General features: G+C 39.8%; 6 protein-coding genes and 3 non-coding genes across 11 annotated transcripts in view; 4 read left to right on the top strand and 5 right to left on the bottom strand.

Annotated features, from left to right (window-relative positions):
* Positions 1-10742: 10742 nt before the first annotated feature.
* LOC138589024 (otoraplin-like) lies at positions 10743-11796 on the bottom strand. The gene is made up of 4 exons (XM_069659298.1): positions 11682-11796; positions 11419-11558; positions 11067-11177; positions 10743-10981 (listed from the first exon to the last, which is right to left on the bottom strand). The coding sequence occupies exons 1-4, from the start codon at positions 11794-11796 to the stop codon at positions 10958-10960; spliced, it is 390 nt and encodes a 129-aa protein (XP_069515399.1). The 3' UTR covers positions 10743-10957.
* A 2120-nt stretch (positions 11797-13916) lies between these two features.
* gtpbp2a (GTP binding protein 2a) lies at positions 13917-28502 on the top strand. Its single transcript, XM_069658438.1, has 12 exons — positions 13917-14307; positions 16074-16100; positions 17017-17201; positions 17322-17430; positions 17518-17715; positions 18504-18678; positions 24162-24381; positions 24534-24669; positions 24769-24827; positions 24919-25090; positions 25427-25591; positions 26497-28502. The coding sequence occupies exons 1-12, from the start codon at positions 14113-14115 to the stop codon at positions 26677-26679; spliced, it is 1824 nt and encodes a 607-aa protein (XP_069514539.1). The 5' UTR covers positions 13917-14112; the 3' UTR covers positions 26680-28502.
* Positions 20638-20720, bottom strand: trnal-cag (transfer RNA leucine (anticodon CAG)). The gene has a single exon. It is a non-coding gene; the product is annotated as a tRNA-Leu (tRNA).
* trnal-cag (transfer RNA leucine (anticodon CAG)) lies at positions 21381-21463 on the bottom strand. Its single transcript has one exon. It is a non-coding gene; the product is annotated as a tRNA-Leu (tRNA).
* Positions 22347-22429, bottom strand: trnal-cag (transfer RNA leucine (anticodon CAG)). Its single transcript has one exon. It is a non-coding gene; the product is annotated as a tRNA-Leu (tRNA).
* Positions 28503-29543: 1041 nt separating the features above from the next.
* On the bottom strand, positions 29544-33849 carry polh (polymerase (DNA directed), eta). The gene is made up of 10 exons (XM_069658920.1): positions 33620-33849; positions 33177-33311; positions 32775-33007; positions 32485-32663; positions 32284-32387; positions 32029-32148; positions 31266-31389; positions 31073-31138; positions 30744-30916; positions 29544-30657 (listed from the first exon to the last, which is right to left on the bottom strand). The coding sequence occupies exons 1-10, from the start codon at positions 33754-33756 to the stop codon at positions 29730-29732; spliced, it is 2199 nt and encodes a 732-aa protein (XP_069515021.1). The 5' UTR covers positions 33757-33849; the 3' UTR covers positions 29544-29729.
* Positions 33850-37729: 3880 nt separating this feature from the next.
* On the top strand, positions 37730-41277 carry LOC138588877 (uncharacterized). 2 transcript variants are annotated; one of them, XM_069659127.1, is made up of 9 exons: positions 37730-37782; positions 38048-38371; positions 38500-38841; positions 38994-39126; positions 39391-39482; positions 39576-39610; positions 40623-40700; positions 40813-40878; positions 40989-41277. In XM_069659127.1, the coding sequence occupies exons 1-9, from the start codon at positions 37737-37739 to the stop codon at positions 41034-41036; spliced, it is 1164 nt and encodes a 387-aa protein (XP_069515228.1). In that variant the 5' UTR covers positions 37730-37736; the 3' UTR covers positions 41037-41277. The 2 variants fall into 2 exon arrangements, with proteins under 2 accessions (XP_069515228.1, XP_069515227.1); XM_069659126.1 differs by having other exon boundaries at positions 40810-40878.
* A 1836-nt stretch (positions 41278-43113) lies between these two features.
* LOC138588858 (CMRF35-like molecule 1) lies at positions 43114-47606 on the top strand. 2 transcript variants are annotated; one of them, XM_069659104.1, is made up of 9 exons: positions 43114-43194; positions 43339-43653; positions 43853-44098; positions 44343-44397; positions 44498-44595; positions 44741-44775; positions 45131-45187; positions 45331-45411; positions 46391-47606. In XM_069659104.1, the coding sequence occupies exons 1-9, from the start codon at positions 43149-43151 to the stop codon at positions 46451-46453; spliced, it is 996 nt and encodes a 331-aa protein (XP_069515205.1). In that variant the 5' UTR covers positions 43114-43148; the 3' UTR covers positions 46454-47606. The 2 variants fall into 2 exon arrangements, with proteins under 2 accessions (XP_069515205.1, XP_069515204.1); XM_069659103.1 differs by having other exon boundaries at positions 43853-44149.
* Positions 47607-48118: 512 nt separating this feature from the next.
* Positions 48119-53888, top strand: part of vdac2 (voltage-dependent anion channel 2) — a 6634-nt gene continuing 864 nt past the window's right edge. Inside the window, exons 1-9 of the mRNA XM_069658420.1 lie at positions 48119-48210; positions 49494-49565; positions 49652-49701; positions 50339-50491; positions 50602-50654; positions 51690-51917; positions 53168-53318; positions 53425-53482; positions 53752-53888. The exon at positions 53752-53888 is cut by the window's right edge and continues 864 nt beyond it. Of these exons, the coding sequence (XP_069514521.1) occupies positions 49499-49565; positions 49652-49701; positions 50339-50491; positions 50602-50654; positions 51690-51917; positions 53168-53318; positions 53425-53482; positions 53752-53843 (852 nt within the window). The 5' untranslated portion in view covers positions 48119-48210; positions 49494-49498 and the 3' untranslated portion in view covers positions 53844-53888. The remainder of the gene's footprint in view (positions 48211-49493; positions 49566-49651; positions 49702-50338; positions 50492-50601; positions 50655-51689; positions 51918-53167; positions 53319-53424; positions 53483-53751) is intronic.

Raw genomic sequence — 53888 nt, 5'->3', positions numbered from 1 at the left:
CACCTGCTTTGCTATTCAAAGCATATTCCGAAATATAAATCTACTTTAATTGGAAAAGGAAAACAACTGCGCGGGTAAAGATTATGCGTAATCACAATAATTATTTCCCTCTGTGTATTACTTATTTGGAGGTGAGTTTCGGTGCTACTTAATGAATGCACCACCTAGGAGGGAATTAAAGCGCATGCAAATTAACGTCAGAGATGAATCACCTTTATTGAGAGAGAGGGGAATGAAAAAAACATCATGCTGATGTTATTAATTTGAAAACTCGCCCTGACTTTTAGGAGAGCTGCATCTTTCAAAATCTGCCGAGGCTATCACTATCTATATATTCTACTACTAATTTGGTCTTTTCTCATCTTACTTACTACCACTAATATAAATAGTCTGTTCTCCTATCTGTGACTCAATTACACCTGTGTAACTGAAAGTATGATTTTATACCTTTCTGTATCTACACATCCTGAAATGCTAACGAAATGCTAATGCTAATGAAAATGTACACGGTGCAAAAAGCTGCGGCAATTTGGGTGGAAATGTGGAAAATTTGGTTTTATATTGAGTTTTCCGTAGAAAAGTACAACAGTGATTTAACTGTAGTTTGAGGAGAGCCCATTTTACCAGTAGCTACTGCTGTGTGTTACATAATAGGACGATTTGGCAAAAGCGCAACGGCAATCAGCTAACTGATATCAGCGGGTGCTTCAGAGTTTACAGTAAGTTTGTGGATGAGCGGTTATCTGCACTGAGACAAGGATTCAAGCCCAGTGTGTGTTCAGAAATTATATTGATGTCACGACTGCGGTGGCTTAATTGCCATTACTAATGTATCATGCCGAGTGCCCCCCAACCTGCCAGAATCTAACACCTCAAACACATTTGCCGATGATGATTCTGATTCTGGAAAACATTACCTCAAAGTTAATTCTTCTAATCGAGCCTCCTGAGCTGGACCTGGTCCTCAGCTCTTCACCGCACTGCCAACTTTCCCATTTCCCTTCATACGCTCATTAAGTCGTCAGGGACGTAAGCCACCTCCAATCTGATGCCTAAGCAATTATCAGCTTCAGTCAGGCTGTGGCGTTTGACGGAGCGGTTTTTGTAACATGGCATGCGTCTTAAGAATGAGGCAGCCTGACCTTTAAGGCGCAACGGGAAGTAATCATCATGTAACTAAGGTCACTGTCATCGACCCGGCTGAGCTCCATGTTCTTGACAAACTGGCGAACTAGCGAGAGAGGTGAATTTTTCCATCTGTTTCTGGTAGGTTACACTCTGAAGCTAAAACTGTGTGCGACGGAGTGTGTGCATCCTCTAAGCTCTTATTTTGTAATAAATCTCAATATTTAACTAAAGAGATTAGTTTAAAGTATCTAAATAATCACTAACATTTTGGAAAACAAGAGTTGAATGCTTCAGAAATATGCGCATATCAATAACAGGCTATTTTCCACTGTGTCTGACTCTACAGGAAGTGGACGGGCTAAGTGACCTTGGCGGGCTATGATGACATAGGAGCTGGTTCACGCAAACAGCATACACAGCAGTCTCTGTGTGTGGGCTCTGATGCTCTTTCCATTTTAAAAGGACATTAGGGCTAATGGCAGTGGTATCTTGGAGGTTTCCAAGCCTCTTTCCAGTAGTGCCCTATATACTCACAGCCAAAGAGCATAGTCCATTAAGAGAGCAAACAATGGATATTTTTCATAGGCCACACAGGGCACAAGCTACATGACGAGGGCCAAAATAAAAATGAAAACTCATGTGCTTCACGACAAAAGCCCCTGGAAATTGGGCTTGAAAAGGAAAAATTAATGATTGAAGTTGAGAGTTCAGTTACACATCTAATCAAATATGACTGACAATAAGCGCTTAGTTACAAAAACAGCCAATTTTGAAGAGAACATTTAAGCCTTTCCATCGTTTCAAATAGTTAGCAGTTAGCATACATTAGCTGAGACCTTGTTTGTTCCAAAGCTATAATTGAAATGCTAGCTAATGGCTTGTAGCGGTAGCTAGTGCCGTATTATTACAGAACTAAACTCCCAACACCAACAACCGAAAACCGATAACCACTGTCAACAGTAAGTCGCAGCCATTAATAATCACTGGCACATTAGCTAAAGCTGGGTGTAAAAGGCAGAGTAGCTGCTGTGTGACAATCACTACAAAAAGGAATTACTTTTTTGTGTGAGTTCGGTGAAAAAGATACTTATGCTGCGTTCCAGACTTCTGGGAACTCGAGAACTTCCCAGGAGAAATTTCTGACTCTGAACTGTGAAGTCTGGACACGCAGCATTTTTCCGACCTCTGACTAGAAAAATTGCTATGGAACGCCATTCAAAGCCGGTGTTCCTACTTGTGAACTGGGAGCAGATTTATCTACCCCAACTTCACCATCGGAAGTCGGAAATTTCTACTGGGAAGTTCTCGAGTTCCCAATTGTCTGGAACGCAGCATTACTTAACCTCATCGTATTTCAACCCTATATCAGAAATGCTTTCAGAAACCTAAATAACAAAATTTTTTACGTGGATGGAATTATGTTATTATGTACATAAGACCCTTAATTACTCAGTTTGTAAAACCATTGAGGATTTGAGTATCCAGTGGCTTTAATGAATGCTCAAAGTGCCAGCATTATCATTTGATAAGACAAACAAACAGCCAAGAAGAAATGAATGAAAGACTGAACATTCAGAGGAAACGGTGGGTTGATGAGGAGTGAACATTTCCACGAATCTAGACACAACGTCATTAACACAACCACTTGGCATTTAAGCCTCAGCTACTGCGAACAAAGGTTACAATGGATGCAGAGAATAGTGTGTAAAATAATCTATTGTTTGTGTGCATGTGCATTACGCGTGTGGATGAGGTTTTCCACGTCGCTCAACTGAGAAAGCTCCTTGTGATTACATCCTGTGTGCGTAAACAGTGCACACATAAGCTGCAGTCGTGACTCTCGCGGAAAAAAAACCCATTGGTTTTGACACCTTTAATCACGCTCTTAACACAGATGTGAGAACCTGCGTGGCTTGATCCAGCCTGGGATTAGTGATGGCCACAGTGTCTTTATGGCTCAGTGGCTGCACCTAGGTGACAGCAGCTAAGAGATAAGCCTGCCACTCTGCCTACTGACTGTGAAGCCCTCGCCGCTAATTAGCAGCTCTGTCCTGTGCTGATTAATTTATTCAGTGTAGCCTCATTTATTTAATCAGAAAAAGGTGATTCATTTGCATAGAGTTTAATTGTTTTTACTCCATAACTTTTCTAACAATAGCCACAATATATTGGATATTATGAAAAGCTGTTGACTTCATTATAACCAGTCAACTGTGCATTGAGTGGTGTGCAAAACTTCCGTTAGATCCATCACGGTGTTGTAAAAATAGACTGCGCGCGAAGTGTGTAAATAAACCCTGCACTAGCAGCTCCAGGTGGGTCAATAAAAACTACGAGCCGAAATGCATTTAGAGATCCTCAATGAAAATCTCATTGTTCATTCTGCCCCTGCGATTTGTGAGGATACCCCGTCCAATCAATACAAGGACCATTAGGCTTAACAAACCTGGATTCATCTATAAACTGCCCACAGCCTCTTCACAGCAGCGACATGTCCTCCGGGGCAGCCTGCCTACCTGCAGTAGCTCCGAGGAAGGTGGTTTACACAAAGCAGGATGTCATGTTATTCTGACATACTGTTTCCTGACACTCATTTGTTATGTTAATGTACATGTGGTGACGCAGATAACCTCCCAGCTACACCCAGTGATTCCACTAATGTACACGTGTGCCATGCTATGTTTATACCCCACTGTGTGCTATGATTTGACATTCAGCAAATGGCTTAATACATGACCATTTTCTTCCATAATGAGAAGTTCTATTACAGCAGATTTTTTTTTTTGTGTTCCTGTCAGTCATGTCACTTTCCGGGGAACAAGCCTCGGGTGGCTGCAAGACTGAGATATGGAACTTGAAAGAAACAGGGCAAAACCTAATGGAAAAACCACAGCAGACGCAGGAAACCACGATTGGACATTCAAAATGAGAGCGCTACTGTGCGTCAAAAACACGACTTTAATTTAAATGAAAATTCAGCGATCAATCAAGTCTTACAGCAGAGCTATACAAGTTGAAAGAACAAATATACTGTATATATTATTGTTATTTAACTCACTTGAAATGATTGTATTTTGAGTTATTTTCTTACAACCATGTGTTAACCAGTATGTCTAAGTGATGAGCCATTAAAGGCCGTTCTACCCACATGATGTGCATCAAAGTGCCCGTTCCAACTCCCAAATGCTTCCTTAATTTAAAATTTACCGCTTATTGCTTAATCAAACAACATTGCTGTATGATTGCTGCTGCAAAAGGCAACAAATCCTACTAAGGAACATCAGTAAAGCATCCAAACGAAGCACAACACAAGCATGATGTTCCTGCATAAAAGTCCACACAAGAACATTTCGCCGTGTGTTCACCCACATACGTCTGTGAGCAGAAGCACACGGAGAAATCCTGCAACACACAATTTTGTTTCACCACTTAATTGCCTTACTTAGCCTCACTGCTTTTGTAATGGGTAATTGGTTGTCATGACAAACACTCAGGCTATTCATAGCGCAGAGGCTTGTGCAAAAACCCCTCTGCAAAAACATTTGAAGAAAGGATGTCGGAGGTTTCTGAAGGAAGCTTTATACAACTCCAGAAGCTAAAGGGAATGATAGCCTGTTATTGCCTTTTTTCCTCAAATAACCTGTCAGCCTGATGCAGGGAGACTCCTCGGGACGAAATGGTATTCACCTTTTGGATACATACAAGAAGCAGTCAGTCGGTATGACTAAGAGCCCTAAAAGCGTACATTCGCATTGAGACAGGACTAAAGCATTCTGACTCTGCTAAGAGAAGCTGAATAGCTTTTCTGCTGTTTACAAAAGGGAAACAAGAAGAGAAAAGAAAGACCGTAAATAAGGCTAATTAGTGCTTTTAATGATATAATTCAACACACAGCAAAGGATGCCTCGACTTGGAATTCAAGTGGTTTCCTTTGTGAGGTCGGACAGTGTCATTATATGTGAGCATCAAAGAGGGAAGACAGCATTGTCCGAGACCTCAAGGCATGTGTTACCTAAACACATGCATTATTTATGTTACACAGAAGTCAACAGACAAAGCAGTGGGATCAGCAGTCATATATCTAAAGGCTGGTTAAATGATAAAGATGTCCATCTATTGTTTTTCAGTCCTCTAGAAATCCTGCAGTTTCTGTTTGTTGGCCTTGTCTGTAAAAGTTCTCTGTCATCCAGGTCGTGGTCATTCCAAAGGCAACAGGACGATAGGAAACGGGTTTACACGACATCCATCCATCTATCCATCTATCCTCATCCATTTATTAATCCATCCATCCGTTAATCAATCCATTCATCATCAATCTATCATCCATCTATCAATTTATTATTATTATTATTATTAATTATTAATTCATCCATACATATTCATCCACTCATCCATTTATCAATCCATCCATTCACTCATATTCATCCATTTATCAATCTATCCATCAATCATCCATCCCTTCATTCATCCATCCATCCATCCATCCATATTCATCCACTCATCCATTTATCAATCCATCCATCCATCCATGTATCAATCTATCCATCCATCCATATTCATCCACTCATCCATTTATCAATCCATCTATCCATGTATCAATCTATCTATCCATCCATCCATATTCATCCACTCATCCATTTATCAATCCATACATCCATGTATCAATCTATTAATTCATCCATCCATATTCGTCCAATCATCCATTTATCTATCCATCCATTCACTCATATTCATCTATCTATCCATCCATCCATCCATCCATCCATCCAACCATTTGTTATACCCACTTATCCTTGACAGTTAACATGCATAATTGTGAGTCGTCCCTGAGATGTGTTCATTATGCTCCACTGCTCCATCTTAGATATCTAAATGTGATTACATTAAGTGCAGATGACTGAAAACTTAATGATGTTACAGAGTTTTTTTCTTCATTTATTCACAAGCCACATATGCTTAAATTAATACCCAGGCATTTGAGCTTACCTTTCCACTCTCTGACGGACCTTTTGAAAGATATCATTAGAGTAATAACATCATGGCCAGTAAAATCTGACTTATAGAAGCTTCTTATAGAAGAAGTCTGACTCATAAGATAAACACTATATCCATCCAATCCATTGCTGATTTCTTCCCAAATATACACAATTTACACTGCAATTTTATTATCGTTCAAGCTAGCCACTTGATTAATCTTGAATTGTGTAGGTCTGTCATCATATAATTACACATCTGTAACTCCATGTGACACAGTAATCCAGACTGATTTGTTCAAATTACAGCCTAATGACGGAACCTAATTTCCCCATGGTAACATTAATTTCCTGTCTTTTCCTTTCAGCTTTCTGACCGTTTGACCTTTGAGAACGTCATCAGGCAATTAGAGATGGTCAGCTTCCTTGAATAAAGCATATCTTGGATCACAATTGAAGGTCCTCTTACAAACCACTAACCCCCACCCCGTGTCGGATCCATACACCTTACCCTGAATAACAGTGACGGTAACCACTGAATCACGGTAACCACGTGTGACGAGGAAAACAGAGAAGAATAAAAATAGGATGGAAGGAAGTTCTTGCTTCGGAAAAGGTGAGGACAGGGTTGTTGAAAGGGTAATATTCAGGTGTTGACTCAGATATCTGTTTTTCTTTAAGAGTAGGTCTTTTACAAGTATTAGATGTGATGGAGTGCTGAATTAAAATCAATGGTTTCTTTGTGTAGATGTGTTACAGAGAGAATGGGTGGAATTGCACTACCTTGTGCAATTGTATGAGTCAGATATAATACAGACACATATATGAAAAGAGAGAGCGAACAAAGGAGTGAAATAGATAAATGCTGAAAGAAGTATATTTGAAGCTGCATTTTCTTTTTGATTGAATATTGTTTATTTGTCCTTAAAGTATTCTAGCAACACACGTGACGTGGCCACGCAGTCTTGACGCAAAACTACACTGACAAATACATTTTCAAACGCAGAGGACATTAATCAAGTGAGAAGGACGCCGCTGATCCTCCGGCTTCGGCGGTGATTGATTCTTGCTGACTGATTGATTGATTTAGTCCAAATAAGCAGCGAGCTGGCCTTTTCTGACACTCCTGGAGAAAATCCGTGCAGACAAACCGTGTCATTCAATCACCTTAAAGACAGCACTGATGAAGTCAGGCACTACAGATGCAAGCATGCATGTTTTTTTCTTAGAGTCATGTATATAGAAGGAAAAGGACAGAGTCCTTCCATCACCCGAGAGGAGAACAAATGAAGTTTTTTGTCTGTCTTTGTCCTTAAAAATACCTCATCTCAGGGGGACAAAGGCCTCTTGTTGTTTGGCCGTGGAAAGAAATAAGCTGTTTCATCAGAAAAGAAAAACACAGAGTCAGCCCATGTCCAACTGTCAATTTTTCTTCCAATTCAATCTATTCTTTTTCCTCCTCAATTCTGCTCAATCTAAGGTTGTTGTTTTTTCCAGAGGCAGACTAGACAGTTATTATTCCACTACAGCGCTCTGAAGGGTTTTGTTTATCCATGAACTGGTTTGTGAAATTGTGTTTTGCTGATTTTATTTGATTCTCCCCTTTTTCATAAATGCCTCGTCTTTTAAAAAGGAAAGCTGCACGAGTTGTTGAAGTCAAGAAGTAATCCGACTGTCCCGATTAAGTCCTGATAGATTTGTTTTTGTTTCACAGTATCACAGTGACTTCTTGGCTCATGTTTTCCTGAGTCTAAAATGTCACACTCAGATGCTAACCAGACCTGAAGCTGTTGATTTCTCAGCTCGACAGGGTGCTGTGCTGCTGGGCGTCGAGGTGTGGGTGTGACACCGGATGGAAAAAACACACACCTACTGTATCGCCTGCGTTTGGCAGCTGCTCCTTTAAGCTCCCACACAGGAAACACACAAACGCGCACACACACACACACACACACACATCAATCTCTTCTGTCACAGTTTCCCTGCCTGTCACCATGGTAATACCCTAAAACTATAGCTGTCTGACTGAAGATTGACTTTAAAGAGGAGTAGTGTTGAATTTGTGAAATTAGGCCACCACAAATACAGCTGCATCTCAATCAAAAAAAAAAAGCTGAGCTTTTCGCCTCTTTTGGACAATTGTCAGTAATAGCCATAGCATTCAGCATCCATTTACTCTATACATACAGCGTAATGATGCCAATTTTATTGCCACATGACCACAATTTGAGACCAATACTATTTTTCTGAAGCTGCTTCAGGAAATATATCAGTCTTATCTCCTCCTGTGCAATGGACTTGCCCCAGGTATGTTCTTTCTGAGTGACATTTTGTGTCAGATGTCCCCATTGGAAACAGCTTTGTATTGATCCGGGCCGGGAAGGTGACAGGAGATTGATCGTAATGCATGACAGGCCTGTTTCCTGAACTACTAAGCCGGCCTTTCTGAGAATGCCCCGGGTCGGACAGAAATAAACGAATGAAAATTATCTGTTTTTAGTGGCCTCACAAATCAATGCGTGCAGCAGTGACCTAAGAGGCTACTTCAGAATAATTGACTTGGAACTCCGAATAATATGTTTCTTTTTAATCGAATATGAAACATCTTTGGATCTGATGATTCCACACTGAAAATGTAGCACATTTGATTGAGATGTCATATTCACCAGCATATCTGGGTGGGTGCTATGATGCATGAATAAAGGAGATGATTCAAAACCAATCAAACAGAGATTCAGATCATCCTTGGGAAAGAGTCTTAACTGTGAGAATATGCCAGACTGAGTTTAATCTTTATAGTCATCTGGAAGCTGCAAGTTTGTGTGAGTGTGATACAGACATACATACAGGCTGCTGACAGACAGATTTGGAGTTAGACAAGGTAGACAAGATTTAGAAGGGCTGTACTTTGAATAACTGTACCATGTAGTAACTTCATTATGATTGAAGAAAAGCTACAAAGCTTTGAATTAAATCTGGCATGGGGCTCTTTGATATATTTACAAAGCAACATGACGTCTAACAGAGCTTTAAGCTAAACTGCAGGTGCTTGAGTCTAAATAAAGATTTATTGGTGATGTATGGTAAAAACCCTGAAACAACAGGGAATAGTTTTCATGAGTAGTAAACAAGCCAATTAGGATGTATGTGTTCTTCAGATTGTGATAGGTGTGACTCACGCAGCCTAATATGATCCACTTTTGCAACAATATTTGCAACTGTGATAATTTTATTTAAGTAGCTTAAATCATTGTTATGCTGAAGTTATACAAGCGCCTTTAGGCTACGCGACTATATGAATTTCTTCCTCATATAGGGTTAGAATTAATAAAATATTTGAACACCATATAAGCCATTAGTTTTGTAGATTGCTGTATTTTATATAAATGCATATTTAAGAAGAGGTCATGGCAGTAAACTGAATTGATAGAGAGACAAAAGGGAGAAGTGTAAGGGGAGAAAGAATTGAGTGTACAAAATATAAGGCTGTTGTTTCACAAATAATAAGTAGCAAAGACATTTCCATTTCCAACCACATCACTTTAAATCTTCCTCTCACATAAAAATAATTAATATGCATTTTGCCTCTCAACTTCTGTTTTACCAGTACTCCTGCTGTCATTACATTTAGTGAGTTGCCTCAGTCTTACCTCCATTTCACCATAAATCAGCATCTCACCTGCAGCAATCTCAGAACCCATCTGCCATCTTCTGGCGAGGACTGAGCCTCTGAAAGTGACCGCAAACTCCTCGCGACTTCACGTGTAGCTAGCGTTTAATAAAACGCTAGCTACACGTGAAGTCGCAGTGATGGACTTCCGGTCAAGACCACCGTGCGTTGCCATTGTTTACAGTCCGACTAGCAACTTTAGACGTGGTCATGGAGTTGGAGTTGAGGGACGACTTCTTATAGCGGATTGTTAGCTACTTGCATGCAAATAACTAATTGTAGAGATAAGTAAAAAAGATTAATCGCCGATTAAGCTAATGGTTTCCAGATTACATTACGGCCGATGCGTTCCGCCTCTATTGCTCTCCATATGGACTCTTATCCTGCGTACAACCAAAGCCCGCTAGAACGCTAGAACGCGACTACCTGGGCTACAAAGGTAAGCAGAACACCTCCAACACCTAAAATCGTGTCATTCGCCTACAGATTCTGCATTTTAATCAGGCATATTATTCAGTTAACACATGCAGAAATGTCCCTCATTAGATTTAACTGAGTTGGTTCTGAACAGTTTACCATGCAATTACTTTCTCCATTTGTTTTTGGATGCCTGAGGTAGGGGATTATAGCACACTATATGGCTACAAAAATGAAACACTAAGTGATAATGTGTTATGAAAAAAGAGCTCATATGACGAACTGGGACAATGAACGGGTTTCACAGTAAGTTTTTGTAATTAGTTTGTCTTCTGGGGGAAAAAAATCACGACTTGTTGATCAAGAATCATAATGCATTCTGCAATTAAGAAAACTTTCTTTATTGAAACAATAAAAATTGCCAACATTTTAAATGGGAGATCACTGAATTTGATCACTGCAGTTTTTCTGTTTATTATACTCAAAGAAAGAAATGAAATACAATTGTAATTGCTGATTTGAAGAAGTCAAAGTGGCAATTTGGAAGACAATTTTGTATCTTTAAAAAAAAACTACCCTTTTAGATAGACACGAAAAAGAGTTTATTTAGAACAGTGTTTTGTTAACTCAAAAGAAAAGAGAAGGCACTAACTCTACATCAGGAGTGTCAGACTGTTGGCTATGGAGGGCAGGGATTGGTTTGTGCTCTCTTAAAAAAGCTTGAGTTGCTAAAAGCAATACTTGAAAAGAGGCTTCAGTCTGTCATGCCTTAATAACAGTAGAAGTCCATGTCCTGAAAAAAAAGACAAAACAAAAATAAGATATTAAAAAAAGATCCATTCATGTCAGATTTTGTCCTCTAAAAGAGGCAGACTCACAGTTGTTGGCATCTTAACGGTGTCTTCCATGAACTTCTGTCTCTCCTTCACCACAGTTGCAGGAAAGTATCCAATGATGCCCATCTGGTCCACATACCGCTCACTGTAAACCTGCCAGAAAAAATAACATGACCTCTCCAACAAATTACCATGAGCCACATTGCTTTGTACATTTAACCTCTCCCTCCAGACTTGACATCATTTAAATGCATGCTCATTTACAATACAATGAAACTGAATATATTTTGTCTTTCTTGACCTTTCGCCAGAAAAACAGGAAGTTTATATTTGTTCTTCACAGTTGGTGTGCTTTTTTGATTTGATTTAAATCGGGTAACAAATATGCACATACACTTCCAGACCAGAAGACTCCAGCGCCCTCCTCTGGTGTGAGTTTAGAATACACGTAAACCATCTGGCCCTTTTTGATGTTTATGAATCTGCAGTCAGGAGCTATGAAGTCATCTACGGCTGTGGCCATGGAGAGAACATCTGATAACATACAGGGAACAAAAAAGGAGGGGAAAGATTCATATTTTAAGGTGTTATTTAATAGATTTTAATATGTAAAAGCTGTCAGTATACCACTAACTGCTTCATGCTTCTCTGACTTACATGAGCATTCTGCATCTCCACAGGTCTTGTTGTCTGCTAGTTTATCCATACGGACGGCCCTCGCAGTCTGGTGCAGTAGTCCCACACAGAGCAGAAACACCAGTGGATAACTCATGCTGACCGAAGTAGAAGAACCAAGGGAGTGTGTGCGGACGTGAATGTGGATTTCAGAAGGAACTTAAGGCAATAAAAATCACAAAAACACCTCTCTCAGCCAGGACTGACTGGGCTGATCCCTTACATCAGAGGTCGCCTGACCAATCAGTGTCGAGAAATGCCACATTCTGGAACTATTCATTTCCCACAGGGGAGTTGGCTGACTTTCTCAAATCTCAGTCTCTTTGCAGGAACAAGCATTCACAGTTCATGTGTGCTGTGTGTCTTAAGCTGTGTAAAAATCAAGTTCTTGTGTTAAAATACAGCATGTGGCTACTTCAAAAGGTTGTTGACTAATTTTGGATGGACTTGGATGTCCTATTTGAGTGATATTATAATACACTTTAGGTAGTTTATGTAAAGGTGTAAAACCTAAAACACCTTAAGAAAATGTGCAACACTTCTGAAACAAGTTGGAAATAAGTTGATTAACTTCACTATTTGACTTACTTTAATTAAGCTCTCATCTTTTCACGTAACAGTAAACTTGATATTCATTGTAAGTCAAACAACACTGTCTTACATTTTAAAAATGTGTAATTTCAAAGACAAGTGTAAATAAATAGACCCAGGCTTTAGACGTACAATCTCTCAGTACAGAATGTGAAAACGGTGGGAAATAGACTACTTGAACCTGCAGAGCCAGAGCGAAATGACCTCTAATTTCAAGTTATTGCAGTAACAGGAGCAAACTGCAACTTGCTGGTAACAACTGGTTTTAGTAAAAATCTAGTCTAGTCATTTGCAAAACAAATATGTTAAACCAGTCTTTCACCAAACCCAGTCCAAGTAACATAGCCTCCACAACCAGCAAATGGTTAAACAAACCCACTTTGAAATGCTGTCTAAAAGTATGGCAAACATACTTGTCAGCCATTTTTGAAGTCCTTCAAATAAGTAAGGAGTTGCATTGTAAACCCCCTGTGTCCTGAAAGGTACCCAGAGAACCATTGAGTTTGGAACAGTATAAGAGTCATAAATAAAACCAAACACCTGATGGCAGTCTTGCCCTCTTGCAGTGGTCAATATATTGTACTTCTTAAGAGTCTCTCTGTTTGGTTGCTTTTAGTGAAATAACATCAGGGCAAAACCAGTTTCATGGATGCAGTACTTTTCTATAATGCTATAATGAAACTACTTAACCTTAATTCAATGTTGTGGGGAGCTTTTGGCCTTAAATGGTGTAAAAGAAAAAAGCCTAACAGAAAAATAAAGAACTTCCGACACATCATACTGATCATAATGTAAGCATGTCAAATAATCGGCCAAAACCATAATAAGAATAAACCAAGTTTTGAACAATCCATTGTTTATTCTTTTTTTAGAACTTCTCATTTAAAGACTCTAAATGACCACATGTGGGTTAAACTTGTGAATTGTATCTTTAGAAATATGGTTACGCTCAGTTTTGATTGACAATGTCAAGGAAGTATTCATTTGACTACACCTTTATGAGTTTGTAGTTTGCAGTGCTTTTGAAATTAACAACATAAAATTACAGGGTGTTCATGTTTTGCCCACCCTAGAGGAGCACAATACAATAAGCACATTTTAAGATATATATATATATATATATATATATATATATATACATCATAATATAATATAATGTACTTTGGTAAAAACTCCAACCTCATTATTAAACAAAAAGTAAAATCATTGGCGTATTTTTAAACAAAAAACTGAAACATAGTAATAACTAATAACTTTTGTAAAAGCATAATTCGTGGAAGAACTTTTGTACTGAATAATTTGAGATCGATAGGTGTACATTATGAAGTCTAAATTTATGACAAGTTTTCTGATTTTGTGTCATCATCTTTTATGTAATTATTTCCTCTTTCGTCTGATGCAAAGAAATGCAAAACGGTGCCCGTCTGTGTGTGTACGCTGTCTGAATCTTGGTAGACACACGGGCGGGGTTTAAACTCGTAAAGCTTTGCGCAAGCCACTAAACAAATCAAACCGCTCACTCGCGCTCTGCTGTTGTAAGAATCAAGCACACCCCTAGACATTTACGACTGTGACGTAGCCGGACTGTAAACTCAAAACGACAGCCCCGGACGGTCCTGTTATTGTTCGGTTTGAAGAGTTTGAGGGGGGTCGGTGCTTTGTTTTTATTTTGGAGGCTGGAAGACCAATAGCCGGATTTTTTAACTCAAATACAAACTCCCGCACGCCTGGACCGATATTTTTTTTCATAATAGTATAGCACCATTTTATCCAGGTAGTGGTAAGCTAGCTAACAAGTGAGGTCCCAGAGTAACGCTAGCTGATGGATGAGCGGGTATCGGAGTTATTTGGTTCAGGAAATGGACACGGCTCTGGCTCTCAAGCGTCCAACTTCAAACCGGGAAATGGCTATGGGGTAGCCTCGAAAAAAAGTTGTGTGAAAAACAACAAGAAATCCAAAGCTCGATACTCTCGAAACTTAAAACCAAGCAATAACACCCCGTATCTACCTCCAGAGGTAAGGCTAAAATTACGCGCACAACTAACGTTGCCGTTGACGTCAACAAGCAAATGATATTTACGACCCCGAGCGATGTCTGCTAATACTAATGTGAACTTACATGACTTTTTGTATGCATGTTGTTGTGACTGTACTTTTTTCACTGGGGGACAAGTTACCCTGCCCTGACATGTCTGTGAACTCGCAGTGACACGTAGCAAACTCACCGGTAGTCGGTAACATAAAGGAAATTAATGAAATGTTCATACTCTGCTTACAGCAGCAAACTCGCATATGCTGTTAACCTATAATTTGCCATTCACAGTAGTTTTACACTACAATAGTAAGCCAATAGCTGCTAGCTAAAGATAGCTTGTGTTTTGCTCTAGCAGAGGACCAGCTGTGTTTGTAAATATCAGGGGGCGGGTATGTAGCTAATTTTACAATTACAGTCCCTGGCACTCTCAAGAACTGTGTTACAACACAGTCACAAATTTTACTTTCTTTTGTTTATAACCTTAGTTATATTACCTTAAAGCTCATATGAGGAGCGTTTAACTGGTTATGAAACAGACTGAATTTAAATGTGATTACTCTATATGAACTACCAAAAGCAAACCAGACCACCAGCGACAAGATTGATCATTTCTATATAAGCCTAGTAGGGGTGAGCAATATGGCCAAAATCCTGTATCACCATATAGGATTTTTCATATCTTGATAACGATATCTATATATGTCAAAACATTGCATGTTTTTGGTAATTTAACAAATGATTAGTCCATATAAATTGACCACATGGTAAAGCCTATTTTTGGATAATCCTGTGTGAATTAAATACTTAACATTAAAAAGTACTGAGTACCGTTTTCGTTCACGCTGGGCCTGAGAGCTTTTCTGAACGTTTATGTCCATGTTAATAAACAGCACTTCCCTTTATGTATCACTCCAGGTTCACTCCAACGTGCAAGGATTAGATTTGAAAGCATCGTCAAAATGACTTAAAAATAGCCGTATAGCAGTTCAGCTGCTGGTTTTGTGGCAGACATTTTCATATTGTTTTAACGATATATATTGTCATATTGTATATTAATAACTATATAGAAAAAAATCAATCTTGTCGCTGATGGTCTGGTTTGCTTTTGTAGGTCATATGTAGTAACCAGAATAAATTTCAGTCTGTTTAATAACCAGCAAAAAACTCCTCACAGGAGCTTTAAACTCTCAGTTAACGTGATCATTAATCTCCTCTTAAAAGGGAAATAAAGAATTGTGTTGACCTAGGGTTACGTAAACTGAAACTAAATAATAATTTCACACTTTCGGTTGTCTTAGTTTTAAATTACGGATAAGCAGGAAATTCTCACACCATCATGGTCATATACTCAGTTCGTGGGGCAAGTCTCAACATATCCCGTGGCTTCAGTTGTTGTTTCAGCTGATCTTCAGTTTGTAACCAGCTAAATTGTCCTGCAACAATCATTAAAATTAGTACACACTTGACATATTTATTCAATTTTGAGGGAAATTGACCTAAAATCCATACTGAATTTTACACATTAAGTGTCTGTGTATGAAGGTTAACTAAGCTGTTAGTGGGTTTGTGTAGCTTTCAATGACTACCCATTCACAGTAGTACTCTGTCCGCTCATTCGGTTGGATAGCTTTTCTTTCTGTCTTTTAAAACATGAATAGCCTGTTGTTTCATTTCTCTGCAGTCTGACAGCTGTTGTTCCCGTTCTGTCTCTGTCTGCCCCTCTTTGTGTCTCTCCTCCGTCTCTTAGGCTGAAGAGGGAAATATAGAGTACAAGGTAAGCAAATCAGCTGTCATGCAAATACAGTGGTGCGTGCAAAAGGTATTTAGGTTTCTTTCAAAGTAGTGTATTCGTATAACCTTTCAACAGCGAAAGGCTCATGGTTCGATCAAACATTTTATTAGTGGTACAAGTCAGTCATCATTACAATAAGCTGTCAGTAATATGGATGCCCTATGTCAGAATATACAGTCTCAGATGGCCTGCCATGGAAAACAAACACCACAGGAGATTAGCAAGATAATTTTTAGTATCTGGACAGCTGCCTCGCCCTCCACATCAACATGGACTTTGGTCAGATTTTAATTGCCTCAGCCCAACTGTTATTAAATAGCAATACAGTAATTTATATGCGAGTTATTTGCATCAGAATCATAAGGGCCCGATCAGACAGAACGTGTTTTGCAGGCGTTAAACGCGAGGCGCACCACACTGCCTTTTTGTGAAAGTAAACACCCGATCAGACAGAGCGCGTTTTAGCAGCTGGGGGCGGCTTTTTTCCCCTACTGTTGTTAAGGCAACCACCGAATCATTAGCTGTCATTAACCTTACCGTTACATTGTAAACTGACAGAAGGCCCACCTCTCCTTTCATCCGATTGGACAATGAGAAAAAACGCCCATGAGGTCGGGCGCTTTTCTGCTTTGAGTTGAAGTTTTTTCAACTCGAGGCGCTTGGAGCGTTTCCTCAAAAACGCGAGGCGCACAGAGCGGAAAAAAGCGAGGCGCTCTGCTAAGCAAAAGCAGCGCGCAAAAAGCGTCCCTCTCATTGAAAACAATGACAAAAAAGCCGCCCCCAGCTGCTAAAACGCGTCCTTTATGATCGGGACCTAAAACCACTGACTAGATTTAACTTTGAAATTTCCACAATCAAGGTTTTAATTCAGCACTAATCGAGTTTTTTCCTGTTCTAGCTAAAGCTGGTAAACCCCACGCAATACCGCTTCGAGCACCTGGCAACACAAATGAAATGGCGACTGCAGGAGGGTCGAGGCGAAGCTGTCTATCAAATAGGTGTCGAGGACAATGGCATGCTTGTGGGACTTCCAGAGGAAGATATGAGAGCATCCCTGAAGACGCTCCATAAGCTGGCAGAGAAGTAAGCAAAGTTGTGATTCTATTAGCTTCATTTAAATCTTTACTCACTGTTTGAAACAAAGTTATAAGCCCAACAAACAAATGTCACTTAAATATATTTGCTTTTCTTCTTTTCTGACAGAGTTGGGGCTGACATCACTGTTCTGAGACAGCGAGAGGTGGAGTATGACTCTGACGTGCCTCATAAGATTGCTGAGGTTCTCATTCGTAAGGTGCCAGATGACCAGCAGGTTAGTAGAACAAAGGCATTTTGCTGTTAATTCATCTGTTTTTTTCTTGTATCCCTGCTCATTCTTTGTTTCTTTTTTTAATTTTAGTTCTTGGACCTACGAGTAGCTGTACTGGGTAATGTGGACTCGGGCAAGTCCACTCTTTTAGGTGTGTTGACACAGGGTGAGCTTGACAATGGCCGGGGAAGAGCGAGGCTGAACCTCTTCAGACATCTTCACGAGATCCAGACTGGACGCACTTCGAGCATCAGCTTTGAGATCCTTGGCTTCAATAGTAAAGGAGAGGTGAGAATGCCAGAGAGGAAATACTGTTTACCCCACTTAAATACTCCTGCATAATTTATCAGAAATAGCAGGCAAGTGAAAAACATTATGTTGTGGTTATCACAGGGCTCCTAATCAAGATGTTTAAATTGAACAGAGATACAACTGGGAAAGACCGTTTCATACAATGTAATAATAATTTAGTAATGCATCACTCATTAAACGAATGCCTCTGCTAGTAATGTTAAGCCGCTTTGGCACTGGTCAAAAAACCTGGTAACACCCAGCTTTTTTTTTGTTGAGTGGGAAAGGTTACAATCAGCATTCAGACCCGGGTCAAATGACTCTGCAGTAGACCCGGGTAATTATCGCCTCGGCTCCGATCAGTATTGATGGAACACAAAACAAGTGTCGACACGCTAATCTCCGCCCCCTTTCCGGCGCGATGCTATGCTCCGTCGGTAACTTCTGCGACTCCTCGTCATCTCATCCACAAATTCCGCCCGTCTCCGTACAAGCAGCGCTCAAACCTCATTCCAAATTTGTCGGCGCCGAGTTTGATACATAGACCGAATGAGTAACAGATACAATAAAAACCTAACCACCGTAACATCTTCACTGTTTACTTACCCGGTCTCCGGCTACGCTGCAAAAAAGAGACCGAAAGGAGTATATTTAACTGTCAATGGGAAAAGATGCAATCAGCATCTATAAGCAGGTCTTCCCGGGTCTGAAAAACCTTCTGTGGGAAAGGGGTATTGTTAACTTTTAAATAACTGAATTTGTTGGTGGAATTTCTTCTTTCCTAGGTTGTGAACTACAGCGAGTCTCGAACAGCAGAGGAGATCTGTGAGAGTGCCTCTAAAATGATCACATTCATTGATCTGGCGGGTCACCACAAGTACCTGAAGACCACCATCTTCGGCCTCACCAGCTACTGTCCAGATTTCGCTATGCTGGTCGTCAGCGCAAACACTGGCATTGGTAAGTGTACCGTTTATTAACTTAAGCTTCTGATGATTGTGTTAGGACATCTTAACTCAGTTAAAATATACTCCTGTCTGTCTGTGTATTTTATCCAGCCACTTTACAGATAGATAAGCTACCCTTAAAGCTGATCTGTCACAGGGACACAGTAGGGTAATAGACAGTTGCAGGGCCAGTCTGGCAGAAGCCTTATGTTTGTGTACACCACACCTCCTCACTGTAGTGGGCAGCTGTGGCTTAGCACTTTGCAAACATGTGATATCTGACCTTATGTAACAGGCCACCATTCCTACCTCCTCCTCCTCCTTGTCCCCGCCTGCCACACTACTGGTCCAAAAATATCTCAAAGACCATCCATTCATGTCAAAGTCCTCTGACCCACTAGAGCTTGCTCTGTGCTTTGATCTTGTGCAGACTTTAAAAACCTGAGATCTGCAAATGACTCAGTAAGAAACTGTGTATGTCAACACTGCTGACCTTGCAGAAGAAATGTAACACTTGGAGAAAGTTATGCCCCCAATATTTGCAGCTGTAAGCCTTTTACGTAATGGTAAGGCTTGTTATTTTCTGTGCTAAAATGCCTATATTTTTTTTACAAAGGAAGATCAGTTTGGACAGAATTCCAGCTAAATTAGAAGTCTCTACAAACATGCAAAAATGTTGTGTTTCCTGCTACAAGAAGACTCTTTTCTCTGCGGTTCACAGAGCACAAGTTGTTCTCGTGTCAGGCAACAGCTCAGAATATTCTCTGTGTAACAGCTGAAAAGCAAAATGAAAAACATGGAAATAAGTAGATCACATGCCACACTTTGCCTTCAAAGTACTTTTGCTTTGATCCTGAAGTCTCAATACCTTGTTGTCTTCAGTGATTTTCTTTCCCTAAAGGACCAGTTCGCCGATTTTCAACCTCAGTCCTATCATGCTATCATGGGGAGCTAATGCCATTATGGTAGGAAAAAATGGCATTTGGCTCCGTGCCTTTGGAGGACGCTATCTGCTTCTCCAGTGGGCCCTGGCAAACCTCCACGGCGGAGGCCACGGAGCTTGCTAAACTACACTTCCTCAATCTAGGACACCCGTCTCAGATGTCATGTCTGGTTAAAAATCGTCAGGTTTGAAATGTAGACTGCAGACCTGAAGATTTTATTAGACGTATATTCCCGTCGTATTTCAGGTTCTGTACCACTCTGAGCCGTTGCCTGCAACGAAAATGGGAGTATTTAACTCCAGCGTCTCTCGCTGGGCTGTTCCTTTCAGAGGGAGGGCGCAATGCACGCTGGGTGTTGTAGGAATGTAGAATGGGCGAAACCACGAGCTGTTTGTACAACTTTCAAAAATGAAAACAATGAGCCTTACAGAAATGACCGCCCTTGCAAGTTAGTGATTTGCTGGCTCGTTTGAAAAATGTGTGTAAATAAGCTAAATTTCTTCCACAATTGATGTGACGCCAAGCAGCCCTTGATGTTTGCTTTGTATCTGTAGCCCTGGAGACAAAGAAAAGAGGGATTGAAAAAGTACGCTCATGATCTCCTCCACATATGTTTTCACAGCAGATAAAGACCAAACTCTCGACCTGCCATTACGATACTTTATTTGTTGTCAGTTTTTTTCAGCTTGCAGAGCAATTTGCTCATGTCAAATGAAAGATGACAAACTCTTTCCTCTTTGCTTTCATTAGGTTTTTCCCTTTACTGAGACATTGCACCTGAACAGCTTGTTTTATTGATAGATTCTGTAGCGCTTAATGTGTTTTCTTTCATACCTTTCATGATAACAGCAACTGAGACTGAGTGCCGGTCCACTTAGGACATACTTGAAACCTGAGCTGCTAAAACTGGTGGGACAGGCTAGGCAGTCCTTTGCTTTGCTTATGCTTACTTTTATTTACTCTTTTCCTGCTGTAACAGTAGAGTAATGTTAGATGTTAGTTGTTCGATCTGGAAATAAATATTTTACTGTCAGAAGTGGGATTCGAACCCACGCCTCCAGGGGAGACTGCGACCTGAACGCAGCGCCTTAGACCGCTCGGCCATCCTGACATATTTCTCGGCATGTTAGGGCTGCTAGACGGCTGGGTGGAGGAGGGGCTGTGACAGGCGCAGATAAGAACACGCTGTGACCTTCTGTATAGACTCTCTCTGTGCTTTTAGAGCAATAGCTTTAAAAAGCACCGAGTTCTAAAACAATCTGGGATATTTTATTCATGCAAATTTAAAGGAGACGTATGAAACCTGAGCCTGGAGTAGTTATTGAGTACTCCAGCTCACAGACTGCTGAGTTATTCGGTGAAGTATATTCAGCTGCTGATGTACGGCTGGCAGTTTTTTCATGTCATTTAGAACATAACATTTTATGGTTTTTAAAAAAAAGGTTGTAAACAGAAGAATTAAGCCTTATGTTTTTTGTTTTTGAAACCTCTGTCATTATTAACAGTTTTTAACTTCAAATGGTTAATCTCACATTTGTAGCTGTGATAAACAAGGAAAGAAAAGTAAAACAACCACAGTCCTAGTATGATAAAAAGGCTTGGGAGACTTGTTTGTTTTTAATGTTTAAAGTGATCATTTTATTGATGCCCATAGAAACATAAAGAGCAGTAGGCAGCAGCTGTTTTTGACAGCTGCACAAACAAGGGTAGAACATGCAAACTCAACATAAAGATGTCATACTGAGTGATGTGTGCTGCATAAAATATGTGATGTCAGAAGTGGGATTCGAACCCACGCCTCCAGAGGAGACTGCGACCTGAACGCAGCGCCTTAGACCGCTCGGCCATCCTGACATATTCCTGGCTTGTTAGGGCTGCTAGACGGCTGGGTGGAGGAGGGGCTGTGATAGGCGTAGCATGTGGCCTCAGATAAGAACACGCTGTGACCTTCTGTATAGACTCTCTCTGTGCTTTTAGAGCAATAGCTTTAAAAAGCACCGAGTTCTGAAACAGTCTGGGATATTTTATTCATGCAAATATAAAGGAGACGTATGAAACCTGAGCCTGGAGTAGTTATGGAGTACTCCAGCTCACAGACTGCTGAGTTATTTGGTCCAGTATATTCAGCTGCTGCTGATGTACGGCTGGCAGTTTTTTCATGTCATTTAGAACATAACATTTTATGTTTTTTTTATAAAAGGTTGTAAACAGAAGAATTAAATCTTGTGTTTTTGAGACCTCTGTCATTATTAACAGTTTTTAACTTCAAATGGTTAATCTCCTCACATTTGTAGCTGTGATAAACAAGGAAAGAAAAGTACAACAACCACATGAAGCTGTAAAAGAAGAAGAAAAATACATAGAAAAACTGCGGAAGCTGAAGTAACTGCCTGTTCAATTTGCCTGTTTTATATTTTTATATGAGTAAATTTCCCCTGTAGGGGCTCAGTAAAGCTTATCTTGTCTTAACAGTCCTAATATGATTAAAAGGCTTGGGAGACTTGTTTGTTTTTAATGTTTAAAGTGATCATTTTATTGATGCCCATAGAAACATAAAGAGCAGTAGGCAGCAGCTGCGTAGCGCAACCACTCCAGTCCAATTCAGTGCCTTCTCATGCTCCCTGATATGAGAATGAACCTAACGTGTGTTTTTGAAAGCTGCACAAACAAGGGTAGAACATGCAAACTCAACACAGAGATGTCATACTGAGTGATGTGTGCTGCACAAAACGTGTGATGTCAGAAGTGGGATTCGAACCCACGCCTCCAGAGGAGACTGCGACCTGAACGCAGCGCCTTAGACCGCTCGGCCATCCTGACATATAAGCAATGTGTTTTCCTCGTTTCAGATTTACCTTTGGATGTGCCTCCAATTAAAAAGATGTATTTTATTTACACTTATACAGTATAAGAAAATTAAATTCCCTACTATAAATTCTGTTCACACGTAATTATTCTTTAAATTATTTATTTATTTATTTATGCTTATATTTTTTTTTATGAGTGCACTTCGGGTGTTGCTGTGTTTATTTGGGTGTCTCTTCTAAAATAGGGCCAGCTGGGGGAAATGGGGTCAAGAATGCTGACCACCTCAGCAACGCAACAGACAGAAAGGGGACAGAGTGTCTGGAACCCAAGAGCAACAGCTTAAATTATGAAACGGGGTAAAGGATCTGTGTAAGGCATAGGGCTCGTCTTATGCAGTATCTGTTACCAGACATAAATGCAAAGGGCAGTTTGTTTATCTGTGATTTTTCTGTGATGCCTTTTTTTAGATGTTTCAGTACCTCCATTTCACTCATCAGCTTTATAAGGGATGGGGAACTTTTATTTTCCACATGCACCTTTACCTTGGATGCACTATATATGTAACACACAACTAGCAAAACAAACCACCGCTCAGCTGACGAGGGGTCAGGCTATTCTGAGTCTCTGTCTGTCTGTAAGTGTGTTATGGGTCAGTGCCCTTGAACTCTGTCGTGCTGTGGGCTACATTGAGACCTATATCTGAACTGAGACATTGTATACCACACATAATGTCTTGTCTCTTATGTGCCAGCTTTATTTACTGCTGGATCACATTATTACAAAATGTGATAAACTGCAGATCGTAAAATGAGGCTCACATCTCTGACCCGAGACGTCTCCCACCTCTCAGTTCAGGAATGTCCTGTATTGATAAATAAATGCAGTCTCCTTACTGAATAAATACAGACACGATCTGTCTGTATGTGCACATTCCGTTCTAATGCATAAACCACTTTTACACATTAGGGATGCCCGATATTATCTGCGCGTTATTGGTATGAGATTACGGTTTGAAAATGACATATTGGCATCGTCAGATATGTTATTTTTCTGCTGATAAAACAACACTTTAATTTTGCCTAAATGCTCGATTATTCCCTAAAAAGAAAAGAATATGTTGCATATAAATAAATATGGCATTTTGTACTTTTCTTATATTGCCCAGTGAATGTGTACATTTTAAAAAACTGTAGTATGTTATTTCTGCATCTGCCAGTCGGCAACTACAGTAAGAGTAGGCATGATATCAATTCCACTACAGGGGAGACTTAATGTTCTCTGAAATAAGGTCTGAACAGGGTCAAAGAAACACGATCAACAGGGCATGCCCCCAGGGCCCTGCTGCATCTGCAGGAGTCTCTGTGTTCTGAAAGTTTAATGGCATTGTTACCATTTACGGTTCAACATCCTTTCTACTGATATACAGTCTCCTTTTTCCGATGGCATGAAAACCATACGTCATGGTACATTCTTCCTGGTCTTATCAGTCTGTGTACATGTTCTTTTGACCCTTAGACTCCTATTATGTGCCAGCAGATAAGTAGTGTTATCTTCCGTCACAACAGTCCTTTCCCATAAGGATGTCGAATCTCTGTGTCCAGAGGGATGTTTGCTCAAGACACTGCGTCCTTTCCTGTTCATATAATGCAAATCAATCTGTATAAGAAAGACTTTAGAGAACTTTTGTGAACGCTCTTCACTTCATGTTACTTAATACCTACTTACTGTCTGTCCTCCTCTCCAGCTGGTACGACACGGGAGCATCTTGGGATCGCCATGGCCCTGAAGGTGCCCATCTTCATCGTCATCAGTAAGGTGGACCTCTGTACGCGGGCCACAGTGGAGCGCACGGTGCGGCAGTTGGAGCGTGTCCTGAAGCAGCCGGGCTGCAACAAGGTGCCCATGGTCGTAAGCAGCACGGACGATGCCGTCACAGCAGCGCAGCAGTTCGCCCAGTCGCCCAAGTATGAAACAAATAAATATACATACATATATAATTGACTGTGTGTATAAACAGTTTAATGTTTGAAGTTGTTTGCATGCTCCCTTTATAATCTAGAACCCCTCTCGCAGTAAAATGTAGAAACTGATCGCGTACTTGTGCTCTCCTTGGCAGCATCACACCAATCTTCACCTTGTCCAGCGTGTCTGGAGAGAGTCTGGACTTGCTCAAAGTCTTCTTCAACATCATCCCTCCCCTCAGCAACAGCAAGGAGCAGGAGGAGCTTATGCAACAGCTAACTGAGTTTCAGGTAAGTAATCAGCTGGCACATGCACTTACACAGTGTAAGAACATACGCTTTAAATCTGCTTGATTTTGATGTGATTGACAGCAGTGTGCATTATTACAGGTGGATGAGATCTACACAGTGCCAGAGGTGGGGACGGTAGTGGGAGGTACCCTGTACAGGTCAGTGTCTTCAAACGCTTACTTTATCTTCTTCCATTTAACGAGCTTTCTTTTCACTCTATCTAATCTACTGTTCTCTTTAATTGTGCAGTGGTATTTGCCGTGAGGGAGATCATCTGGTGGTAGGGCCCACGGACTCAGGCCAGTTCCACAAGTTGACCATCGGCAGCATCCAAAGAAACCGCTCGGCATGCAGGGTACTCAGGGCCGGCCAGGCTGCCACACTCGCCCTCGGTGACTTCGACAGGTCACTACTACGCAAGGTCAGACACTGCAAGTTTTTGCCTAGTAATGTCACTTTTAATTTTTAGAAGAATACATATCTGATTTGGTATTTGAGCACCTGTTTACATGGGAAACAATGAAATATATCGGTATTAAGCAAGAGCACAAACTCAAACCTTATTGTAAGTAAATCGAAAGAAAATCACAATTTAGTACTGCCACATGTTTGACTGACAATCTAAGAAAAACTGAGACCAAAACATGTGTAAATGACTGCAAGTTACACAAGTTTTAAGTAGGTTGTTAAAACCATCTACACTTCTCTAGAATTATATTGTGTTCATGTACAATGTCCATGTGTGTTCCGCGTACAGGGCATGGTGATGGTGAGTCCGGAGATGGATCCGACCATCTGCTGGACGTTTGAGGCTGAGATTGTGCTGCTCTTCCATGCCAAGACCTTCCACAAGGGCTTCCAGGTTACTGTGCACATTGGCAACGTGAGACAGACCGCCACTGTGGAAGCTGTGTATGGCAAGGTTAGTTCATCCACTGCGCTAAAAACTCTTCCTGTCTGAATGTTCTCCTCTTTTAAAACCTGGGTTCGTGGTATCTCAGTTTGTGCCCTCGCACAGATTATGTCAGACTATTTTTTTTCTCTTAAATTTAGTCTAAGTCTTAAGGAGGTGATACACGTATCAGCTTTTACATCAACATCAACAGACAATGTAAACATCAACAAGCAACATGATGAGACACAGGGCAACCAGAGGGCAACGAGGCTCTCTGTACTCCTCCGTTCCAGACACAACTATGGCGTTATCATAGCAACTCCAAGCACGACCGCAATTTAAGCTAGCTCAAACAATCTAATACAAATATGCTCACTGACAAACTTCACAGCAATAAACCATCTCAAATGTGTTCAGAAAATGTTTCAAGCCTGAGAGATCACATGACCCCAAATCTGGGCTGTGATTGGAGCATTTGTGATATAATTCTGTATTTTGACCCCAATAGGTCGCTGCTGATCTGACATTTCCAGATCAGAGGAGGTTGACTTTTTTCAATGTAAAAGTGTCCCGTCAATATTGAACATTGACGTTGTCTGTTGATGTTTATGTAAAAGTTGATACGTGTATCCCCACCTTCAGTCTTCAGACGAAAATGCTCATTAGTTTTAGTCACATTTTTACCCTTTATAGTTTTAGTCAATAAAAAGTCATCACATTTTAGTCATTACTTTTAGTCAAAACGTTTTCTCTCTTGAGTAAATATGTCTCGTCTTGTTAACAAAAACAAAACATAAGTGTCGAGTTTTTATCATCAACGATCTATTTTTAGCTCGTCAACAAAGGTCATTGACAAACATCTTTCGTCATTATTTTCGTTAACGAAATTAACGCTGCTTAACGCTGCCTCCATTTAAATCACTGTACCACAGGAGGAGCTGAGAACAGGGGAGAAAGCAGTTGTTCTCTTCAAGTTCATCAAACACCCAGAATACCTGAAGGTGGGAGCGAAGGTGCTCTTCAGACAGGGCGTGACCAAAGGTATTGGCCACGTCACCAAGTTGCAGCCCATCGCCCTGTACCGGCCTTCCCAAAGTGAGGACGAGGAAGCCTGAAACCTTTCAGGGAACCACAACAGAAAAAACACCGTCCCACAAATACACGAGGTGCTTTATAAAACAACCTCCTGCTTTCTCCAAAGGCCACCCTGTTCCCTGCACAGAAAATCCCTTTAACAGGATGTTGTTGTTTTACCACCTTTTTTCCAAAGCCTTGTTGTCACCATCCACCTTTTTCCTCCTCAGCCTGTTTGAATAACTGCTTATTGAGTTGTACCGAGTGTTGCTTTTCACGGCACTGATAAGAGTAAACCCTCTTAGCCACCTCCTCGTCACATCCACTCAGCAGAACCAAAATTATATACTGACTGTCAAGAACACATAGTTGCACACATGGCAACTAGAAAATTGCCTTCTCACGCCTGCGTCAAAGTGCTTCTTCCACAGTTTACACCTGAATGCACTCCTAGCACACATTTTAAAATAGAACAACACACACACACTTGCACTGAAACAAAAACACCATTGTTGATATACCTTTGGCAGATGATTGTTTACAACAGTCACAAGTATAACACACTTGGACATTATGGTGTGACTTGTATCACCGATGTCACTGTTGTTAAAGTAACAGCAGCTTGCCTGGTTTACCAACATAGTGCCTGACTGAAAAACACAAGCCTCTGATCTCTTAAATCAGACATTGTTCTTGTTAACAGCTAATGAAGTATGTGAGTTGTATGTGAATGGTGAAAGCACTGAGATACTTTTGTATTTCTCTGACTATGTTTGTTAGTTTTATATAAGCTAAACCATCTACAAGCTATAGTTCTGACAAAGGCACTCCTTTACAAAGGTAAAGGAGAGCATAGCAAGGTATGAAAACTTGACCACACCTGCCAAGATGACTCACATTGGCAATCACCTTATAACTGGTTTTGTCGCGTCACGTATGTCTGTGAGAATTATGTTTTATAGTCACAAATGATGCCTCACGATAGCGCAGTGAGACGGCTATAATCTTGCTGCCTATCTTTCAAGTGCTTTAGTTACTCAGGTCAGTGTATGGTGTTAGACAGCATTCCACTCTCACAGGTCTACTCCTATGGAGGTTTCTGTTGCTGACTAGGGGGGGTAGAGGAAAAGAAAACAAGGGTGTTTCTCCCAAAGAGATATGTTTGAATATGGATTATATATTATGTAAAGCTGCCTACTGACGTAGCTGTGTTTAAAAGCAATTGTGTTGGAGGTACGTGATGTCCTCTCCTCACTTCTGTTACTGATGTCACTAACTTTGACGGGGTTTAACACAGTGCCTAGTGGAGCTACAGTTTAGCTTTCCATGACACCCCAAAGTTTTACAACTGAGTTAAGTTGGTGCTACAGCCTTTGATATAAGATGACTTTGAAAATGAATGTTAACTGCTAATCTGTGTTCGAGGCTGCTGTTGGTCTTATTTAAGCATGTTGGTGTGATTTATACATAGATGGTTGTCCCACTCACATCGATGATAGCGAGGACAACTGAAATGTGTGACCTGTTTTTGTTGCACCCATGTTGTTGCACAGTTTGTGTGCACTAAAGAGTAAGAACGCATTTCAACCAAAATATTTTCTAGCCTTTATTAAGTGTTATATCAGGTGTTTGTTATAATACATCTGAGAATATTTTATAGATTTCTAGTAGTTCCAGATTTTACTATTCATTTTAACACGATTTTCACTGTTGCAGTCCTCTTCAGGACACATCTTCACAACCTTTGTTTCCGCTTTTAATTAAAAGTGTACTATTTTGATTATTTGGGTGAAATGCAATATTTATGTACAGATCCAATTTATGTATCTTGATGTACATGAATAAAACTTTTATTGTCTCTTTATCAGGCGTTTGTTTTTTGAGGAGCACACAAAACTGCTCGTTTTCTACCATGTCATCATACACACAGTGTTGTCTACTGGCTCACGTGTAACTTAGTCATGACTCACTTCTCATAATGTAGCTTTAAAAGGTTTCATTTCCTGGCATGCTGTTCTTCATCTACTCTGCAGCTGATGCAAGACAACGCAAGAATAATTGAATCATTCAGAACAATTTGTTCATGGTAGTAGAAAATGCTCATAATGATCCAACTGCTCTCCTCCAGCTGTCAGTTAGTATTTGACATTTACACTGTTGTTTATCAAAATCAAACCGTTTCAGTATCTCAGTTTCATAGGAAGGCCAAATCCCAATCTCCACACTCACGGATTTTAAGCGTGTTTCCCGTAAGTGTGTAATGCCAAATTACGGACTTTCCTGTGGTGGGACTTACCCAGAGTTCATAGCGAATTTAGTGACGTATACAAACGTGATTGTCAAGCCCCCCACTAAATGTAAACAAATGTTCGTAGATTGAAGTAAATTAAATAAAGTTTGAACAACAACAAAAAAATAAATGTAAACAATGCGAGCATCTGGTTTCCAGGCAACGTGTGACGCCATGACAGTGTGTGTCCTATTCCTCATTGTTCTCAAACCCTCACGGACTTCGATGGCATCAGGCGTGCAGTGCGTCAGTCCGTGAGGGTTCAGTGTTTGGGCTGTAGGATGACTGCCCACTGCCCAGATAGTGCCCAACTCACCTCAACATTCTAAAGTTGGCAGTTGTTGGTTGCAAACTGGTCCGACTTTTCAGGCCTCCACTCACTGTCGGGACCAATGACTGTATATTACAGTTGGTGTTGATTGGCGTTCGTCTGGGCAGTGTGCAGCCGAGTGCACCGAAGACTTGATACATATCAATAGTTGATTCCACCTCTTTTTTTAACTGATTACTGCCATCTGCTGGCAAGTCAGAATATTGCAATAAAATTGCACGTGACTTCAAAATGTGAGCAGTGTCTTTAATATACTCTGATTACAAGTGTTACCTTTCTCTTAGTACATAAATAAACACTTTTTATCCTGTAAAGTATTATTTAAAAACAAGTTATTTAACAATATGGCTTTCCATTCCCTGAGCAAATACAAAAACAAATCACTTCATAATTACACGTTTGTGATAAATATGCATTACTAGCAATTAGGGTATTATTTAATTCAAAGAATGCAGCTTTGCAGCACCACTTCAGCTCCTCTTGAAAAAAGAATCCAGAGTGCCCGCACTTCCACCTTGGGAGCGATGCCTTTTTGGTTGGGGTCCTGATTGGCCTCTGCTTTTTGCCTTGCCTCGGGAGGACTGGGCCGTGCCTGCTGCTCCTACTCTGAGAGGTGTTTGAGAGACATTTGAAGAAGAAGTGATTGTGGAGGAGATTGTTGATGAGAGTGAATTCTGGAGGTCCAGGGCAAAGTGATAGTCATTGTGTTCAGGCATTTCCCAGACTAGCACCTCCTCCCCACAGCGTTCACAGGTTAACAGGTCTTCACTGGCCACACTGGGAGGATGGTTATTTACCGCTGGATCAATTTCCACTTCATCCTTTAACTCTTCACATGTTGACTGGTGAGATGTAAACTTTGAGATGTTCTTTGCCTTTGGGTCTGACACAAAATCATCATCACTGTCATAAGACTCTTCTTTACTGACAGGCCCAGGAGTTTGTCCTGTTTCTGGCTTATTCAGTGTTGAAGATGAGACCTGTAAGCTTCTTTCAAGGGTCTTCTTGTGGAAGAAAGAGGAAATGCCAGAATGGGGGCTCGCTGATCCATTTGTATCTGTCTCCAACTGAGTATCAGTAGCAGAGGTGTTATGAGAAGACGGAGATTGGAGAATTGTGGAGCCTTTATCCTCGTCCTCCTCATCCACAGCCACATCTTTAGTGACCTTCTGTCTTTGTTTCTCAGCTGCCTTTTGAAAGAAAGACTGGATGGAGCCAGGTTGTTTGCATGTGGAGTCATTTTTCAGTTCAGAGGGTGTCTTAGTGGAGGATTGAGTGTTGGAGGACAGACTCTGGGTGGATGTGACATCACTGGAAAGAAAGCCAGAAATGCCCCCTGCTGATGAAGCATCACTGAATTTGCTAGCGGAGAGTTGGAGCAGGGTGAGGGGTGGAGTCCTGGCAACACAATGCAACACAAAGCTTCTTAATCACACTGGGTTCCTTAAAACACTGACTTTCACTGTATCATTATATTATGTTACCATGCTGCCTGGTGGTTGCCCGCTGTGTTGAGACTCTTGATAATGGCAAAGCTGTCAGTGGATAGTTTCGTCGCTTCGTATCGCACTAAAGCACAACAGCGAGAGAAGCTGTTCGGCCTCTTGTCCCCGAGCTGACGCACACCAACTGTCAGCGACTTAGCCACCCGACCATTCTGTGTGGGGGTGTATAAATCACAGGAAATTATTTGAATGAGTTATTTTTATTATACACAACATCAATGTCAAACACAGGATGTATGAGGAAGTGGAAGTTCTGTTTTAATAAGGGAAAGACATGAGTAACACAACCTAACGTAGCTTTTTCTCACCACTTCTTTGTCTTTGGTCAGCCTCTCCTCCAGCTCAAGGGCCAGTTGATTAAGCCAATACTGTACCTACACAGATGTCACTATTATTAATAAACATGAAAACAGCCATGCAAATCATAAATAAATAAGTTACTCCTTAACAAATTTAACAATAATTTTCATATGCTGATGTAACACATGGGCTGGCCTGTACCTGCTCTATTGTAGCCAGCGATGTCCTTCCAGGGAAGTTTTTACTGCAGCCGATAGACTTAGGAAGCTGTCTGGGTTTCACTGCTTCAAAATCAATCCCCCGACACAGGTCATACAGCCACTGCCTGCAAGGAAGAGAGGTTAGGGGGGTTTTCTGGTAACTAATGAATGATGAATAAAATGCTAAAAATGAGTTCAAGTCCTTTGAAGTATTTTACAAACTAATCTTTTTAGGTTTTAGAAAACAGGTTAAGTAAAATATTCAGAAAGCCTGTACTGACCGTTTTAACACTTGTTAAGACTATTCCCCTTAAATAGCAACAGTGTTGCCAGATTGGGTGGGTTTTTTGCCCAACTGGGCTTCTTTGATTACCTTGGGCGGGGGGAAATAGTGTTGGGAAGGCAGAATAATTTTGGGCTGCTTCTGTCAACATTTGGCAGGGTTTTGAACACCAAACAAGTTGTCATTTTATGGTCAAAAACAAAGATTTCGTTGTTTCCACTCACTCATTGTTTACCTATTTGATTGACATGAGTTTTATTCAGTTTTATGAATAAGGGAGGACCAATTCACTTTGACATCGTTATCATGTCATATTCATTTATTTCTATTTTTTATTTATTGATGTTTGATTGTGGCAGTTTCATTCCTCAACACTGAAGTGCAATCGTGTACGACATGATCTAGGCAAGGAAGCAAGACTCTGATCACTTGTCATCCTCAGACTTTATTAAATTTAATCCGAATATCCGGCTTGTCTTACCCTGTCTTTTCTCCAAAGTGCTGTCCTAGTTGGGCCTGAGAGAAGGCAGTCAGATCCCCCATGTTCTCCACTCCCATCGTTTGGGTAATGGAGGCACCGAGCTTACCACCCAGGTTACGGCTGCATGGGTGAAATTGGCAATACAGGAGTGCAGTGTATTGTTAGTCAACATTCGTTTTTACATTTCTATGGCAATATATAAGCATCATTTGCAATGGATATTTCTTTAAATGGCAGATTAGTGCTTTAACTCACATCTTGCTGACTGGAAGAGAGCTAAAAAGTTCTGTCACGGAGTCCAAAGACAGAACAGTTTGTCGGTTCGGTTTGTTCAGTCCACAGGCTAGTTTGGCCAAAACCTGGAAAAAGTAGTAGTCTGTAAACCATGCCCATAGCAAAGCCAACTCCTTCTATCTCTCATATCTTAAGGAACAAATCAATGAGAGGTTTTCCTACCTTATTGTGCGATATCCCTGCTGAACATTGGAAACCTGTGTCTTTCTCCACAGCTGCCCTCATTTCCTCGACAATGAGTGCACCCACAGTTAGCTGCAGTTCTGCGGAGCTCTGCTCACCCAGTAGAGGGACAGATGTGGATGCAAGCCACTGCTGGAGACCTCTAGACCTCTGCTCCTCTAAAGATGAACATGGCATTGTTAGGAAGATACACTACCTGATCTTTTGGATTATTGAAAAGTGTTACTCTTCTTGAGTTTTTGATTAGTCAAAGTTTTGATCTAACCAACCCTTAAGCAAAGCAGCTTCCTCTGCAGGTGCTTCCTGTTCAGGCAGGCTTTGTGGGTACCCCTGGATGTAGGTCGTCTTCAGAAGTTGAGGGTCTATCTGTTTGTCAGTCATCGTTTTCAGCCGCTGCTGTACTGCAGCAGTCAGATCCATGTAGGCCTCATCAATGCTGGCTCTCTCAATCACAGCAAAGCGGGACATCACCTCAATCACTTCCACACTTGCATCCCTGTAACTACACAGGGATTACTAGGTTATTCTTTTACAACTGGTTATATAAGTGGAGGGATTCAAATGACATATATGTATTATTCATCTTTTGAAATAAAAGACAAGATTCATGGCGTAATCCCAGAATCTGTGATGATGGAGTAGAAGTTATAAGGTACATAACCAGGACTTACTGTGTCAGGTCTGCCTTCCCATGAGACTCACGCACTCGTGCAACCTGGAGATCTGGGCACAGTGTCTTTGCATCATCCACCCACATGTTCCTGGTGACACCATGGGCTCTGGCCTCGTAACTCACAGCTATGATACTAACAGAGGATGATATTTAGTTGAGAACCACGTTTAAGAGGCATATTTACAAACAATGAGAACATCTTGAAAGTTAGTGGTGTGGTGATTTTCTGTGGGAGATGAAGGCAGGTGAGTTGCCAACACAGAGGCAGCTATTTAAATGACCAATGCAACTGAGCAGACACAAGATGAGAAGAAGCAGAGTGAACTAAGCTGAGTGGATCACAGCACTTAATAAACCAATACATCTAACTCTGGGGGTCTCATCGCTTGCAGGTTCGGATGCATTTATCACAAAAACAACGTATCTCTGTCAGAAACTCACCCGCCTCCTTTCCAGGTCTTGTACTGGGCCACCACACAGGGAGTATTCCTCAGAGCTGGGTTGAGCCTCTGCTCCACCTGGACGTAAAAGCAGTCCATGTCTACTAACGCCACCACCCTCTCCTTTCCGTACTCCATCACGGATCAATTATACACCCACTGGTTGGTGGCGGGGTTTTCGCAAACTAAAGTTAAACAGAGCGCCGAAATATGTTCCTCTTTCTGTCGCTTTGCATTTCGCGCAGTTGTCGAAACTAATATGAAAACGTCATCAAAAGTAGACGTGGATCATTACGTCGGCCATAATGGTGAGGTCGTCGTTTATGTTGTTGTTACAGAAGCTCTTAATTCAACTTGTAAAAAGTAACTGTAAACGACCTACTGTTCTGACTTAGTGTAAAATATAACCTTTCACTTTAAAGTAATAAATTAAATGTCAAAAGTAGATTTTTTTTATGCACCATAGTCAGCGGCCATTGTTTTATGACGTCACGCTCAGGGCGGGAAGCTCAAATGTTATAATATTCTCAGACCTCTTAAGTTTCATAAAAAGCTCAGAGTGAGATTTCATCTGTTCAGGCCGTAGTGACTCAAAATTTTGTAGTTTCGCCCCAGAGGCCCCTCGGCCCCACCCAATTATTTTTGCTATTTAAAAACTAGTTCAATTTTTCATACTGTTCATAATTGACAAGCACAAATAGGAATGAAAAAAATGGGCTAATTTGAGAAGACAAATTGAATCAGCTGATTAACTGTTTTATTTTACATTTTAAGATGAACAAACAACACTTTGACCCCAAATGAGCCCCTAGAAAACGGTATTCAATTAAAAAGGTATTCAAACATCATGACATCATGACATCATAACATATAATATATAATATTACATAATATAATATATCAAAAATACATTCAAACATGAGATCTGCCTCTTACCTGCGACCAGTCCTACCTCACACTACCACTATTAAATTCTGTTAAACATACAATATCAGGAATCTACCAATATATTTATTTTAATCTATACTACTTTTCCTTCTTCTAATCACCCCTCCCCTTTTCCTCTCTTTCTCCATACTCTATGCACACACAACACTAATTCCACACACACACCACACACAAAATCTGTCGTAAATGTAACTGTACCGTATTTCGCACACTAAGTACCACAGTTGGCTAATTGAAGTTAGCAAATGGTAGCCAACTGTAAACCTCTGCTAGCTGTCTAAATCGATGGTGAACTTTCTGTTCAATCAATCACTGCAGAGGTGGCAAAAGTACTCACACTCTGTACTTAAGTAGAAGTACGATACTTGTGTAAAAATAGACTCTGTTCACTGATTCTGGTACTGATTCAACTCCTTTACTCAAGTAAAAGTAAAAAAGTACACGCTGAAATTTACTTCAGTACAAAAGTAAAAAGTAAAAATGGTTTTTTATGTCAATTATACACAATACTTGTTTTGATAACTTGGCAAAATGAAAAACTAAAAATTAGTGCTGTCAGTCGATTAAATTTTATCTGATTAATCAGTTTTAGGCTTTGATTAATCACGATAAATTGCCTTTGTAAAATACCCCTCATCCATGCAAATTACCAGTTACTTGACTAAAAAGTTATTGAATTACTTTATAAATGACTCCATGTAAAAGTGATTATTACTGTATAAAATTAAGTTTTACATCAGTTTAAATATTTGCTTTAATTTTATCATTAAAGTGCACTATACAACTATATTATTTTAGCCTTCCTAAATTTTCTTTTTCTGGAATTTGCATTTGAACACACTATGATGACTTTTTTCGTTTATCGTCGCCTAATGGTCATTTTTCTGAGCCGACCTTGAACACATCATAATATAACCTTATGGCACCTCGTTTAGTTCGCTAATTAGCTTTTATTCTGTGGATTTCAACACGGATAACTATTTTTAACTAACGGGACTTGCTACAATGTTTGAGTGCACTTAAGGAGGCTGCTTTAAGCAGACGACCTGACCTGTCCTGCAGCAGCAGCCAGAGGTGACGGAGCTATTTCATCCAACAGACAGTGAAGGCAACGTGACTCTACTGGACATAGAAGTTACTGAATAGACGGAAGGCTGCTGGAGACTGACTGGACCGCAGGTTCCTGTCTGTCTAATCTGTCAGTCATCGCGGTGCTGTAATGTAATGAGAGTTCCGTATGTCTCTGATCATTGTTTGCTGATTGGCAGTTGGGCGCTAACTCGGGATAGTATGAAGTCAGTGCAGAGGTCTCACACCCCACGTAATTCTGTGTTGTGCATTTCAGCGTGAGAAATACCATGTGTGGCGTGAGACCGTGAGAACTGGCTTAAATGCGTGAGTCTCACGGCCATTGCGTGAGATTTTAGACCCCTGATTATTCTGCTGTTTGTTTCAGTTATGCCAGTTGTATAATAAAGTGGAAAATCTTGGGAGACATCAGGCCGTATTTCAAGTTAAAACAACATATTTGATATCAAATAAACTATTGTTAGAAAACAGCAAATGTGAGAATTCAACCACTTCCTTTCTAGCATAATAATTTTATAGTGTTAGAGGTTTTGATAAGAAGGCATAAATACTTATCCAATACTTAGCTAATGGTCACATTAGCTAGTTAAAAGTCATGTTACAGCTAGTGATTGGTTGAACGCTAACATGAGCTGTGTTGATTTAGCTGCCAGTACCTAATGGGATCTGACAACTTTGTATTAACTTGAAATATAGCAAGATGTTTCTGAATATGGGGAACAATTTACTCTGCTAAGCTGTCCTTTTGCTCGGCACTACCTGCACCACATCTCTTCCGTCAAGCGTGAAGAAGGGTGCAAGACGTCTGCGGTATGGCAGTTTTTCAACGTTTCCGAAATGGACAGCAAGGTTGTGCTCAGCATTGATCATGCGAGGAGGGGCCAAATCTCATTCATTCAATACTACAAATTTAATCGCTCATCTCAAGAATCGGCCAGTAGACCACAACAATAAGACTAGGCATGTTATCAGTTCCACCACAGAGGACACTTGATGTACTCTGCAAGAGAAAAACATGTGCATAATATATCAGTATCGAATTCGGCAATCGGCAAAAAGGGTTGGAAAATATCTGGATATCGGCAAAAAATCCAATATCATGCATCCCTAGTTGAATGTTAACATTAGCTGCATTAATTTCACTGCCAGTACCTAATGAGTTCTGACAAATTTGTTTTAACTTGAAATATGGCAAGATGTTCCTTAGAGTGAAGTCGCATGAAAATGGCCATGGTGTGAATATGGGGAATTATTTACTCTGCTAAGCTGTCCTTATGCTCCTTTTCTTTTTGCGTATGGTTGCCCAATGGCTATGGGTTTGCCAAATATTGTCATCTTCTGTTAAAGTCATAATGAATGACAAATCTATGTAGCTGTCTAATATATCACTGCTAACAGCAGCACTATTTGTCAACATTCTGGAGACATAAAAGTTAAGAAATACATTGTGTTAATATGCTATTAAGTATGCTGTACATTCATATCAAATAAGTATATTATTTTATCATGTCTGTTCAGGTCTGGTAAGAGCCACTGTTTTGGAGACAGTCCTCATTCCATTATATCAGAGTTCAGGATCATGCGGCCCCTCTTTCCTGCTCTTTGTCTAAGTTTTTACTTCAGCACAACCAACATTTGGACCTGACATTGCACTTCTTTTGTCAAATTCATCAATAAGTCCTTATTCTCAAAATCATTTTAACGTCTTTTTGTTAAATTTTCCGCTTGGTTTGTATGTTTTTGATTTATTAATGAGGATCTATGTTGAGGACAAAAACATCTTAAATGTTACTGATTGATTAAATTCCCAAAATGTTTCAGCTTAATATTGAATTTGTTAAATGTCAGTTCAACAGCACAATTCTTAGTTAATGTTTAATAAAGAAAGTAAAGACTAGTCAATAACTCCTCCAAAAATTGCAGTCGATAGTCTTGCAAAATAAACTTGAATGGTTTTTCGAGCTATGACCAGTAGATCTATAGCAGAACAAAAACAAGTGTCACAAATGAGGAAGAGACTGGATTATAAACCTGCAGTGTTATACTGAAGTTGCTCATTATCGTACATCACGGATGCAGACATGACTTCTCCATTTATTACTTACCTATTTCTCACTGGGCTCATAGGTAAGTCCAAGCTAAGGCTTAATAAGAACGCCATGCATAAATGAAGGTTATAAATAAGAGAATGTTGTTGAGTATTATAATTTTAGTCTTACATTCAAGTTGATGAGCAAATCGGTTTAATTAATAATGTTTTAGAAATTCAATTCAATGCTAAGTCATGATACTTGTAACAGATGTTAGCAGTGAGTACCCTGTAACATATAGTGATATACACAATGCATTTGAAGGACCACTTCAAGTTAGGCATCTGCTCTTGTTTTGTCAGGATTTCACTGTCAAATTACTACAGTGACTAAGGTGTCTGTCAAGGCTGGAGGCTCCATCTCTGTTCCATGTCTCTATGGGCCATCATACAAAACACATGTGAAATACTTATGCAGAGGAAAGCCTTGGCACTCCTGTCAGTATGCAGTTAAAACAGATAAGCCAGACAAGTCGGGAAAGTTTTCAATCTCTGATGACACAGAGCAAAGAATCTTCACTGTGACTTTTAATAATGTGACGGACAACATGAGTGACACTTACTGGTGTGCTGTGGATCTGTGGATAAGCGATACCCGTAAAAAATTTCAGCTGTCAGTCACCTCAGGTAAAATCCACTGAAATCCTTTCTCTAAACTATTTTTACAGGGGGAAAAAACATGTCAGATATTCACTTACATGTCTCAGGTGATATAATTTAACTATGTTTCTTTTTAATGTTGCACTTTTTTAAAGATATGCCAAGCCTGTACGTGGATCGACAGGAAATGACAGTATTTGAAAGAGGAATTGTGACTATTTCGTGCCACTATAAATATTCGAAAGTAAAAGATTGGTGCCGGCTGGGCAGCACCTGTGTGACAGAACAGAATGGATCAAAAGATGGAACAATGGTGACCGTCAATGACTCTGTCCCTAATGTTTTCACTGTGACTATGAGTGGACTGAGAACAGACAGCAGCGGCTGGTATTGGTGCACCAATGGAACCTTACAGATACCAGTGCATATAACTGTTCATGAATTGCCGTCAACTACAATAACAACTGCTAAAACTACAATGAACATCAATACAGCAAGTAAGATACTAACCATTCTATTGCTATTATAAAGGCTAGTAAGCGGAAACAACAAAGGTCAAACAAATCATGCAGTAAAAGGTGCAATAAGGAATATTTTTGATTCAGTCAACAATGTACATTAACGGGAACTTTCTCTTTTCTTTACTCAGACTTTACAGGCACATCTCCAACAACTACGCAGCTTTCTTTTACGCTTGAGAGTGGTGAGCAAATTACATCATGGCCCACAAACTCCACCACAAGCAATGCAAGCAAAGAGAGCCCGCAAAATAACAAACAAAAGTTAGTAAAATTCTGATTCACAACTTTGTCTGCCCGCTTTCCCATCTCAAGTCTGTGTTTCCCTTTATTGCACGACTGTTTCCGTATACTGTACCGTCTCTGTAAAACAGTAGAGCACATTTTCAAGCTTGGTGTTCAGTTTTCATTTTGTATCATTTAAGCTCAGAGATTTTTTTAAGTCAAACTCTGTTACGAAGTTGAATTGTGACTGCATTCATGTTTTCAATCTAATATTTTGAACCTATATCTGAATTTATCCTCTAGTTCCATGAAGATGACGGTTCCCATCACCGTCCTTGTCTTACTGCTGTTTATAGTTTTTGCTGCATTTTTTGGATTGAGGATGAAAAGGCGTAGTAAGTGTTTTGCAAACTCTGATAAAACAAATCCAGGAATTTAAATACCTGTTATGATAATGTATCTTTAAAAAAATATATATATATTTTTAGAGAGGACCCAACCTGAGGTACCAAAAAGCCCTGAGGTAAGAGTCTCACATTAATATGTGAAAACAGTGTCCATTTTTGTCCCTATCAGAACCATCCATGATTTGGTTAATGTAATCTAATATGTATATTCACTGTGTCATTTACATCTCAATACAGCAATATGGAACATCAGCTAAACCATTATCAAGCCTTGACAAACTTGTATGACAAATAATTACATAATTGTTGTTCACTGTAAATTTGCAAGAGAATGACTGATAAGTGTGCTGATCAGTGCCGCTAATCTATCTTAGTTTCAGATTCAGTGACTAGAGAGAGTTCAAATTAAAATTTTTATATTAATTGCGAGGTGGCTGTGGCTCAGTGGTGGAGTTGGTCGTCGGAAAGTTGCTGGTTCGATCCCCAGCTCCCTCAGTCTACATGTCGTACTGTCTTTTTTCAAGACACTGAACCCCATCATTGCTCCTGGTGGCATAGCCATCGGTTTGTGACTGTGATGACTGATTGACAGTTGGGCACTTTACGTAGCAGCCTCTGCCATCAGTGTGTGAATGTGTACGTGAAAGTGACATGTAGTGTAAAGAAGTTGTGAGTGGTTGCAGACTAGAAAGGCTCTATGTAAATATAGTCCATTTCCATGTAATATTTAACTCATGCAAATATCATGGTTAATATCATTCAGTAAAATACAGTAGCTGACCTTTTCACCCACCTCATACACAAAGTACTGCGGGGAAGGGTAAAAATAGACCATGAGTTTCAAACTAAATGAGGAAATGAGGTTTCCTGATGCACGCAAGTAGATTTTAATATCATATGAATATAAAAGCTATACTTGTATTGAATCTGGGTAAAGAAGGGGGAAAACTATATTCCTGTCTATGATAAAAATTGTTAACCCTTACACATACACTCTATAATGGCTAATGTCTAAAATGTAAAGCAACTAGTCCACTTATATTCAAATAAATGAAAAAAGTAAATCATTGTAACATAACATATTATATAATGAGGATCAATGTCAAATTTCACATCCATTCATCACAGAGCCCACAGACTGGGAGTGATCCTGATGTGCTCTACACTACCGTTAGTCATAAACAACGTGTAGCATCCCAGCAGAAGGTAAACAACAACAGAAAATCTTTTTTGTCTAAAACCGAAACAAACACATTTTCTCACATTTGTATCTTAGCCCTGAAATTGTATCTCTTTAACTGTGAATCTCGTCCAGCAGAATCATATCCCAGAAGCAAGTGTGATATACAGTACCATTGTGAAGAAGGATAATGTTCAACAAATGGTACGTGATCAATTACAACTTATATATCTAAATACACCGACTATACTAGTACTCTTGTTAATCCGTAATTATTCAGCGTCCTCGTCTTTGTGCTTATTTTCTCTCATTAGACTGAACCAGCAGATGGAAGTGTGATCTACAGCACAGTGCAAAAATAATAAGTGCTAGAGGAGATGAAAGCATGGCAGCACTTATGAAGTCCTTCTGCACTTTAATAGCAGCATCTTGCCTCATTTTAGATGAATCAGTCAATCCAGCTGAATAATGAACATAAGAGACTTTCTATATTCTTTTTTTTCTCCATTGTGCACATGAGCATCCTGCAGCTTATAGATATTGAGTTCATGATAAAGCCTGCTCATATAGTAATGTACATTTAAAGAGCATCTGCAGTTATGTATTAAGACAAATAAAATGCTCTGCTTGAAATAATAAAGTGTGTCTGATCTGAAAACGTGTTGTTCAGCCTGTCCTTGGTACACTACAGTTTAAAAGCAGACAGGCCCAGCTGTGCAGATGACTGCATATGTTGTCCCTGATATGTCTTGTAGCACATGAAAAACACCACATGGACATTTTTACAAGGTTAAACACTTAAACACTCAATCATTAACACACAATCACCATGACGTCAAGTGTTCACAGAAGTAGGTTACCAGATATCGGAGGATTGTCCGATAATGAATGGATGGACGTGTGTACAGTTCTCATTTCTGCATACACAGAACACCATGTACCTGCATGCAATCTTAACACCATCAGCCGACTTGTGTAATGCAGCTGCCTTACTTGAAAGGAGGAAAGATTGTGACAGATTATTCACATCCTTTTCCTGTTTCTTTCATCATTAGAGCCTGTATGTCACACATTCACAAACGTAACATTACTTCCAAGTAAGTTCAGTTGTGTTTTCAACTGAACCAAACTGGCACTTTTAAAGCTTCATACAGTATTAGCTGTTATGATGGATTTTATCTCACCTTCTCCTCCACGATTCTGGTATCAACCCCCTAAAAATGTTCTGACACCCTCGAGGAAAGGAGGGGACGAGGAAAGTAGCAGAAGAATATGGCGGACCTGCCCATGATAATAACACAGCTCTAATATATACAGAAAAATAAAGGTTGTCTAAAAGTAAAGTCGTCTGTACACAAATGGTTCTGGGTGACTTTTTTAACCAACGTCGTAATATGATCTAATAAACAGCATGATGCAAATCGAGCACCTCAGAGGTTATGTAAGTGCATTCGTCTGTTCGGTTTGGTTTGCTCTTGTAACACGGCTGTACACTGACAGCTTTAGCACGCTTGGTAATTCTATTTTTGCTATACATCAGTTGTGTACTACTTGATTTATTTTTGAAAGCGCAGAGTTTAAGATTAGATGATTGATTAGACCTTTGGCTACTTCAACACAGGCTGAAGAGGAAGTTACATGCTATAATCAGACTCACTCTGGGCAAAGTGACCAATGACAGTAGACATAAGGGTAAAAGATATAGGCCTTAATCAGAAGTGTCCGCTGCGGGACTGTACTAGTGCATACTGTAATGTTGTCTACATGACATCAGGCCAGGCAACCCTGTAAACTAAAATCGCAATTTATGATAAAAAATCCAAGTCAACAAAAACAGGTGTGGAAATATTGTGAAACTTTGCAAAAAGATTGTCGATTTGTTTATTAAGTTCAAGCCACTAGGAAGGCAAAGGCCATCCTGGAAGACCCTCACCGCCCTCTTCATGCAGAGTTTAGACTTCTGCCAACAGGGAGGAGATTCACTTACACTCGGAGGGCCGAATCCAACAGATATCTTAGGTCATTTGCTCCATCAGCAGTTGAGTTTTTAATACAAGCATGCAGAATATAGAGTAAGAGTGAAAAAATCATACATCCTCTTCACAGTCACAATTCAGGGCTGCAAAAATAATGGCCCTGGTTGATCTTCACCTGCTCTGTGAAACCACAAGGCTGCATAACCACATATATGTGAAATAGAGTGATGTGTAAGTTCACACTTGTGAAGGTCTAACTTTTCTTTTTCAATCTTGTACTTTCTTAATCCACGCCCAGTTTACAGTAACCTTCCAGAAAATACCCCAGACACATCAGATCGGCATGAATATTTTTAGACTTCATGTAACCAATGTAAGGCGGCTTCCTTACAGCAGGAGGAGGACTGAGTTTGCATAATAAGTAAAAAAAAATTAGGAAGTAGACCAACAGTCTTACATTTCACTAGTTCATGTTGTTTCATCTGCTCTCTCAGTGACATGGCTCTTCTAATCAGCTTTCTCTTCATCCTCACTGGACTCACAGGTCAGTCACAGGAATCAGTTTATAATTGTATGTCTCATGCTTCGTCCCTAGTTGAAGATTATGATAACGCTAACATCTAAATTGGCAAGTCATATAAAGAAAGATTGTTAATAGTGAATATATGCTGTATTTCTTTTGTTGCAGGAGTTCACAGCATGGTTGAAGTCAGTAAAGTATCAGTGAAAGCTGGACAGTCAATCTCCATCCCATGTCTCTATGAGTCACGATATAAAGACCGTGTGAAATACTTGTGTAAAGGAAATAATTGGAACTTCTGCTCATACGCCATTAAAACAAACCAACCAAATTCTCAAAAGTTTTCAATTTCTGATGATAAAAAAGGAATCTTCACTGTGACCATCAAAGATCTGACGGGTAAAGACACTGATTACTGGTGTAATGTGGAGATCAATAATGGACCAGATAATGGGTACTATTTTCAGCTGTCAGTCACCGGAGGTAAGAACCCTAAAATGACCTTTGTGCACGTTTGAAATCCTCTGTAAAATATAAATTATTTGGAGTAAAAATATATTTTTTTTCTACAGATAGTATTTTATTATGCTTACAATAAGATTATTTTTAAAAATAACAATGCCAGTCTAAAAGCATCTAATGTTATCAGCAATTTCTATTGGACTATTTGATTTCCCTTTAGGCACACCCAGGGTCTATGTGGATCAACAGGAGATTACGGGCTACAACGGAGGTAACATTACCATCAAGTGTCACCATCGTACCTCTGGAGAAAACAAGTGGTGCCGTCTCGGCGGCTCCTGTGTGACGAAGTCGTCTGAATCCTTCAGTGGAACAAGAGTGACCATCAAAGCAAATTCGACCTTTTTTGATGTGACTATGAGAGGACTGACGACAGAGAGCAGCGGCTGGTATATGTGTGTCAAAGGTGACTCTCAGATGCCAGTGCATTTAACCGTTAGAGAGAAACCTATTGCTAGTAAGTGCTATAAGTAATTTAAAATTCATATAAAAATGTGTTATGTACAGTGTTTGCTAATGCTTAATATAGATTAGTTATAATATGTCTTTGTTGTTTCTTCATTCTATTTTTCATTCTTATTTTTATTGAAACTCAAACAAAATTTTTTGCCACCTTCTCCACTCCGTCTTTTTTAATTCTGTTTTTGCAGCCCCAGCACCTACATCTACATCTACATCTACCACAGCTCAGGGTGCACTGAACAGGTCAGAAGGCTTTGCCTTTGAATGCAACTACATTGTTAGATTTTTTTAAACAAGTGTGTTTATCTTAACATCTTTGCATTGCTTGCTTTACATGCTGCAGTGATGGTCCAGGTCTAGAGAAGTTCATCATCCCTTTGGGCCTGTTAATCCTCATTGTGATGGTGACTTTGCTCGTCTGGTTCCTGTTAAAGAGACACAGTAAGTGTATGCTGATCTTTGATGATGCAATACATACCAAAGCTGTTTATTTTTCTTTCTGTCTTCTTTTACATTTAATGACTGTGCATTATTGCCATTGGGCATTGAGAGTCAGAAAAATGAGTTTAAATGGTTTTATTTTCAGAGCAAAGAAAAGCAGAATCACCAGCCCCAACAACGGTAAGAAATGCTGATTCATTTTCCAGCACATTTCTTTAAAAGTAGACATGCAAACATTTGACTATGTTCACTCACCACAGATGTTATCGGAAAGCACACTTTTGTAGCTGCAGATGAAGCTGAGCAAATATAGCATCACTGATAAAGTAACAAACATAAGAAATTAACCAAATATGTTTTTTGGTTCATACTTGTTACTTCTCTGGACCTATTTATTTTCTGACTGCTCATTTAACTCAGACTGAACAGGCAGTAGCATACATTGCTATTAAGAAAAAAAGACTTCAGGTCTGGTTAGGGACTGTAGGATCAGATCTGTTTTTCCTTTTGACTAACATTTGGTTTGTTTCTACAGGTTGAAGAGGAAGTATCATACAGTAGTGTTATGTACAAGAAGAAAACATCAAACAAGGTAACCCTTATTCACTTAAACCATAATATGTAAAGACACAAATAGAATTTTGCATTTTAACATGCAGTTTTGTATTTAAAAAAAGTAAAACTAAAATATGTTCAAAAACGCTAATTTATCTGTTTCTAATCTTTCTCCCCAAGAGGTCGGATGCAAAGTGTGATGTGGACGTGACCTATAGCTCTGTGGTTATATCAAACGACAAACAGCAAACTGAAGAAATGGTAAATTTTAAGCACCCAAATTCAGCCTTTCTCACTCACATAGTGAAGCTTTTCACACATTTTTTTTAACAACATTAGCAGCCTGGCTATATGGAGGGCAGTCTCTCTGTCATTCTTTTTGACATTTTGGCCTAGACTGAAATATAAGCCAAGCTATTGGATGGGTTATTCTAAAATTTGGAAGAAATTACGTGTGTGTCCACAGGATTAATCCTAATTACTTTAGTGATCCCTGTTGGAGCTATTAGCATTGTTTGATTAATTTTATTATTTTGCATTCAGTCATTTATTTATTTATTGTTGTTTCATTTAGGAAGTTATAAGAAGCTTGAGACCATTTGTTTTTTTGATATATTTGAGTATTTATTTCGGCTTTTATTTTGAATTGGTAGTTTGCACCGGGTGACGTGTATATATATGGGCAGGTAAGGTAGGATGGGCGGGTACCAGGAAACGTAAGGACACGCCAGAAAAACGCAGTACTGTTGATTGTGAGTAAAGTTGTTGAATAAATATAAAGAAAACGTATTTTTTGCCTGGACCTTGAATTTTGTTTATGGATCCTGCGTACGATCAACTCTCCCAATGCCACAGTGGCTGGTTTGATTTTGAATTTTGTTTTTTATTTATTGACAAGGACAAATCGCCGCTAAAATAAGTTGCATCCAGTGCCCTCATCACGTCAAAATCTTAACTGAATGTTTATGACTGAATAAAACCAAGCGACATTCCCATCGGCCTCAGCTTTGCTTTAGTGCTACATAACTAATATTCACATGCTAACACTCTGTGGTAGTAAACGTGGTAAAACTATCTGCGAAACATCAGCAGTTGTCACTGTAGACACGTTAGCCTGCTAAAGTTAGCATTTAGCTCAATGCGCCACTCTGCCTAAGTAAAGCCTCACAGAGCTGTTAGCATTGATGTCTGGTTGATATTTTTTCTAATGGTCATTCTTCTTCTGTTCTTCTTCTTACAGGTTGAAGCAAAAGCTGAGGATGTAGTGTACAGCAGTTTGGCTCTGTGCCAGAAAAGTCTCTAAATGTTACTTCTACCCACCTGTCAGTCATGAGCATAGACTGTATAAAAAGATATATAATAGAGACATTTCATTTTCATTGTACATTTTTTAATTGAAGCCTAACACTGTAAACAAATCTGACTAATATTCCTAGGATGTTTAGGACCTTTCTGTACTTTCTCTGTGTTTTAACTCATTTATTTTCTGTATAAACTAGTACATATATAATCGTTTAATATAACTGGATTTTTCTACTGAGCTACTTCACAGATATCTGAAGCACAATTTGGGTGTTATATGGCAAGAGATGCATAAATGAGAATCAGGAAATATTATTCAGAAAGGGCACTGTAACTGTAGATGTATTTATTGAGTATTGAATGAAAAAGAATAAGTCCTTTCGCAGCGAGCTTTGAACAAGGGACCTTTGATACATTTATCTTACATGATTAGTAACACTCTATGTAAGTCCACATAATATCTACCCAGTAAATTCTAAAACCAGACTGGATTCCCCTTTGAAAATCCTTTAAACCCATGCTCTAAAACAGTCTGTTGACGTTTAATAATTAAATTATAAATGTCCCATACTGCCCTCCTCAGGGATGTTATGGTAAAAGCAGGCAAATTGCCTTATCCCACTCAACAGACACAAATGAAAAGCCTTTAGCTATTATATGGCTAATAAACCTCCACCCTTCTTCACATAGATTAATATATGATCATATGCATGAATGAATAATTAAAGTATAATCATTAAAACAAAACACTGATTGGGTATAGCTATTATCATTACTGTCTGTGAAAACAACAGAGTGGAGACCAATAGTTTAATCTGATGTAATCTAATTTAGTCTTATCCAATAAAATGCTGTTAATGTCATGTCTGTGTCCTTCTACACAGGCTGTATGGGAAGTTTGATCGTGTAAGCACATGAGAAAAACCTTGTTAAAGCCACAGACATGAGATAACAAAAGGATGCAAGAACCCAGACTGACACTTTTCACAAACTTCAAATGTTTTGCTGGGTCTTTTACTAATTCAAAATGTTAATTGTGTTGTGTTGCTTAACTTATTTACTTGCATTGGTTTTGGATTGCATAGTTTGCTTGTATGTGCCCACCATAGACTGTATAAATAATAATAATAATATAATATAATAATGCCCACACACTTGGCCAATAAAACTGATTCTGATACATGTTTGCAGGGTGTACTGTTCTTACTTATCAATAAATTAACAACAATATAATCCTATGTCTATTTTTCAGGTGGTCTATAAAGTCAGTGTATACTAGCCATGTGCTCAACATTTGTAGTAGGCCTATACTGTTTTCATTTCTTTAGACGTTAGCTAGCCCAAGAGAAAGCTTAAGGTTTTATACATTAAAGCTATATTAAGAAACATCTGCTGTTACACAACAATCCATTTTTACCAGTTTACTTGTTTTAAATGAGTAAACGACATAGACTGTAACAAGATACGTAAAAAGAAGGCATACATAAAAATTACTACATTAAAAGAGAACAAACAAATAAATATCTTAAGTATTTTTACAAATAGCAGAGTGACGCAACCAGTGTGAAAAACATTTTATAATCAGGCACGTCGGTGGCCTCCCCGGGTCCTGAGCCGGGATGTGATAGGTCTGGATTTCATTGCAGTGCAGTCTCCTTCAGCTCGCCCTCCAACCGGTGACGCCTGCTTCGGCCGTGCGGTGTGAGCAACTTCTCCAATAAAGTGACTTTAGTTTACCGCTAGCCCCATCCTCCACTGGTAAGAGACCTATTTATTCAACGTGACACTGTTCCTCAACTCTTAAACAAGCAGAAATGTATGTTTAAGCGTACTTTCCACACACCGGTACTCTGCAGGCTAGCACAGTTAGCTTAGCTAGCTGCACTCAGCATGCTGCGTCTGACACATGTCAAGTAAAAGCAGGGGAGTTTTGTTTTTTGTTACACTTCTCGCTTTGCTGAATTAACTCTGATTGTTTGGCAAAGCTACTCGGACAAAATTTCACTCACAATTTACTACTCTAACGTAACCTGTCATGTCTTTAACCTCCCCATGGCCTAGTTAGCAGTAATGAGGTTACTTAGCGGGATGATAATGCGAATCAACTGGTTAATTTACGCATCCCGGTTTTTGGCACTGCTAAGTTCCTTGCCACGCCTAGTTGCTCCTGCCAGTTCACGTGGATGAGTAGTTTTAATAATGGTGAGACTTGATCTATGTACTCCAGTGCGGCAAAATGGCTCCTCTCTCTCCTTAACCTTGTCCAGTCTCTTGTACAGCCGTGGCTTCCTGCACCACTGGACTGATGTTACTTTGCTAGACGTGTTTAAATTACAATTCCAACAAATACCGTGATTGTCAGCACATTCGGCTTCAACTTGGTAGCATAAAACTCAACCCTTATGCCTGTACATCCTACAGAGTTATACAGTAAGAGATGACCAATACAGTAGACACAGGCCAGTATCTTCACGAGGACAATCATGCATCTTTTCAGCACCAGGCTAGTGGTGAGATAATGGTTATAAATGCCAAGTCATGTAAGGTCTAGCATTTCACTCAACAGGTGTGTCAACCCAAGAAGAAGTATTTTACAAATATTGTAGTAATTATTATCCTCACATGAACCTGAATTGTTTGCTTTAGCTTTAGAAGACTTTTACCTTGTGCTACAGCCAGTTGTATCTATATGATACGTGTAAGAAGTGCACCCCATGAGAACCTTTTTTGTATTGCTTGTACCCAAATAATTTTTACAATGTATTGTGATAACTTTGTGGCGTGTTGTTATTGTAATTACAAGGCATTACACCCACATGGGGCGTGGTACATTGACTGACTCACATTGCATTTTTGCTGTACAATCAGTGTTCAATCTGCATGTCTCACAATCCCTATTGCACAGTGGCAATTTTATTATAGTATTCTTCTTAACTACGTCATTATATTTTATGGTTCCTTTATAACTGGTTATAAACAATGGGGAAATGTACCTAAGGTTCAAAGAATAATTTGAGAAACTGCTTTCTTTTGGTCTACAGATATAATGGCTGTGCCTCCCTGCTATGCTGACTTGGGCAAGTCTGCCAAGGACATCTTCAACAAAGGCTATGGTGAGGTTTCCAAAAGTGTGATGAAGTAGTGGTGTTAAATTATCTGTAAAGCCAAGTCAACAAACCTTTTTTTTTTCCCCCCTCAGGATTTGGCTTGGTGAAGCTCGATGTCAAGACAAAGTCAGCCAGTGGAGTGGTAAGGTCATTTCTTTGTGGATTAAGAATGGCAAAAAAAAAAAAATTCTCATTGTCACTGAAGTTTTAAAATGTAAAATAAAGTTGTATAGAATGATGTCCTTTTTGCTATATTAAAGTTCTCAGCTGTTTGTTTTTATGCTAATGGTTTGCCATAAAGGTAGCCAGCTGCAAAACAGAACAATGAAGCCTAAATACAGTAAATCTGATGTACTGGTCTTTAGTTTGACAACACTTTCATGTTTATTACAAAGTATTCCTAGTTATAAGCAATAGTCAAAATGTTGTGTATTTTGGGCTTTTTCTGGCTGTTTACAGTTAGTTTAAAAAAACAATAACAGTCTAACAAGCATACCAAACCAGAGCGTTGTTGCGTGATGAATGACTAACAAAATTTATGGTCAGTGATTTATCTTAACCACCAAATGTCTCGGATTTGTCGATTTCACTATATTTCCTGTTGTTCCTAATGTAAAAGTATCTTGTTTTGTCTTGAGGCCTAGAAACGGTAAATAGTCATAGTCTGACAGCCGAATACAATGAGAAAGAACTGCAATAGTTACTTAAAGACTTAATTAATTCACCCTACCTTGTCTTGGAGCTCTTATTGTGATTTGACAGTACTCTGTCTCTTGCAGGAGTTCAAAACTGCTGGTTCCTCCAACACTGATACCAGCAAAGTCGCGGGCAGCCTGGAAACTAAATACAAAAGGTCAGAATACGGCCTGACCTTCACTGAGAAGTGGAACACTGACAACACCTTGGGAACAGAAATCACTGTTGAAGATCAGGTAAGGGAAAATAATCCCCCAAAAAATCTATGACTCAAAATACATGTCAGCCCAGTGAGCATGGCAGGACAACATGTATTTAAATTCAATTAGTTTTCATTGTTTCTCAGATTGCCAAGGGCCTGAAGTTGACCTTTGACACCACCTTCTCACCAAACACTGGGTAAGATGACTGTTTTAAAACCTAATTTATTCATAAAATGTTGTTTTATGTTATTACTCAACATACTTTACAAACATAGTCTGCTCTGCCTGTTGCTTCTACATGAGTCATTTTTGCAACCTGATCTGTGTCGTACATGCTTGTGACAAGTGTAGTTGTCAGCCATGTGACCTCAGTCCCGATATGGAACTAGGCATTTGTACCACATTACTGTGATTTGCTACACATGTGTTTGCCTGAATATTTTTTGCAGTCTGTTGTTCATAAGTCAAAAAAATGAAAACGATGATCTAGTGTGCCCAAATGCTCAAGCAATCATTCAAGTGTCTACTTTCTATGAGGGTTAAATTACACAAGGGAACTTCCATATAGCCCAGAGGAAGCATGTCCACTTTCATACTGAGTGTGTGGGGGCGGGTCTGAGAGGGTGGAGTAATATGATTACATTAATACAGCATGTTAACACCTACAGTGTCATGCTTAGAGAGGGTAATGAACACCACCACGGAGCCGCGTCTGCTAAAATTGACTTTTAAGTCAGACATGTTTCAAAGGTCCCAATTCAAAGCTGCGGATATAACAGGAAGTGGCAGATACATTTTTCAGTCTGCCAGATAGTGACCTTTGAAAAATGTGACCTTTGTCTTATCCTGATTTCTAATTGAGATGACAGCTAGCAGAGTGCCTTTGTTTAGTATTCTATCTCTGGGCTCGTAAATCTATAGCAGCGGCTTCAAAAGAAGGTGCCCCGATACCCTCGCGTGCAGGTGGAGATGCCATAATATTTGTTAATTTCTGTTCTTTTAATGCACATATGCGAAAAATGTTTCCGATGTAAAATTCTTTTCTCATTTTTTATCAACCTCTCAAAACAATCAATTAAAATAGTATATATTGTACACTTGTATTTGGTCTCACACTGACAGATATGCATCCTTATGTGTTTTCTAACCTAGGTAAGAACATTGAGATAGTTTATGTTAACCATCAGAACTCGTGGTTGGGGTTAACCACAGCTGATTTTCTCACCAACAGAAAGAAGAGTGGCAAAGTTAAGACCGCCTACAAGCGCGAGTACGTCAACATGGGCTGTGATGTTGACTTTGACTTCGCTGGCCCGACCATCCACGGAGCTGCTGTCGTCGGCTACGAGGGGTGGCTCGCCGGTTACCAGATGAGCTTCGACACTGCCAAATCCAAGATGACCCAGAACAACTTTGCCATCGGCTACAAGACAGGAGACTTCCAGTTGCACACCAATGTGTAAGTAAAGTACCTTGCATTTATTTCTTTATTTACTCTGTAACAAGATGGAACCTCTAGTTCACTTGATCTACAATTTGTTATACCTGATCGATAAATGCATTCAGTATATGTTGTGCATTGGTAGTTGCATCATTTTACAAAAACATGATGATTTATTAAATGAAAATCAATCAAGAAGGCCTCATAAACAGTGAAACCCTATACTACCAAATACAAACAAATCCAGGAACTTTGATGCATGACACGTTGTCCACGGTGACCTAGCAACCAAACAACCTGCAGCTTTAACACAAAATGCAACTCAATACAGCAAGTAACTGAGCATAAAGTCAGTTTACATTTCAGAAGCCCCTTTTACACTGCTAGTTCAAGGCCGGATTATTACGCCTCTGTTACGTATAGTCTTCTATGTAAAACACACAGAGGCGAAACAGTGTCAGTGTAAACAGCAGAGCTGGCAGGGCGGAACGGCGCAGTGTGTATGTGAAGCACGCATGTTTTGCTTCCGCAATGCCGAAATGTAATGTGAAAACACACATTGGGGCGGCTTTACGCCGGCTTGGCTTGGGCCAGTGTAAAATGACAAAAGCAGCATGACGACAGAGCTTAGTTACGGTGCTTTTACGGAACCGGGCAACCAAAAAAGGGGTCAGACTTTACCCATGCCCTATGAATGGATTTACCACAGTTATGCATCTAATTAAGCTGCAGGGAAGACAATAGGCATATTCATTGAATAATGCGAACAAGATGGTAAAAATGTCCGTCCGAAGCAGCAGCTTTAACAGAAAAAAAATGTGTGGCGGTTGTTTGATCCATCCATTACAGTCATATGCTGCCAGTTTACAGCTCATGAGGGAAAACTCATTTCTAAACACTAGTAAGTTCCAACAATGAAACAATTCGGTCCCACAATACAGCTTGTTCACCAATCCCAATTGGTTTCGTTGCTATTGATTTCTGGCTTAAATGCACAGCAGAGAAAAAACATCAATGTTGCTCTGCAGTGATTTCAAGCACAGCTCTATACTACATAGACCTTAAGGTTGCTATTTCTCTAAGGCGTACATGGCTACTTAATTTATCTGTCGATTACAAATAAATGGTGGGAGGCTTTCTCCATAATTGTGTCAAACTAGTAACAGAGAATATCACATTAAGATTACAGTAAATGGATGAATGTTCCTACAAGCTGATGTTACTTGTCGCATCTCTAGAGATCTGTCCTCTGATTATGATCTTTAAAGCAATGATGGCGCCGAGTTCGGAGGCTCCATCTACCAGAAGGTGAGCGACAAGCTGGAGACTGCAGTCAACCTGGCCTGGACCGCTGGCAGCAACAGCACACGCTTCGGTATTGCCGCCAAATACCAGCTGGACAGTGATGCCTCCGTCAGTGTAAGTAGTGCAGCAGAGGCCTTGAGAGTGCAGTGGATGAGGTATAGAAAAATGTGACTTAATATTCAGAGACAGATTATTAATGCCTTTCTTTTTTTCTCCACAGGCTAAAGTGAACAACAACAGCCTTGTTGGTGTTGGGTACACCCAGACACTCAGACCAGGTACGTTGGTTTCCTACAGGTGCATACAGATGATTGATGTCTACAGAGGGTTTATCAATGAAAACAGTGAAAGTTCTATTTTTAGCTCACACTTACCTCCACACTAGAGACACGTCAGCTTTTAGCAAATGCACTTACAGACTCGACCTAGAATCGTTATTAATAGCTACACTTAACAGTCTTCCTTTCCTTGTCAACACTCACACTCTCTAAAGCAATTTTGCATTTGCACATGTAATGGCTAATCTCGCTCCCTCTCGCCCGTGCAGGTGTGAAGCTCACCCTGTCTGGCCTGGTCGATGGCAAGAACATCAACGCGGGAGGCCACAAGCTGGGTCTGGGCCTGGAACTGGAAGCTTAAGGTTTCCTTGCACTGCAAGGGACTAGGGAATATCAGAAAGATCTG

The sequence above is a fragment of the Semicossyphus pulcher genome, unplaced genomic scaffold, assembly GCF_022749685.1.
Source record: "Semicossyphus pulcher isolate SPU_LCO1_2020_fin unplaced genomic scaffold, fSemPul1.0.p SCAF_12, whole genome shotgun sequence".
Taxonomy (NCBI): Eukaryota; Metazoa; Chordata; class Actinopteri; order Labriformes; family Labridae; genus Semicossyphus; species Semicossyphus pulcher.
The sequence above is the reverse complement of the archived record's forward strand: the minus strand, read 5'-3'. Positions and strand labels throughout refer to the sequence as shown.

What these genes read in the sequence shown, in the direction of transcription:
- LOC138589024 (XM_069659298.1), bottom strand. Translation starts at nt 11,796, where the DNA reads ATGAGTTATCCACTGGTGTTTCTGCTCTGTGTGGGACTACTGCACCAG. An exon ending in TGGAGATGCAGAATGCTCAT is followed by an intron (nt 11,559 to 11,681) that starts GTAAGTCAGAGA and finishes GTATGTTATCAG; the next exon opens with ATGTTCTCTCCATGGCCACA. An exon ending in GAGTCTTCTGGTCTGGAAGT is followed by an intron (nt 11,178 to 11,418) that starts GTATGTGCATAT and finishes TTTTTCTGGCAG; the next exon opens with GTTTACAGTGAGCGGTATGT.
- gtpbp2a (XM_069658438.1), top strand. Translation starts at nt 14,113, where the DNA reads ATGGATGAGCGGGTATCGGAGTTATTTGGTTCAGGAAATGGACACGGC. An exon ending in AGGGAAATATAGAGTACAAG is followed by an intron (nt 16,101 to 17,016) that starts GTAAGCAAATCA and finishes TTCCTGTTCTAG; the next exon opens with CTAAAGCTGGTAAACCCCAC. An exon ending in AGGTGCCAGATGACCAGCAG is followed by an intron (nt 17,431 to 17,517) that starts GTTAGTAGAACA and finishes TTTTAATTTTAG; the next exon opens with TTCTTGGACCTACGAGTAGC.
- polh (XM_069658920.1), bottom strand. Translation starts at nt 33,756, where the DNA reads ATGGAGTACGGAAAGGAGAGGGTGGTGGCGTTAGTAGACATGGACTGC. An exon ending in CGCTGGCTACAATAGAGCAG is followed by an intron (nt 31,139 to 31,265) that starts GTACAGGCCAGC and finishes ACATCTGTGTAG; the next exon opens with GTACAGTATTGGCTTAATCA. An exon ending in GGCAACCACCAGGCAGCATG is followed by an intron (nt 30,658 to 30,743) that starts GTAACATAATAT and finishes TTGTGTTGCCAG; the next exon opens with GACTCCACCCCTCACCCTGC.
- LOC138588877 (XM_069659126.1), top strand. Translation starts at nt 37,737, where the DNA reads ATGACTTCTCCATTTATTACTTACCTATTTCTCACTGGGCTCATAG. An exon ending in ATTGAGGATGAAAAGGCGTA is followed by an intron (nt 39,483 to 39,575) that starts GTAAGTGTTTTG and finishes ATATATTTTTAG; the next exon opens with AGAGGACCCAACCTGAGGTA. An exon ending in AGGATAATGTTCAACAAATG is followed by an intron (nt 40,879 to 40,988) that starts GTACGTGATCAA and finishes TTCTCTCATTAG; the next exon opens with ACTGAACCAGCAGATGGAAG.
- LOC138588858 (XM_069659103.1), top strand. Translation starts at nt 43,149, where the DNA reads ATGGCTCTTCTAATCAGCTTTCTCTTCATCCTCACTGGACTCACAG. An exon ending in GCTCAGGGTGCACTGAACAG is followed by an intron (nt 44,398 to 44,497) that starts GTCAGAAGGCTT and finishes TACATGCTGCAG; the next exon opens with TGATGGTCCAGGTCTAGAGA. An exon ending in AACAGCAAACTGAAGAAATG is followed by an intron (nt 45,412 to 46,390) that starts GTAAATTTTAAG and finishes TTCTTCTTACAG; the next exon opens with GTTGAAGCAAAAGCTGAGGA.